A 72,089-nucleotide genomic window follows, 5' to 3' on the forward strand; every position below is an offset into this window, starting at 1 on the left:
CTGTGGTCTGTCAGACTTCTATGGTACATGGTATGCATTGCACTGGGCCAAGCGCTAGCAATAAAACAACAGTCCCATACGTTTTTGTAATAGAATACACACACAAAGATAACTGCTATCTGAAGGTAATAGATGTTAAGAGCCAAATGAGTAAACCACAATTCCTTTTCATCTTATTGATTAGCCTGTGAAGAAAGAATCCCTTCTGTTCCTTAGGTGGAATTCCCCTATTGTTGTGTGACATAGCCCTATCTCTTGCGGATTCCATGAAGAGCTCCATGGGAGAAAGATTAATTTTACTTTATATTATTACTTCAATTTTATGAAAGCACTAGGCCTTGGGATGGGTATCTTTCAACAATGGTCTATTTGGACTTTAAATAGTGTATGTTTTGATACATAATTTGAAATTCTGTAGCACAACAAAAATCAACGTTGGAAATTATCTTGATAATTTTCTTGTGAGTTTTTTCTTGAGCCCATGTTTTAGGTCTGATTCTATGAAAAGTATGCAGAGTTTCAGTTTCATTTTTAGTGAAATTGAGAAGCAATAGATTGACTTTGAAACTCCATAACAAGAATAAACACTAAAAGAATGTCTGGGATATTTTTTTCTATTAAATTTTTTCTATTAAAAAAATTACATTTTCTTAGGACTTTTGGTAGCACTTCTAAGGAATATTTAAAATTTTGAATGTATCATGTATTCCCACAATTCAAACATGGTGAAGCATGAAAAGGTGTCTTGAGAAGTTTCCTTCCTGTCTCTCCCTCTTACTGCCTTCCACTTACGTAGGTCCCATCTCTTCCCTCAAATAGCTAACCACTATCAGTTCCTTGTTTATCTGCCCAAAGATTTTTCTGTGTAAAAAGTAATACAATACAAATATATATTCCTTCTTGTTTCCTTCTTTTATGTACATTATAGCACATACTACATAATAATCTGTACCTTTTTTCACTAAACAGTGAAAAAATATGAACATTTCATATCAGTACATAGTTTCCTTATTATTGTTTATTATACTAGCTAAGTGCTTAATTCTGTGAATGTATCAAAACGTATTTATCCAGTTCTCTAATGATGGACAGTTAGTTGCTTCTAACATTTTACCTGAGGGAATGAATTACTTTGTTCATGTGTTACTTCACATACTGAGTGGAGTGTATCTACAGGATAATTTTCCTTAGCTCATATGGGTGGATCAAAAGATGTGTGAGCTTGTAATCCTCCATGACAGTGGATTTTTGCTAATTTGAGGAGTGAAAGAAAAAGATATCTCAGTATAGTTTTAATTTTGTCAGTATGAGTCAAAGTGAGCATTTTTCATTTGTGCAAAAGCCTTTTCAGATACAAACTGTGTGTTCATATCCTTTGCTGGTTTTCTCCTGGACTGATGATGATTTTCATTTAGAACAAGTACAATAAATAAGTGTATCTTCACTATTTCCTAACTTTGCTATGGGATAAGCATCTTTGTTAGGAGAAGGTGGCCATTCTTACCTCCTTTGTATCTGAAGCTATAGGTGGTTAGTTTCAGCAAGCCCCAACGAACCCTGCATCTTTTCTTTCTGTTTTTAAGATTTGGCCAAAGTTGAATTTGAACAAATGGAAACATAATTATCCCCAAAGTCCTTCTCTTTCTATTGCACTCCTCCACGTGGTTGAAATCTGCTCAATATACTTGAAAGAAACAACAATTTCAACTAAGACAAACTCCCAGTCTTTCTTCCTCTGTAAGTCATTTTAAAATCATTTCACCCATTCTTACAATAAGAACTGGAAGAACCGATGATGTGAAAAGAAAAAAACCAAACAAACACAGAACTGTCTACAACAGAATGAATCTAACACTATCACTAAATGATTGCTTGCTCTTTTTTTTCTCCTTAGAAGTTTGAAAACCAATTTTTTTTCAATCGATATACAGTTTTTAGAAACTTGGAAAAATAATGGCATGTTCTGATTTCTCTAAACACGCTGTAAAATTAACCTACTGGCTTCCTAGTACACCACATAGAAAACAAGGAAAAGCTGGAGTAAGAGAGGAGGATGAGGTGGCCTATGTGCTGAATATTCACTGATGATTGATTGATTGAGCATGTATTATTGAGCAGTAATTAAGAGCCACCAGGCCTTCCACTGAACACTGCCAATATGTAAATAAGGAAGGTACGCCCCTTGCCTTCTCATCCTAAACCCGTCTCTCTTTACCTTGATTAAAATGAGAATCATCTGGAACAGCTTTACAACAATACCAGTGCCTGGGCCTGAGACAAGAAATGCTAGGGATGCAACTCAGGAACAAATATTTCTTAAAATTCCCCAGATGATTCTAAGTGAAGCCGGAGTTGAAAACCACTGGTCTAACCATATCCCCAGAGGTAGCTACGAAACCACAAAATATTTTGAAGAGGAAGTGGTCATGGAAATTTTGCTGTGATGTAATATGAACTACATAGCATCGACTTTGAAGCATTCTTGCCATGTTTAACTTAAAAATAAAGCTTTAAGACCCGCTTTCCAATTTATGGATAACTTAGAGAATAGAAGGACAAGTTAAATGGCACCTTGAGGAAAAATATCAGACAATTCCAGAAAGTGGTTCTTTCCCCAAGACAAATTGATTGGTTTCTTCACAAAAGGCAAGGTCAAGAAAAGCAGAAAATGGCTGGGAGTGGGGTGGGGACTGGTACAGATTAAAAGAGAATAAAGAAACAGCAACCAAATACAACACTTTGATTATATCCTGGTTCAAAGAATTCTTGGGGATAATGTTGAGGGACAATTTAAATTATATACTAGAAATTAGATGATATTAATTAATATTGCTGATTTTTCTTAGGAGTTTGGATATATCAATATTTATGCCAAGAATGTCCTTATATTTAAGAGATGCATACTGAAGTATTTAAGAGTGTCAGCAACTTTCAAATGGTTCTTCAACAACCCAAAATGGAATCACACATACAGATAAAAAAATATAGTCATATCTTTTTAAGAAGTTTGGAAGAGTCTGAGGTGTTACAGATGAAAGAGGCTGCTGAATAGTGATGATAATTATATTTAATTAACTACTTTTTATTGACTTCTCTGTTCTAGATACTGTACTAATGACTTTATACATATGGTATTATTTCATTTTTAAAGCAAGCATTATTTTTTTAATTTCACAAATGAAAAAACTGAAGGTTGAATAAACAATTTGTTCAAGTTCACACTGAGCCAGATTTGGAACCAAGCTCTTCCTGTTTCCACTGTGGGTGATCTTGATCTTTACGCAGCATTGCTCCGCCCCCAAACTGCACCATAACCACTTATGTGGTAAAGGAGAGTGCACGCGCTTTGTATTTACTTCCATTACAACACTTATTACAATGCAAGCAAACCCACCTAATGCTTATGTGTCTACTCTATAGACTCTGTCCTCCTTGTCATACAAAGACTATGATCTTTGGAGTCAGGCCCACCTGGATCCAAATCTTGGCTCTGTCATTTATTAGATGTCTGTTCTTAGGCAATTTTTTAAAATTTCTCTCAGTTTTGGTTTCCTCTTCTATGAATATGGACATAATATTAAGTGCCTTATAGGATTGTTATGCAGATTAAATAAATATCTAGAGAAAGCACTTACCACAGTCCTGGCATGTAGTAAATGCTCAGTAAATGACTCCCCTCTCCCCACCTTTTAAAAAATTTAATTTAGATGGCCACAAAGGACTTCTGCTTATACAGAGTAACCCCTGATGCTCCATGATTGCCAATGCTGGATCCTGCAATTGTATCCGTTACCTATCAACTTGGCATCAGGGACCATGGCTTTGAATCCCTAAAACCTACAACAGAACTCAACTAGTGTTGAACAAAATGTGTTTGTTAGTATTAAATTATCAGTATGATAGCCATTGTGACTTTATTAGATTGTGTCAGGTATTAAAAGTTCCCTCTAGGAACTTAAGATTAAGATATTTTCAATGGGTTTCTAAAATTCAGGCAGAAACAGCTATTTGTAATATATTTTGGGACTATTAAAGTTCAAATGGAACTTTCAGGTAAATGGAACAGTATGAGAAAAATCATAGAAATGGGAAAATGAAACATTTTTTTCCAGAGATAGGCAGTGAACTCAATTGGATTCCTATGTATATAAAAACATAAATAAGAGGTAAGATTGTTGGGAGATTGGATTGACATATATACACTAATATGTATAAAATAGATAACTAATAAGAACCTGCTATATAAAAAAATAAATAAAGTAAAATTTAAAAAGAGGTAAGATTGGAAAGTTTGGTTGAAAGCCTTCATGCTTCAAAATATAGCAAACCACCATCAGTTTTGGAGCAAGTGAACAACTCAAGTTCCTGAGATACCACATATCAGGGCTGGTCTAATCTAGAAGTATACTGTATGTGTATCTGTATGTGTCTTTTTGGGCAGATGCAGGAGTGGCAGTTAAGTAGGTGGTCATTTCTCTAATCTCTGAATGCAATGGGACTGGAAATGGCAAGGGAAAACAAGGGAAATTTGGGGGGGGCGGTGTACAAAAACAATAGGATATAGCCGCTGACTGGATATAGGCAACAAGCCTGGATAAAGAGGACAAGCTGGCCTTGAGGTCTCAAGCCTGAGTAACTGGGAAAATAAAGGTACCATGATCAGACGTGAGAGAGTCGTAACGGTGAGCTGTTTCAAGGGATGTGAGAAATGTCCTAATGGAAAAGGTGAGTTTGCTAGACCTCTGCTTTCTTTTAATTAGTACCACCACAACCCACCGATAGAAGCAGGTCATCATAAAGCTGAAGCCTTAAAACTTGAGATGAGACCTATCTCTCCTTAACTTAGGCAGCAAAACACCTAACATCCTATGAGCTGATACCTCGGCACAGAGCAAAGGAAAAGGCTTGAAAAGTCTCTCTTGGAGCCAGTAGGCACAGACTAGCTTAGAATAGCCCTAGCCTGAAGCTTATGGGTGTTTCCATAGGATCTGTATCTCCATCTGCTTTATGGACAGTCTGGTTGAGAAAAAGGATATAATTGGGGGAAAGTAAGTTTCAGGGAGCTACATTGTAGATTGAAATATTTCACTCCGTTATTTATTCAATAGACATTGAACACCTACTAAATACCAAGTATTGTGAGTACTGTTGGCATTATAGATTGGGTCTTTGCTGGAGTGCATTTTTTAGTCTAATTATTCTATTAGCATTTGTATTCTAAATCTAATTCTAATAGTGAGCACATAAATGGATAAATAAGATAATTTTAGAGAGCGATAATATTCCCCTAAGGTTTTCTTGAAGTGCCTCTTAGAAATGACCTAGAACTTACCTGTCCTGCCAATACTCATGACTGACTCCGAATCCTTCAGGGCTTACTTAAGAGGAATCTTCCCTGACCCCTCTAAGCAGAGCCGCACAGCTCTTCTCCATCCCAGGACTGATCATCTTCTGTAGTGATTGGTTATTATTTATTCCCTTGTTTAATGTCTGTCTTGCCCACATGGATGTGTGTGCCCCAGGACGATAGGAATCTTGTCTATTTCGTTTTCTTTGGGTTTCCTTTTTCCAGGGCCTGGCCCACAGAAGGTCCTCAGTAAATATCTGTGGAATTAGGGTGAGCAACCATGCCAGTTTTCCAGGAGCTGAGGGTTTGCCCAAGACATAGGGTTTTCTGGGCTAAAACCAGGTTAGTCCCAGGCAAATTGAGGTGGTTGGTCACCCTATATGGAATGCATATCCATTGGATAAGAAATTAGTCCCCAAAATTTGTCACAGACCTTCCATCACTGAAGCTGAATGTCAAGTCTTATTAAACCAGACCCAGAGCAAAGGTATCACTATGCCATGGGATGTTTAGTAGCAGTTATTGCCTCTAATGTAGGCCGAGCCTTAGGGGGAAGTGAAAGCAGATCCCTAGGGACTCTTTCAAGCATCATAATCACTATAATCAGACAGACGTTGAACTCCAGGGAAAGATAGCCCATAACCATGACCATAGCCATAACCAAGTCAGTGGAGTTGGGTCAAGTCCATCACTTCTGGGCCATCTCAAGCCTCTTGGCCGGCTGCTGAGGTATCCAGATGGAACCAGTCTAAAAGCTGACAATTAAAAACAGTCTTAATATGAAGTAGCATTTGCCAGCTAGAAAACACCTCTGAAATCATATCTCCAATCCCCTCGTTTTACAGTTGAGGAAACTAAGAATCTGAGATGTTAACTTCACCAACAGAGAGCCAAGTTCTATAGGATCCTTGTTATTTGTTCCTACACTGACTAGGGTCCCTTTGAAAGAATGGTCACTGCTTTCACTCTACAGGTGAGAAAATGAGTCCCTTCCATTGCTTGCTCTCAACAGGCTGTCCTGTTTTGCATTTTCTTCCTCATTTTGTGTGCTCTGGAGCAAGTTGTGCTAGCCTTTTTGCAAATGACTTATTTCAATATACTGGTTGGTTGTCCCTAAAATATCTGTCTAACAGGTTCAAACATTACCTCTTTGTTGAATCATGGGTTGGTTACTCCGAGATTTAGAGTAAAAAAATTCACCACTATGTAAATTGCAGAGAAAGAAAGAGAGAGAGAGAGAGGGAGGGAGGGAGGGATGGGGAGGAAGGAGGAAGGAAGGAGGAGCAGGGGGAGGAAAATAAAGAAAAAGAAAAGAAGAGAAAATAAAAGGAAAGAAAGTCTAAAAACTCCAATATAAATTTGTGAAGCCTAATATAGGCACCTCATCAGGCTAGATGTTCCTGGATTTTATGTCACTGTGACATACTTTAAAGTCTTGGTTCTGGCAATATATATGGGTTTTTTGCTCACCAATGGAAAGGCACAGTCCAAAATTCACATTCATTTTTATTTTGTTGTATGTTCTGAATGAAAAAATGACAATTGTCTACCATTAGCCTTAATGCAAGAGCAGGGGCAGGGCTAACCAAAATTGCATCTATTTAGAAGTATTTTCAAAACAGTATGTTCTGGGCTTCCCTGGTGGCACAGTGGTTGAGAGTCCGCCTGCCGATGCAGGGGACACGGGTTCGTGCCCCGGTCCGGGAAGATCCCACATGCCGCGGAGCGGCTGGGCCCCGTGAGCCATGGCCGCTGAGCCTACGAATCCGGAGCCTGTGCTCCGCAGCGGGAGAGGCCACAGCAGTGAGAAGCACGCATACCGCAAAAAAAACAAAACAAAACAGTATGTCCTAGTTCAACTATTTTGGGTGGAAAAGTACAGCTTGTTAGTATCTTGGAAGTTAGAAAGTTTGGGCTCACAACTGCTTTTTGTAACAGCTGGTGTTTGACTTTTAACTTAGGAAGGCAGGGCATTTCAAAGAGAGTTTGTATGAGTTCTTACTGAAGACAATTGTTTTATTTGTCTGGGAAACTTCATCCAGACTAAGACATTTTATTTGAGCTTCCGTTATGAATTTCTTGTTGTGAGAGGTGTTAAATTCATACCTCTACAGAGAAGGCCTTGGTCTTTCTTAGGCTTATTTCCTTACATGCTTTTCCTTCAGAGATAATCTCTTTAAAGTCACAGAGCAACACAGTCTGGGCCAGAAAATTCCTATTTCTTCCAGTTCTTTTCCAACTTCCCCTCTACAGGCCAGACATGTCTTTCCACCTCATTTACTCATCCAGACACATCTCATAAGCATACACCCTGACTCTCTCAACAGACCTGAAGTAAATGGACTATTCCACTAATAGGGATATATTTCCATATATTCAACCTCCATTTTCCTTTAGTTCTTTTTTTTTGAATTAATTTATTTATTTGTTTTTATTTTTGGCTGTGTTGGGTCTTCGTTGCTGTGCATGGGCTTTCTCTAGTTGTGGCGAGCAGGGGCTACTCTTAGTTGTGGTGTGTGGGCTTCTCATTGCGGTGGCTCCTCTTGTTGCAGAGCACGGGCTCTAGGTGTGCGGGCTTCAGTAGTTGTGGCACGCAGACTCAGTAGTTGTGGCTTGCAGGTTCTAGAGTGCAGGCCCAGTAGTTGTGGCTCATGGGCTTAGTTGCTCCGCGGCATGTGGGATCTTCCCGGACCGGGGCACGAACCCGTGTCCCCTGCATCGGCGGGCGGACTCTCAACCACTGCGCCACCAGGGAAGCCCAACATAATTTCTTGAATATAGTTTATGAAGTCTGATTAATAATCTAGACTATGGTTACTTTAATGATAAAGCAACCAAGAGTTTACTATCTTGACTATTAAATAAAATAAATGATATTAGCAATATTTAGAGAATTCTAATAAAAGCTATTAGCAACACCTAAAGAATTCTCCTTTATCATTTCATCAAGAAGCATTTAGTAGAGAATATTTGTCATAAATATTTGAAAACAAATTGTACTTCTATAACGTCAAAGTAGCTCCATAAATTTCAGCCCTGCAGGAATAATTAGGAAGCAAAATCATAGTTTTTGAAGTTTTGGGCTTATCATCTTTGACTTGTGTAACTTTGTTGTTATCTTGTTGGATGGCCTTAGAGAGATCATTTAATCTCTCTAGGATTCAATTTCCTCACCTCAAAAATGCCTTGGTTGGTGGCATTGGGGTGGGGAAAGATGAAAAGAGATGATCATTAATATTTCTCCCAGCTCTAAAATTTTATTATTCTATTATTCATTTTCTCCCTCCCACTCAGTGTTCTAGGACATAGATTGGTAATTAGTCAAAACTGAGGGGACCTTCTAGCAAAATAATCAGACTTAACATTGAAGGCTATAAGAATTTGAAACAGAAAAACCTTTTCTTAATTCATTATAAGATCAACTCACTCACAAGAAACCAGACAAAAACCGCTAGAAAGAGAAATGAGAACTAGAGAAATATATGTGTATTTACTATTCACTGTAAAGATTTTACAGGATAAAGAATATTTATCCAAAGAAACTCATGTTTATAATTGAATTTCCACTCAAAAGAATGATACATTGTATCAAAATAATGTGTTTAAGGTTATGAAATATTTCTTTGTCCGTGTAGAAAAAATAAGTCACTATGAATTATATAATCAGTGATGATAAGACTGTCTCAGAACCTTATGATCAGGCCAAGTACTATTATTTCTCAATATCAATATCCCTCCTGAGTTTATTACAACTAATTACTTTATAAGAGTAAGTAAAAATTGGCAAATGAGCAAAACAACGATGCTTATGAAGGAAAAATAATAAATTTGCTGTTCAACAGTTCTAGTCTAGTATAAATGAACATATGGTAACTTTGTACATCTTCTTAGGAGACGTTGAAAACCTACTATATCTGTTGTGGAATTTCCCATGCAGTTGTTACATTCTTTTGTACAACTTTAAGATCTGGTAGACAAAAAGTGACAGTGAAAGAGGATCACCTAGATGTGTGGAAGAAACTTCCCTGAAGTTATCTTTTCTAGTCAATTCCCTTCTATTTAGTGGTATCTTCTTAGCAAATCTAAATGAATGGCTCTCTGTAATATTTTTAGTGATCCCAAGAAAGGAAAATATATGCCTCTGTAATGACTACCATTAGAACTGATTGACCCTCACAGACTCAATATTCTCCCTAAATGAGACAATGATGTGAAAGAACACTGTAAATGATAACAATTGTTAGGAATTATTATTGAGGAGACCATTCCAAGGCTGACCCAATCATGTGTTTCATCACAAAAATTCCTCCTAAGTGGCAGGGTTCATTTTGTATTTATGAAGGGCCCGGGACTCGGAATCTTGAATATCTAAATTTTCATGTCTGTCGTTCATCATCCTTCTTTCAAGTTCCAGGGAAAGGTATGAATAGAGGTCAATGTCAAACACATACATGCTTTATTACTATGAAATTCCAACATGGCCTTCTCATAAGCTAGGTTGGCCCATGGGCAGAATCCCTTTTACTCAGGCTAGAATGAGGAAGAGGGTATGAAACCAAAGCATGCTAAAAAGCCAGGTAATATAAGGGGTTTTCTCTAAGGTCTAGAGCCAGGCTGGTCTAACTGACCTAACACCCCATCATACCATTGCAGCCATGTGGGAGAGAGAGTCCAAAGAGAGAGGATCCCAAGAAATGGAACCCAGATCCCAAGAAATGAGACCTCTGGCTCCAAAATATCTTTGTCTCTACCTAGCCACACCACTACGGTATTTCCTCCTCCTCTGTGAAAGGGGTGGGGCTGGGGGGAGAATCATGTATTTTTTTTTCTTCCTCTTCCTTTAAATCTATTCTCTGTGCAAAAGCAATTGCTTTTTTCTTTCTTTTACATAAAATAAATAATTTGGTATCTGTGCAGTACTTAGGTATTATAGGGTTTATTTCTTACCTGTTTAAAAAAAATAATTGGGTTTGTGCGTTCCAGAGAAGCTGTGATTAGTTCAGAGATGCTAAAGGGCAAGTTAACCAGCTACAAAGTTATATTCACATACCTTGCTTAGGAATTGTTCAATGATTTTCTCAAAATTGCATCTGATCATTCTTCACATTTTTGCTTTATGAAATTCTTGTAATCTTTTATTGAAATACACAAGAGGCAATATACATCGTACTTATAAAAAATAAGTTTGTCTTCCTTGGCTTAGAAAGTGAGAAGTTTGAGGCTGCGGTCTAGATTGGCTGTTGGTAACTAGTGTGACCAATGCCTTCATTTCCTGCCATTTATAAACTGGGGCTAAGATTCAGTATCCTTGGACTCTTCATCTTCATATTTCAGAGTGACACTAGAAACTAAATGAAAGAGAATACATGGAAGTGTTTTGGAGAGTTACTTGGCCATTTCACAAGGCCCTTTATGATCCAGAGAGAAGGAATTCAATATGAGAAAAAGCTGCTATTCAACTTGGAGCATCGTTAATGTTTTTCTTACCCTGGAGCCTTGATCCATTCCCTTATACTTTTCCCTCTTTAGTCCTAACTGGTGTTCTGGAGCCTCATTCCTCTTTGATAGGACAATTTTTAAATCTTTGAAGGCCATTATGCTTTGTGAGATTTTCACTTAAAGTTCTTGTGTCTTCAACTGCTGAGCTGGCACTCCACAACTACTAAGCCCATGCACCCTGGAGCCCAAACTCCCAGCAGAAGAAGCCACCGCAACAAGAAGCCCGCCCACCGCAGCGAAGAGTAGCCCCCACTCGCAGCAACTAGAGAAAAAAGCCCATGAGCAGCAATGAAAACCCAATGCAGCCAATAAATAATTAATTAATTAAATTAAAAAGTTCACACTGACCTTTAAAAAAAAGTCTACAACAATGTCTTTTAAAAAAAAATAAAGTTCTTGTGTCTTAAGATCATAAATCACAAATAATGTTAAACTTGCATCTGAGACATAATAAATGCTGCTTTGCAATGATAAGAACTAATCTCTGGTTTAAATACATATATCTACTAGTTTTAACAGCAATGAAAAGACTCTGGTTTAATTTTAATTTTTTTTTTTTTTGCGGTATGTGGGCCTCTCACTGTTGTGGCCTCTTCTGTTGCGGAGCACAGGCTCCGGACATGCAGGCTCAGCGGCCATGGCTCATGGGCCCAGCTGCTCCGCGGCATGTGGGATCTTTCTGGACTGGGACACGAACCCGTGTCCCCTGCATCGGCAGGCAGGCTCTCAACCACTGCGCCACCAGGGAAGCCCAACTCTGGTTTAATTTAAATACACATATCTACTAGTTTTAACAGCAATATCTTGGACATATAAAATGACCAGGAGGTAGAGGATTTTTTTCAGACATTATTTCAAAAATCTTACAGTAATTAAATCCATTTTGTAGAGTGAGAAGACGGGAACATTGGAATCAGAGAGATATGGGTTTAATTCATGGCTTCTCCAGCTGAATGGCCTTGGCAGTTATTTACTTTCCTAAGCCTTATTCCCTTATCTCAGAAATGGAGAAAACAGTACCTATATCTCAGAGTTTTAGTGAGGATGAAAGAACATGTAAGCAAAAACTGTAACACAAATATGGTGAAATACTCAACAGTGAGTAAACGGAGTGAACAACATCAATATATGTCAACATGGGTGGATGATCAAAATCAAAAGTTGAGAGAAAACAGTGAGAAACAGAATGAGACAGATTGCACAATAGCATTTAGATAAGTATATTCTTGTGCTCACATAAAACAATACGCCATTGTTCATGAAAGGCGGATCGAAAAACTCACTAAATAGTGTGAAGGAGTAAGTGCCTCTGGGGTGGTGAAAAGGATCTTAGATGGGAAATGAAAGAAAGTGAAATAAAAGGAAGAACATTGGACATGGATCAGTCATGACAATTATTCTAATTTTGTGAACCTCAGGTCCAAGAGGAAAGGAGAAGAAAAATAATGTTCAGCACAAAGCTGGCCACATAGCAGAAGCTCAATACAAGTGGCTATTCTTATTACTGGAGTGAGGTCTTACTCAGCAGGGGTTTATATGCATCAATTTGACCCGTATTACTGAGCTTACCAAGATTTACAGAGACAAGCGTTGAGCCAATGGAGTCAAAAGACCAAAAAGAAACTATGACAAGTAAAGAATGGACAGAATATATTTTCATGATAGAGAATACTTAATCCATACTCATAACAGCTATTATTTACTGAGTGCTTACCATGTGCTAGGCATTTATTAATTAAGTAATCCAACCAACACGTACTTATATTGAATGTTTATTGTGTGTGAGACACCATTCTAGATGTTGAAAATACAGCAGGAAGACAACAACTACAATGACAACAACAGACCCGGCTCTTCTGGAGCTTATATTCCAGTGAGGAGAGGGAGGGAATGATCAGTAAAATAGACAGTATGTTAAATGGTGGTATAAGGCCTATGGAGGAAACAACACAGCAGGGAAGGGAATGACGAGATGGAGTGGGGATGATGAGATTGCAGTTGTTAAGTAGGAAGGTCAGGGAAGGCTTCTCTAAGGGACACTGTTCCAAACTCATTTTGTGTATTATCTCTTCTAATCTTCTTCTGTGAAGAATTTGCTTTTCTAAACCACGACTGCTGTTTCTCAGATGAGTAAATGGGGGCCCAGAATCTGTCCATGTATTTTCTAAGGTTTGATCGTTGGCTAAGTGATAGAGACAGAGTTAACTCTGGAGCTGTCTCCGTTTATATTATCTCTCATATAGGGAGATGGAAGGGGTCCTGGGGGATCGGCCAGAATGCAGAGCAGGAATGTGGTTTGGTAAAGCATTGAATGAACAGTCTCACGGTATCCATTTTATATTTTTGAGAAATAAATAAACATCTTTTGTTTTGGTGGGAAAAAAAACTTCAGAATGTAAAACTGGGCAAAATCTTCTGGGCTGGTGGGTGTAACCAGAGGTTACAAAGGATATGTCAAATATTTCCATTAAGAAATCATGATTTAGTCCAAGTCTTAATTTATTGCTACAGGACCAGGAACCTCAAGATTGTCAATGACTTGCCCAACCTCATACGGCTTGTTTGTTGCAGAACCAGGGTGGAAAACTGAGCTTGAAAGACTAGCCGACCAGCACAACCACAACAGCTGGGCTGGGCCGGGCCACCCAAGCCTTGGTGCTTTACTCTGAACAGCTGGACCCGCCAAGCCTTCTTGGTCTTAGGGCTCCTTCTTCAAACTGCAGAGAAGCTCAGATAGGTGAGAGTAGACAACGGAGTCACAGGAGACTCATTTACAGAAGAGAAGGAGGGAGTATAATTAGGCAAAGAGAAGTGAGAGGAGGTACAGATGAAGAAAATAAGGGGAGGAATCAGCTAAGAATAGGCAAGGTGAACTTCATGCTGTTTCCAACCCAGCAAGGAGGAGGTGGGAGGGAAGATGGAGCAGGGACAAAAAGAGTTCCTCTATCTCAGTAATCCTAATTATAGCCCTATAGGATAGGTATGAAGAGTGTTGTTTTACACATGGGAAAACTGAAGCTCAGAAAAGCTACTTTACTTACTCAAGGTCACATGGCCGGCAAGAGAGGCTCCTGATGATTTAAGATTTTGTTCTTTCCTTGCGTCTCTTCCTTCCCTTATTTGTTTTCATTGTTTCTTCCCTCCAGCCTCTTTTTTTTTTTTTTTTTTTTTTGTGGTACGCGGGCCTCTCACTGCTGTGGCCTCTCCCGTTGCGGAGCACAGGCTCCGGATGCGCAGGCTCAGCGGCCATGGCTCACGGACCCAGCCGCTCCGCGGCATGTGGGATCTTCCCGGACCGGGGCACGAACCCGTGTCCCCTGCATCGGCAGGCGGGCTTTCAACCACTGCGCCACCAGGGAAGTCCCCAGCCTCTTTTTTTTCGTACAAATTTTTATTAGAAAAATAGTTTTACCGTTTTTCCTGAAATAGTTATCAAGTATCCAGTGATAGAGCATGCGGTTACCATGACAGCACAGCCTTTACTGAGGTCAGACCTCCCCTCTTTGCCTCCAGAAACATATTTCACAGCAGTTTTCCTTTCTTTGTGGAACTTGTAACAGCCAGAATTTTACATTTTGTTTGGGTGACCATTTGCTTAACGTTTGTCCACCACTTAACTGTAAGGCTTCCTAATGGCAGGGACCAGCCTGGAGTGTGCCCCCAGCGTTTGGCACAAAGCCTAGCACTCAGGCTTTCTGTAAATATTTGCTGAGCGAATGTTCTTGTGGTTTCCCTCAGCTCTCTTCTGAAAATTAGAGGGACAGTAACCTCTAGCTCATAATTATGTTAATAGATACTGTATAACAGGTCGGGCCGGTATTTACAGGTAGCACACAGGTAAACGAACACACACAGGCATACACATGACTGCACCAACAGCCCCCGGCAGGTGCCCTCAGGAGGGAACGCACGCAGTCCGAGCGAGCCGAACCAGCGTAGTTAAACACGCCTGCGCCGGGCTCCGCCGGCCTCCGCAGCGTGGGAGGACAACCGGTAGCCGCGCCACTGGAGTCCCAGGCCCCCGGGGACGCGTGGGCTGGCCGCGGGCGCCGGGGGCGTTGGCAGAGTGGGCGGTGAGCTGCGCCGTGATTGGTCTACGGGGGCCGGTGGGGGGCGGGGCTGGCGGCGGGGGCGGGCACTCGAAGAGAAGTGGGTGTGCGCGGCGGCGGCGGCGGTGGCAGTAGTTTCAGTATAAACAAGGCACCCGAGTGGTTGGGCGGAATTTTTTGCGCTCTTTTGCTTCCTCTCCTTTGGTTGCGTTGGTGGGCACGCGGAAAACAGCTGGGAAGCCGAGGACCCCCGGGTCCATCTGCCGGTGGGTTGTTCCCTGGTCAGCAGTTCTCACGGGAGAAACCGGAGCCCGGCAGCGGGAACGCGCCACCCTGCTGCGCGCTGCGCTCTCGCCGGCGGCCCGGGAGCTGCGCGCGGAGCAGTCCGATCTCTTGACTGCTCCCCGGCTGCCAGTGCCCCTGGAGGCGGCGGGAGATTCTGGCCAGCGGGCGCTCGCTGGTGCAGAGCGTCCCGCAAAAGCGGGGGAAGTGGGGAGTCCTCCTGCCTGGCCGCCGAGGGCGTCTGGGGCCGCCCCGGGAGCGGACACGGTGCCAGCAGGTGCGGGCCCCAGCTACTGGGGCCCGGGCGGGGACAGGCTTGGGTTTTGCTTTGCTTCTCTCGCCCCGATCCCGCAGCCAGGCCTTCTGTCTCGAGAGCTTGGTACAGTTTTTGAGGATTTGTCTGAGTTCTAGTCGCTTTCATCCCTTCTTCAACCTTTCTTCCCTTCCTGTGCACAGCTAGGTTGTTTCCTTCTACTTCTTGGCTAGTTTTCGTGAGTGTGTGCGTGGGGGTGGGCAGTTGGGGGTCCTGCTTATTTTTGGTGACGGAGCCTTATAATCTAAGGTCTGAGTCTCAGGAAGAGACAAGGGAACAGAGGTCACGTGCTCGCCACTGACGAGGTGATATTCTTTCCTTTCTCCGTTCAGCTGGTAACTTGGGACACAACGTGTCGCCTTGCTGTTGCCCTGAGCTCAGGTGAGTTGTCTCGGGTCACCTGGCCGGGCCATAATAACATGAACTGTGGGTACCTGGGAGCCTCCCGGGCTGCTAGCGGGGGGAGGCTCCTCTCTCTAGGGGAACCGTGGAAACAACTTCAGTGCTGAACAGGGCGGAACAGGGGGGCTGGAGTGTAAGTGTGTGTGTCTGTCTGGGATCCACTGGAGTATTGATTCCCACCTTACCCCAACCTGATCCGCGCAGCTCAGGCGAAAGCAGCGTAGCTAGGTCCTCTGACAGTGCGGGGGGCGGCACAAGTGTAGTAAACCGCAGGAGGGGATCTCTAGGGAGCCACTTTCTCTTCTGAATGTAGATGTGTCCGTCTTCGCCGACGAATTCGGTGGGTATAGTGTGTATGGATGAATATGCACAGAAATTTGTGTATGTATGTTTGGGCAGAAGGCGTCTCCAAGGAGTTCTTCGTCAGCAGCACCATGTGACGATGGCCAGGGACCGCTGGTGTGCGTAGATCTATATTTAGACCTGGATGATCTCTAATGGCCGAGGGAGGGTCTCTGAACTGAGTGCATAAAGGGAAGAGTTCAGGGATCAGGGTTTTGCACTCTTGAATAATGTCTGGTACAGTCAGACTCAGATGGGGTGAATAATTTTTCTTTCCTCCCGAAAACAGTAGCTAGAGCTTGGCATGTGATAGCTGTGTCTTAGTTTAAAACATGGACCATGGTGATAAGCCTGTGCTAAGAAACAAGGAGGTTACAGTTAACCAGAGTATATGCCTGATTGGAGATTTGGAAGGAAAACAACTAGTCAGGTGAGGTTTAGAGCAAATGTAGAATTGACTTCTAAAAGGAAAGAAAAATTCTTGGCTGCCGAGATTTTCATAGCAGATTAAAAAGTGTGGCAGCTTGTTAAGTCCTATCATTAATGGTTAGTTTATGGGGGGGGCAGTTGTTGGGCCAAGGAGGACCTAGGGCACTTGACAGAAGTCAGGGTTCACAAGCGCTGCTCTGTTACGCCTTTCAAGCAGGTTTTCTGGAGAAGTGGAGAAGATCGGCTACTGATTAGCAAGTGTCTTGTTGGCATTCTTCCACGACATGTGGGTCAATCCTTTGTCTTCCTAGAGGTGGCAATATTTCTGGCTACTAAGTGTAGTACTTTTCAGTGGTCTAATGGAGTGTTAAATTCTTCGAATTGATTTCTCCCCTGGTGCATTTTCAGTCTTGCTCCATTTTATGCTCCATTAGACATTTAATCTGATTCCTGAGATCATTCTGTCTTTTGGAACAGAAAATCACCATAAACTATTTATATTTATTGTTTTTTTTAATTTGTTATTCTTAGGCATATATTGTTAAATATTTAAAATTTTTATTATTTATGATAATCATTCACATTTCTTATATTATTACTAACATTACATTCTTACAGTCTAACTACTGGCCAATAAACTACAATAGACCAAAAAAAAAATCAATTGAATAACACCTATCTAGGAAAAAGTAAGAAAATTGAAGGGGCAAAACTAGGTGACTGTTTATGTTGGTAAGTTACCTAATATGGCACCGGAAGTGGTGGGATCAACTTTATCAATCTCCAGAGGTGGCCTGGAAGAATTAGACTTTGGAGGAGCATTTGGATGACCCCAAAGAGAGTACCTGCTTGGACAGGAGATGAGAAAATTAGGGTATCCTCCCTTACTTGGGAGAAGAATCTGGAATCCCTGAAGCAGGGACTTAGAATCTTGATTCTGGTGCCACAAATAATAACATCTTGTAAGGTCTTAAAGAGACAAATTGTACTGTTGAAAATACTGCTTAAGATTGATGGGATTTTTGTCTTTAGTGGTTGAATATGGGTGTCACCCCCCCTTTAGTTGTCCTTTTTGGTTTTCCAGTTAAATCTATAAAAATTAGATTTGTGCAACCCTTGATTATCCTAGGATGACAGATGTAGCCTAGCGCTGTGGGCAGATTTCTGCCTTGGGAATAGAGCCTAGGGTTCTAATCAATCTGGAGCCCTAACAAGTCACTTACTCTCTCCCTATACCTGCAGGATCTGTGAAATTGACAAGGTATTGAACTAGATGATTTATGAGTCTCTTTTAGCTCTGTGTTAACTGATTTATCTTGCTGTACTATCACCTCGTTCATTTGCACCCTTTATTAGCTGTGGAACAATGAAGGCTGAAGAATGGTCTGCAGTTAGATGTTCAGCTACTTGGTGTGTGGAAATGAAGAGGAGAGTGAAATTTCTTCTTATTGGTGAAAATTATGTAGAGATTTATTATCTGCTTAAGCTGTTTTTTGCTCTTGTTTTTCTCCTACAAGTGTATTTAAAAACGCTATTTTCAAGAAGGTTGAGTCAGGAAAATTTTTTGGACTTTTTAAGTCAGTGTTACTATTTTGTCATTTTAAAACCAGTCTTTTGACCAATCATTTTTTCTTAGGTTTGTGTGTTTATTATTTCATGTCAAGGTACATTTATATCCGGAAGTCATTCAATTGATTCAAATTTTATTAGGAAGCCCTGGTATGAAAATGAGTTTAACACAGGGAAAGTACAAATTAGTCTTGTAAGAAAGGAAAGCACTTTATAGAATGCTAGTATCCTTCTATTTATCTAAAAGGGAAGAATGGAGGGGGGTGTGGGATAAGGGTAATTTTTCAAGAACCTGCTGCCAAAAAAATAAAATTATCCCGGTAACCTTGTTCCACAATAAATTGTAAATAGAAAATTCTACTTGTTTACTGAATGTCCTCACTAAGTATGCTGAGGTGAACGGGGTTTAGAAACATAAACCCTTTTAGTAAAGGATGCTCATTTGATATTCTATAATTTAGCTTGAGATCTATCATGTATAAATGATTCAACTACTTATATCTGTGCTGTTCAAGGTAATGGCCAGTGCTGTTCCGTAAATAGCCACCTGGGGATATATGAACTTAAGTTGAACTAAATTAAACAAACAAAAATTGCCCTAGCCCCATTTAAGTGTTCGATAATAGCTACGTGTGGTGAATGGCTGCTGTATTGGACAGAAGAGGAACATTTCCAATATTCCAGAAAGTTCTTTTTTGACAACACTTAATTAGATAACGATGATTCTGATTTTCCAGAAGATCACTTTTATTCCTCTGGGAAAATGACAATTAATTCTCATCATAGAGAGGCACCCAAGACATAAGGAAATAAGACTGGCTTTATATGTTTTCAACTGTATATCATGAGCAATGCCACTTTCCAAAGTTCAATAATATTCCACGATCCCAAACACCAATTTCTCAAAATTTTCCCCCAGAACTCTAATTATCCATTGAATTTTTTAAACCAGCACCTACTGTTACTGCTAGAAAGCACTAATCCTTTCAAAGACAAGGCACGTGGAGCCATCTACTGTTAAGATCAGGAACTGCATGGCAGTTGTAGACGATTAAAAACATTGCAGGAAGAATGTCAACATGTGCTGTGATCGGTTCCTACAAAAAAAAAAAAATTAGTAAAGATTTATTTCATAGAAAAGTTTTAAATGATTCTTCAGGCCCACTTGTAGTTGCCACGTACTGAATTGTTGTTTTGTGTCTTAATAAACTGCTGACAAGATATTCCCAAGACAAAAGATGACAAATTTTAGCTTTGTTTTTCTTTCAGGGAAACCAAAGATGGTAATTATTTGAGTCAGAATCCCTTTCCTCCATTAATTAGGAATTAGTGAAGAAAAATTTAAGTAGCATCTAGGACAAATCAAGCAAAATGCACATTCATTTTTTAATGTGGAATCCTATAATAAATCAGGAAATACCACCATTTCATCATTGTAGAGAGAAATAGGACCTTCTTTCCTCAAAAATACTGATTATTTCCCCTTGACCATGAAATCTACAAAGCATTTGGGGCTCAGTTCCAAAGAATGTACTTATCTGGGAGTTACTTACTTTTTGTTCACATGCCAAAGAAGTGAGTGGATTCTGAGTCGTCTACTCTGTTTTGTTTGTAATCTCAGCACAATACCTCTTTTTTCAAGGAGGTTAGCAGAGGTGTAGCATTTCTAGTGTCCAGAGATGCTGCTAGAAAGAAATGAGAAGATAATCTTTGAGACTTTTTTCAAGCTCAAAATAAGCATGTTTTATACAGTGTGGGAGACTTGACTTTTACTTTCCCCCAACTTGAATCCATAGTTAGAGAAACACTCTCTGAGCGTACAGTCAGCACCTGTATTCTGAGATCCAGCCTTGCCAAAAGGAGGCTAAAAGTACTTGAGATCCCAGCTGGAGTAAAGTTGAAATATGTGAACTCTTTCTCATTCCGATCTCTGGAGCCTTAAATGAAAAAAGGAAGAGGCTGCATCTCACCAAAGTGCAAAGTTCCTTTGGAATTTAGATGGGAATTTGGGAACCAGTCATTGCCGGATCTTAAATTAAGCCTCTCCTCCCTAAACAAATATGCTTTCAAAGTTCAACTGTGATAGGGAGGGCTTCCTCTACCTCGTTTGGACACATGCCCAGCATTTGAACAGAAGCGAAAGGATAACAATCAATATAAAGACATTGGATTTATTAAATATTTCACTGAGGTGCTCTGTGATGAAATAGGGGCTGAAATAAACCTTTTTTATCTTGGACTCCTACCTTTGCTATCTCATTCTCCTGAGTGTAAAGGAAATGCTGACTTGACTTCCTGGCAGAGATTTACCAGACACCTAAAGCAGATGTTGAAGGATGGCTTTTGATTTAGTTCCCACACCCATCCTTTCCTGGCCCTCTTCCAATTTGAATTGTCACCTGAAACCACCTTAGACAGATGCACCTGCCTCCTCGTAAATAACCTTGTGCAGAAGCAGTCACTGATTCAAACACAGTCTGTTGTTTCAAAAAAGGCAGCTTTTCATCTGGTGCTTTAGTTGGTTTGAAACCATTAGGCATGCCTTTCAAATCCATTCATCCCTTAAATCACCTAGAGCTTGCTTCCTTGCTGCTGGATCAATGTCATGCTGAACTTTTGCAGGGTCCTTGGAAGGACATCATATATCTTTGTGACTGAATTAGCTGTCCCGGTAAGATATCTTGTCTGTCAACCAACTTTTCAGCTTCCCAAAGTAAATTTAAGAAAGAACATTCATCTTGTATACGTGGGTTGGATATCTTTTACTTCCTCTTGGGAAGTTTTCCAGAAGAACCTGTAATCTATATGCTAATTTTGGCAGCTCAGAGCTTTCTTTTAGCCTGGGTCATTGTTTTTTTGTTTGTTTGGTTTTGGTTTTTTTTTAACAGTACGCGGGCCTTTCACTGTTGTGGCCTCTCCCGCTGCGGAGCACAGGCTCTGGACGCGCAGGCTCAGCGGCCGTGGCTCACGGGCCCAGCCGCTCCGCTGCATGTGGGATCTTCCCAGACCGGGGCACGAACCCGTGTCCCCTGCATCGGCAGGCGGACTCTCAACCACTGTGCCACCAGGGAAACCCTGGGTCATTGTTTTTAAAACCAAAATCTGTTTCCCATTGTCTCATTGCCTCCCCCTTATCCCAAAGTGCTCCCTCAATGTGTGCGGGGGGGAGCTATTTAAATACCTCTATGCAAACCGAAAGAAGTATCTTTTTCATTCTCTTCAATGCCATTGGATCAGTACTACTAGAAAATATTTACATGTATTGGTTGATTTCTAAGGAACCAGTCTTCAATGTGTTAAAACAAGGTTCCCTTCAGAGCCACTATGTTCTCTTTCTCTGAGGAAGTAGATAAATACGATCCAGGTTCTGTACAGGCCAGCACATGTGCTTCCTAATCTGGAGTCTGAACTCCCTGAAAGTATATACAAACCTGTTGGTCGATTTCTCTGGGGGCAGTGTGTGGAGACGTTGTGATCTTTTCCTAAAAAGTTAAGAGCTACTGGCCAAACAATATATTCTGAGTTTCCAGCAACTGGCTTACAAATGAAATTTTGCAAGGTGAGAATTGCTTGTGAGATTAACCTGTCCTCTGTCTTATCTTACTGGTAGTGATTTGAATAGAGTCAGCAGCTTTTTCAAGCATCTCATATAAATCTCACTTTTTCCAAAGGAGTTAGCTACTTTGAAGTTTGACTTAACAGCAAATTAAGGCCAGTACTTAATGCTGTCACATATTCTCATTTTGGAAATAGTCAGTTTTTCCTAAACCAGAGTTTTGATTAGCAGGTCCCCATAGCAGGTATATTGGGTTGGGCAAAATTTGTGCTAAAGAAGGATGGCGGACATTGGAGAAGTTGGTGTTGAGATTATGTTGGAAAGGGTAGAGAAGAGTAAATTGAGAGTTTACAGAACCCAACAGACAGAAAATAGTAATTGTGAGCTGTAAAGAGAAGATTTGCAGGTAAGAAGTCAGAGCTACATTGAGATTAAAGAAAATAAATGGAAGCTGTGGGGTAGGAACCGCCTTACACTTAGCCCTTCTTCCACCAGGGAGGCTTTAGCAAATGGTTCCTGGAGTTAATAGTATCCAGGGCTAAATGCTTCTCTGGATTCTCATGTGCAGTACTTGGATATTCTATGAATTTGTTTTCTTAAACAAGAACCAAGCCAATATTTAATATTCTGAACTTCACTTTCTTTCATTCCAGAACTGAAGCAGGTAGAACTAAAGTCTTGGATGTCAAATTTGAGTAATGCTGAACAAACAGTGGTTCTTGATGTGGGTAATAAGAAGAAAGGTACTTGAGAGGAAAAAAAAATCTACTATGTTTATCTTCTTAGGCGCTTAAAAATCCACTTCACAAGCAGTACTCTCTGTGCCATTCTGCTGACCTTTCCCCTCGTTTATCAAATGCGTCTATTACACAAGGCAGTTGATCTTTCTGGAAAATGGTTAGACTGACCACTTGCTAGAGATTGTCCAGAAATTAGTTACATGTACCGTGATCCATGATCTCTCTTTTGGTCATTTGTCTCATCAGATCTTTTTTACTGGAAATCTGTAAAGTACGTACAAGCAAGTATTACTGTATTTCATTGAATCTAAAATGTCATCCATTGTAAGATGCTCTTTTATTTTATATATTGCTAAAAAAAGACTGTCAGTTAAACAGGTTTTCTTATCACTTAACTATTTATGTGCATCCCAATTTCAAAGAAAATAAAATATGAAGAAGTGTATATTAGAATTTCTGAAGTCTGTCTAGATAGCACTATGCTTTGATTGCAAAGATCAGTAGCTTAAATACTTTTGTTGATAGTGTTGCTTTTTAATAAGAGTAATTAATGACATTCGTACATCTTTGGGGCAAGGATTTATGTAGAACGTGTAAAGCATGTAAATTTTTCTGATAGCGTGCAATTTGGGACAGACTGACAGGCTTTTCATTTTATGGTTAAACATTAAAAGTTCAAAGAAGACCGTTTGCAGTATAACATGATGTGTAATAAATTTTGAACCTGGAATCTGAAGACTAGGTTTGAAACCCTGCCTGTTTGTCCCTTATCCGATGTGTAACCCCAGGTGAGTAATGAAGTTTTTCTGAACCCGTGCTTATGCAGTCAAACAGAGTAAGGATCCCTGCCAAACAAGGTAGATATAATATCCAAAAAGGCATTTGTAGGCAGTAAACCTTACACAGACGGGAGCTGCTGACATTCTCAGAGCCTTGCTCACCGTGCATCTAGGCATTTCTCAGGGGAGCGGCCTTGAGCAAGAATCAGAGAAGTAAAGGACTGTGGACTGTGGAGACCTTTTCCAGCACACAGGATCCCATAGTATAAGGATGCACACTGAGGAAGGTGAAGGCCTAAGGAGTTGACAGTATATGGCAAGGTGGGAAAATAGGACCATTGTGCATGTAACTAAGGGGCTGGGTCTCTTGGAGTGACTTAAATCTCAGCCATTGGTTGTTGCTCTACGCAAGTTCAACGGCCAAGTTCGTTTGTGGTCAGTCAGCTGATTGGCAACAGGCTTTGCGCTAATTAGAAGGCAGAAAACAACCTATGATAGATTCTCTTCTTAAATTTGATTTTTAAGTATAATAAACTATAACCTCAATTAACTTATCTCGGTTTGGTGTCCATTGCTATTTGTAGTATTTTCTTCTGGTGCCTGGTTGGAGGGGTTTTTTGTTGTTGTTGATATTTTGTGCCTCCTCAAAGAAATCCTGTGACACATTTCCAAGGAACAATACAAAGACCTTTTGCCATTGCTCTAAAAATGCTCTAACTTCGCTATAAAGAAAATTGGTAGTTTTGCTATCATCTAGAATTTCGGAAGGAGTGAGCAAAATTGGAAATAATTTTCCAGATGAAAAACATACCTAGGGGCAGGGGCTGAGTAAGTGACTTTCCGAAGTTTTCACAGCTCTTAAGCCCTAGATTAGGGCTTCATTAAATCTGGGTCCTTGTCCACTTTATGGGAGTAAATAATTATAAGTACAAATATTTGGTGGCTTTTGGTGCCGATTCTTTGAAAGGGAACTCTGAGTGACTTGTGACTATTTTGTGGCTGGTGCTTCCTGTCAGTCTATCAAAGGCAGCAGGGGTGCAAGATTCAGAGGAGTGCAGTGGGGCTCACGTGGTGCTGTAGCCACGTAGCTGTGTGGTCCTAGCCTGGTCACTTCACCTCACTGCCCAAGGTCTCAGTTTGCAAACTGATGGACAGAGGAGAGTGGACCTGATTGTCATGACGCTTGGGCCTTGGCTTCTTCTGTGACTGTTTTGCGGTCATAGCTAATCCCTTAGCACACATTCCCCACCCAGTTACAGGCTTTGAATCCTCACTCTTCATCCGGCCTTTTGGCACCCACTTTGGATTGATTGCCGTTAGGAAGTGAAATGAAATCTATTTTCCATCTTGGACCATTTGATTTCTATGGTCCTTTTGAACTTTTAACATTTTCTGATTTTTCTGAAATTCCCAAATCCTGGCCAACCTTCTCCCCAAAGCACTTAATATTAGGACGGTTTCTGTAGTACTGAGTAAGTGGAGAAATCAAGGAAAATTCATGGTTCTTGGCAGAAAAACAACTTCAAGGGCATGGATAGAGTGAGTTCCACTTGTCATCCTGGATACCAAGGATATTGTGTGGTTTTAACCATCTAAAGCTTTTCTTAAGCCAGAGGCAGGAAAGCCACATCCAGAGGGAAGGTTCCTTCCAGGCTGGAAGAAGTAACTTTCAGATGTTTCTCATCTCAGGTCCTGGCGTCCCGGTTTAAGGACATTTTGAGTTTCTCAGGGCAAAGGTAGACAGGCTCTTGTTTTTCTTCCCACCAGGGACGACCCATTTGCAAAGATGATATTACACATGAAACATACTCATAGAAAACTGGCAATTTGAAGAGGACAGAAACATACTTTGTCCGTTGCCTTATAAAATGTTAACATTGAGTTCTTCATCTAACCATGATTCCTATGTGTGAGGTCTTACCAGCTAAGTGGGGAGCATTTGTGTTAGCATTTACATCCTCAGTTCCTGCTCCTTTGGCCATTATGACCATGTCCTGCCCAAGCGAGAGGGATGGCGATGATGACTCTGGTAGTGACAAGTCTCCCCAGACAGAGTGATTCTCAGTCCTCACTTTCTTCCCACTTGTAGCTATGTTTTGAAGTATAGTTGGTTTACAATATTGTGTTAGTTTCAGGTGTACAGCAAAATGTTTCAGTTATACATATATGTATTCTTTGGATTCTTTTCCATTATAGGTTATTAGAAAATATTGTATATAGTTCCCTGTGCTATAGAGCAGGTCCTTGTTGTTTATCTATTTTGTATATAGTAGTGTGTATCTGTTAATCCCAAATTCCTAACTTATCGCCCCCGCCTCCGCTGCTGCTTTCCCCGTTGGTAAACCCAAAGCTTTGTTTTCTATGTCTGTGAGTCTGTTTCTGTTTTGTAAATAAATTCATTTGTATAATTTTTTTAAGATTCCACATATAAGTGATATCATATGATGTTTGTCTTTCCTTCTCTGTGCTGGATCCTTTTATGTTCTCCCTCAGCATTGGTTTGTGGATGGGACAGAGCACAAAATACTGAAGCTTTTTTTTTTTTCTATTTCTCTTTCCGGATGCTTCTTTCCCTAAATGCCACTTTCACCTGCCAAGTCGCCTTATAATGGACGTTGTTTTTTCCCAGCACCCCACCCCTGGCCACCCCCTGCCCAGGCATGCGCACACATTGTGATGCTGTGGCCCCCATTAGTGGAAACCAGAACAGATGCACTTGGAGTAATGGATGTGCCTCCTCAGACAGGCCCCACGCCCCTCCCCCTTTTGGATACAGATATCTTTCAGCATCTTGAAAAGAGGGATTAGCCCAGGTTGTGTCCTCCTGCAGCCTCTGCACACCCTGTCCCTGTCAGTCCAATCCCTGGAGTTTGGCTTCCCCTCATCGTTTGCCTCTGAAGCCCTCATGCTCTGCAGCTCCTGAATTGCCTCCATTGTCCAGACATGCTGCCAGAAACTGGAGTCTGCTTTTGGGGCTGGGAACTCTGTCCCTAGGAATCCAAGTAATAACTTAATAGCCTTTGGCCTCTACCAGGCACCCTCTGACAAGGGCTTTGTGAGTTGCAGAGCACACGGATGAAGGCAGTGCTCCCCGAATCAGGTGTTTGCTCAGCCTGTGTGTTTACTGAGAACTGAGGCTTTATAGAGCTCTGCACCCCAAAAGAATTTGACACAAAGGGGGTGAAAATCAATAGCATCCGATCTTCCCGTGAAAGCTGGGGAGTCAGCATTAAATCTCTTGATATACGCGTGCATCTATAATCACACACACACACACACACACACACACACACACACGCACATACTTTACTTCTAGGCCTCTTTTACAATTTCATTTTTTCAACTTCTGTTTTGGTTATCTCCTCATATGCCCAATGCTAGTCTGGTATTTATTTCTTAAGTGTTATGTAATTCTTCCCATCCAACTTTCAAGGCCTACACATCTCTACCTTAGGATAATACTTGATTCAGGGGATTAAAGCAATTTAAAGCTCACTTCCCCTCCCTGACTTCATAACCGAATGTGAAGGAATGATATCTAAACACAGCAGCCAGAGACTTGAATTTAAGTCCAGATTGGAGCCTTTGATCCAAGTGTTTTATGGTATTTTATTGGATGACATTGTACTCAAAAATATACATACATGTGTTATCCAAAGAGCAATTTGCTTCTTGATGGGTTCTCAGATTGTATCAGAACCTAACCTATTTTAAAAATTGCCTGTTTCCTCGTGATTATGAAAGCCTAATGCCTATTAAAGTTTACTTTTCTTTTGCATATTACTGACACTGTTTTTTCCTTTTTTATTCATTTTAGGAAAGCATGCCTCAAACTCCTCCCTTTTCAGCAATGTTTGACAGCAGCGGTTACAACCGAAACCTCTATCAGTCTGCGGAGGACAGCTGTGGAGGGTTGTATTACCATGACAACAACCTCCTCTCCGGATCTCTGGAAGCACTCATCCAGCACTTAGTACCTAATGTGGATTACTATCCGGATGTAGGTATCCATGCGCCCCTGAAACACGTCCTCGGTATCCAGCAGAATTTACAATAGAATAGACAGGGACGCTAGATGCTGCAGAATTCTATCTGGATTACTAAGAATTTTTCTAATAAGAAATTGCATATTGATTATTGAGTGCTTTGAGATCAGATTGAACCTGGTTATGATATGTCTATGTATCAGTTTTCCTTTCAGGGTTGGTATCACATTGTAGTCAGTCAGAGACCATCTAAATGAAATACCTGTAAGGTTTGACTCATGCACATACCTTGGTCCTTAAATAGAAATGCCAGAGAACATTAGATGCTCCTAGAATGGTTAGTGCCTTTTTGTTTTCCAAAACTATGCTGAGAAAAGTGAAGTTACACAGGGAAACTTCACAGAAAAGAGAACAAGAGTTACATTCAAGATGCAATTCTTTATAGATTCGACATCAGATGACAGATTCACTTGTTTATGTTTTACTTTGAGAACTGACATTTGTATGGATAATCCTTTCTAATTTAAGGAATTCGTTTACATTTTCTCAGTCTTTACAGCAATTCCAAGAGGTTAGAGAGGAAGAAATTGAAATTCAGAATGTTGAGGAATTTGCACATGGTCTCACTCCTAGCATCAACATTCAAACCCAGGCTTTCTATTTCTGGGGCACGTGATGTTTCTTCCCCCTTCCCTTGTGCTACGGCTGCCCCTGTTGTGCAACAGCTGCTTGTTGATAAAGATTTCATGAAAATATCCAGGCGCTAGATTCGAATGTTTTTATAAATATAATAATGACCTTGGTGTGCAGAGGGTAGTTTGTGCTTGCCACTGTAGTTCGCCTTAATGTTTCTTACTGAGTTATCTCTGTGTGTGTGAGGTTCGTTACGTAGCATTTTCAGATATGTTGCCACACAGGGAAAACTTCTAATCAAAAGTAAAAGGCATCCCTTGTTCAGCCCTGTAAGTGTTTATGAGCTACAAAAGGCACCGAAGGGGGAGAAAAACCCATGGAATTTTTCTTCTTATTGGGAGTATGAAAGTATTATAACCAATAAGCTTTACTTCATTACTGGCTTCTGGGGAGACATTGTGGTTAAAGAAAAGTATATCGTGTGATATTATGTTTTATCAGATTGCTTAGCCTTTGAGCAAGTAAATAGATTACTTGAAAGTCTGTCTTTGAATGTTCTGACACAAGCACACAAATGCTCCAGTGTGTCATACCGGACCCACTGGAGATTTCTTGAGCTGATGTGGGTTGGGTGATTTTTTTGGTTTCCATTGAGTTACCATAATATTTGGACACAGAACAAGAATCTGTACAGGTGGTATATTTAAGTTAGATTGATCTCCCTGGGCTGAATTTCATTCTTCTTTACTAGACTGAGTTATATGTCCTGGTATCCTGGCTCCCAGAGGATGGATGTAAAACTGTACTGTGAATAATTTAGTAGCTAAACTTACCCTGTACTTCTGTTATTTTTAGTATGGTTTAAGGGAAAATATATATCACAAAGTAAAGGAGAAATCCATCTTAGGTTGTTTTACTACTAGTAAGCATCACTTTTGAAACTGTAGCATTTTAACTTTGTTAAAGAGAACTTAGTGCTATATGATGTATAATATATAGGAAAGATACTAGTTTCAGAGAGAATATAACCATGATGACTTTTTTTTTTCTTGCCACAGAGAACGTACATATTTACCTTCCTACTGAGTTCTCGGTTATTTATGCATCCGTATGAGCTAATGGCCAAAGTTTGCCACTTATGTGTTGAGCACCAGAGACTAAGTGATCCTAGTGGTGATAAGGTAATGATACCTTATTTGAACTTAACGTTTTTTTCCATTAAGTTTGGTAGCTTTATGGCTTAGATTTTGTGAAGTTGGTTTCCTTAAGTAACCATAGCTTCTCCCCAGGCTGAGGTCCATAAATGGTATCATGGCTATGCAGAGGGAATTGGAAAGGTATAAAGAACAAATATAAATCTAGTGCCATGGAAGATCCCTCCGTCCTGCCTTAAGTTGGTAGCACTTGACATTGACTTGGGAAAGGGGGACAAGAGTCTTCTTTAACCCCAAAGACTTTGCACTAGAAGTTTACCATTAACCCTGTTTGTAATTATTTATTTGATAGATATCACTGAATTTGATTTGCTTTTTCTCCCTAGAATCAGATAAGAAAAATTGCACCCAAAATTCTTCAACTCCTGACAGAATGGACAGAAACATTTCCTTATGATTTTCGGGATGAAAGAATGATGAGAAACTTAAAAGATCTGGCTCACCGAATAGCCAGTGGTGAGGAGGTTGGTAACCTGAATTTAGTACAATTACTGGAATTTCCAGGCAGGGTCTTGGTGAGAAGTGGTGCTAAATTATGCATCGGCATCTCTACTGCTTCTTTTCTGTTGTTGCCTTTGGGCAGGTCCTCTCCATAGCATACTGGTCTGTTTGGTGTGTCAAAGGGGGATGATTATACAATCCCACTTCAAAGGGATATGATCTAGAGTTTTATGTGAGTAATTTGGGGGTATGTTCATGTCAACTCAAGCACAGGATTCATGATGCAAGTGTGTTTTCATTTTATTTTATTTATAACTTTCTTCCTTCCAAAAAGATTTGACCCAGCAAGTTAGATTATAAATATCACATTAGGAGATATAAACACTAATACATGTAAAATAACATATTTATATATTAACAGGTAATGAGTAATATATTAATAAATCAGAAATAGAGAGTTTGTATCATGGAAGGGAGAAAACAAACGTGCTAATACTGAGAATCAGTAGAGTAGGACAAGATTGCTGTATTTTAACTGTAAGCTCCAGGTAAAAGGGAAATACAGTTGGTTATGTAATTTTCACTGTCAGAAAAGAAAAAGCATAGTAATCCTTCAAAGCATTAAATTAAATGAAAATTTTAAAAGATTTCCTGCAAGGACTTTGTGAATGAGATCATGGAAACTGCTCTGTATTGTGTTTATAACAAATGTTCCTTGATAAAAACTGAGGCCAAAAGATTATATATTAATTTATATATTAAATTAGCAAAAGTAATTCTTTAGGAGTGGAGAAGACAAAGAAAAAAGGATCCAAGTCTTGTGCTTGGAAGTTGATTCAAGGCTTAGCACCTAGACTTAGATGGAGATGGAAAGTAAGTCTGTTAGATAATCTTTCATAAATATCACTTCCCTCAATTGAGCTACCTAGCTGTGACAAATTCAAGGTTATCCTCTTTGAAGCAGGCCTGGAAGGCTGTTACTCTGTTTGGAGGCTTGTTGGGCAAGGATATCTTTGTAGTTTCTGTACTTAGGCACAGATACAGTGTTAGAAAAAGGTAGATGAAGCATTTGGCAAAGGCTGTGATGTCTTGTTTCATCCATCTTAAAATGCATTTTCCCATTATGAATAGCCTACCTGGAGAAATCATTCTTTCAGGGCTGTGCTGTCAAGATCATGGAACAAGACACCTATCTAGTCTGTCTACTTCTGGCGAAAACATTTTAATACTGTTTCCCCTAACTTTAAAAAAAATCAGACAAATTATATAAGATTAGCACTTGAAAAATACTCACTTGCTTCCCACATTATGTTTTCATGAAAATGGAATTAACCCTTTTACACTTCCCCTATGACATTATACTGAACACTGGTGCTCAAGAGAGCCATTACTTCTGCAAGCCTGAATGAGTGGTTCCCTGAGTCCTTCTGCAAATTATGACTATTCTAATCATTTTGCTAGTTTGCGTGTAACAGGTTCTAGCAAGGTAGGAATTGGTAGGTCCGTCACTCACAAAGGCAAAAGTTAAGCATCACAGTTTTGTAGTAAATCTTTTCTTAGAGGGGAAGCTATTGTGTTGCTTGACAGGGTCAATGCTGGCTCCGTGACCTAAGTTTATGGCAAGCTGCTCAAAAGATTAGTGGCATCGTAAGGGCTTTTTCTTGTGTGGAGGCTGAGCTCCAAGTCAGGCAGTGCTTCACTTCAGTTAAGTTCTGTGTCAGTACTTAACTTGATGTGGCAGTCAGCTTCCCTTCCTCCGGTTGCCTTTTTAAAAGGTAGAGATGACGACTTGTTTTTCCCAAAAGGAACACCTTAAAAATCTTTTTCAGATACAATGCCAAATGGATGGCTTTTTGTCCTTCTTGTCATGGGAGTCCATGAGGGGGGTCACTTCTATCTGTGTTGGCCAGATTGGTTCCGATCTCTTTTTAACAGGATCAAGCCACTCAAGAATTGGATGGAACCAAGCATGGGGACCAAATAGCCTTGTGCCTGGGCTTCCTATCAGCCATCCTGTGTTAATAACAAATCCTTGATAAACCTGAGATCTTCAGACGGTTTTGAGTGTGAAAAGAGATGAGAAGATAAGCCTAGGGCTTGAGTGGAGAGATGTCACCTGCCATGATCAGGTTGGGTTTTCCAGTGAGATTGTATTCCTTTAGTCACTTCTAGACAGTGTTCAGAATCGGGTCCACGTTTGGCAGTGGTTGATTTGAGTGCTTTGGCAAGTCCCCTGAAGTCTCTGCTCCTTCTTCATTTCTAAATCATAGAGGTAACCTCCCTGTAGTAATGTCCCCTTCAGCCCTAAAATTTTGTGGTGGATGCTCTTTTCCTCAGTTCTGTGCTTGGGAGGCCACTTATCTGCCATGTGCTTAAGTGTCTTTCCTTGCAGACACCGTCCCTGGCCTCCCCAGCCATGGTCATCCCCCATTCTTGGCTTTCACCAGCCTTTCCCTCAGAGCACTCTGTGATTAGTAATTACTTTCTTTATGACTTGTTTTTCCTCACTAGACTCCATGCTGTGCTCCTTTTGTTCAGATAGCATCCTTAACTTCCAGCCCAGTATCTGGTAGTTAATAGGCACTCAGGAGTGTTTGAATGAATGAACGAATGAGTGAACAAGCTAATCGGTTACTGGAATAGGAAAAAAATATTTCCCTCCGCTGAAAAGTTATCTCCCTCCATGGGAAGGAGTGTGCACTTGGGTTGGGACTTGCTGCTTCTTGTCTGGGACTTTAGGGATTTTCTTTGGCAGTCAGTGGATCCAGGTGTGCCCTCTATATAATTTAGTTGAGTTCTTCTGAATCTGCTAGGACAGTTCCACATAGTATAGCTTAATATGTTACCCGCCCCGCCCAAGGATTTGCCCAAAATGAAGAGGTTTATTAGGACTTGACAGCAAGCATCCCGAAATGAAGCTGATGATTCAATTACATGACAAATGACTATAGTAGGTACAGTGCAATTTTCTCTTCCTTACGGGACCTGTCTTTATTCTGTCTTTATCTGCCAGGTAATTACTGCCACTGGCATTTGAAGTTATAAAAAAGAATAAGTACGTACTTGGCAATCCATGATTCCGTAAAAGAGCATGCTTAACAACACGAAGGTTTGGTTTCTCGAATGGAATCAAATGGCAGCAGCAAACTTTTGAAAGAGGCCACACACATATCCTCTCTCTCTCTGTCTCACACACACACACACACACACACACACACACACTCACGTTCTTTGTTATTCGAATAGCTTTTCCCCTATACCCTATTGCATACATATTCTCCTTATATTTTGCTGCGTTTTGCTCACTAGCTGAATCCTCCACTGTCCATTACTCTACCTCTTTCCCTAAAAAGCATTTTTTAAAGTGTAGAATAAGAGTCTTTCACCAGACAGGCTTTGCTGCATGTCAGAATCACCCAGGGAGCATTTATTATGACATTTGGGACAGAAGACTGAAGAAACCATTTTAAGTTCATCGATTTTTATGTAACTCAAGACTATGAATGTAGAAGAAGCAAGGGAAATAGGGATGCAGGTTTTATTTTATTTTTATTAATTTATTTTTATTGAGGTACAATTGACATGTAACATTCTGTTAGTTTTAGGTATACAACATAATGATTCAGTATTTGTGTGTATTGCAAAATGATCACCACAGTAAGTCTAGTTAACATGTCACCTTACATAATTAACAAAATTTTTTTCTTGTGATGAGAACTTTTAAGATCTACTCTCTCAGCAACTTTCAAATATTCAATACAATGTTATTAACTGTAGTCACCATCTTGTACATTACATCTCCATGACTGACTTATTTTATACCTGCAAGTTTCTACCTTTTGACCCTCCTCACCCATTTTCCTCACCCCCAGCAAGGGATTTAAAATAGCCCTCAATTTGGCCTTAACTGCTTCGAATTCCAAAGAAAGAGGCATTTTCTTTGAGTGACAACCATATTACCGAGTAGATACCATCTTCTTAACTGATAACCTTAATGCTGTGTGGAAGATAGGTTCCTTGAAGGCTCAATTTTTTAAACACTTAGGTATTTCATTAGTGAATTCAGGGTGGTCTGTGAATATAGAGGGGAAAAAGGTCATCTAATGGACCAGTTTAAAGAACTGAGGAATATACATCAGACAAGTAGAGAAGAAGAAAAGAAAGAAGGTTGTGTGTGCCTTTTTGCCTTGACTATATGAGAATTGATCATTTCCTTCTATTTTTAATTTTCCTTGGCTTAAGTATGCAAATATCTATTCATTTAAAGTTTTATAATATGCTCTGGTAAACCAAATTACTTCCGTAAAAAAAGATGTTTCTTAGACTTGTAGGTAAGATGCCATTTAATTTTCAGATAATTAATCTCAGAAAATGATATCGTGGTACCTTTTTAAAAGGAGCTGATTAGTTAGTAAAGCATGGACATAGGGCTTTCATCTGTAAATTCACTAGGACTGTCCTCCTTTGGAGCTGTTAACCTAAGGACCATGTTAGCATTGAAGCAGCCTGTGTGCCTTTCTTTGATAACAGATGTCACAGTTTACCCAGAAGGATAAGTGTTAGTTTGGCAATTTTTGCCTGAAAAAGGAAGAATAAAAGAATACCCTAACTTATACATGTAACTCTACCTTAGGAATTGGTTGATTGTGGAGCTCTTTCTTGGACTTAACAACTGTTTTAAAAGTCAGGAGGTTGACATTTATCTGTAATACACGCATTGCTTTAAAACCGATTTCTCTTAAGTATTGTGGCGGTAGCATGGTGTAGTAACAAACAAGGTGTCACCTGGTAGTAGCATTATGAGTAGAATTGCCATGTGGAAGAGTTTGGTGGTGAACATTAGCACTGACTCATGAATGCAGAAGAAATGGACATGAACCAACTGGAAGTCAGACACCAAAAAGGAATATCCACTGCTTTTTTTTGGTGGTAACTCATGTTCTATGTGGAAAGCAGGAAGGTGGTTGGGGGCTGAGTAGGAAGTGATGGTGTATTTCTGTTAAGTAGCTGTCTGTACCCTTAGACTAATGAGATTGGGAATGCTAGAAGGAGAAAAATCTAGACAGGGACCCTAAAGAAAAAGAATTAGGAAAAGGATGCTCTGACTTGAGATCAACACATTTTAACCTACTAAAAGAAAACCAGTACATTCCTATACCAGCCCAGAGAACATTAGTTATATGTGGTTCTTGTTATACTGGATTCCTTCAGTAGCTCATCTAAATCATCCTTGTGTTTTCATGGCCCAACTTGAATTGTACTCTCAAGAGCAGCCTGAGAAAAGAACTAAGTCTTACAGATCTGAAAAGACACCTTATGTGTATGTGTCTCTTTTAAACTGTTAGAGCGAAGCCAAATCCTCTAACTGCCCTCAACCAAGGTGGTTGTCCAACGTGAAGGTAAAAGCATTGAAGTACAGAGTCTCTGAGTTTGCGTAGTGGTGAAAACAGACAAGCAGAGCAAGGAGGTAATCCTTTGCTTGTTTCCTGGCAGACATATAGGAAGAATGTCCAGCAGATGATCCAGTGTCTAATCCGCAAACTTGCCGCGCTCAGCCAGTATGAGGAAGTCCTGGCAAAAATCAGCTCCACGTCAACAGATCGGCTCACACTTCTCAAGACCAAGCCACAGTCCATACAAAGGGACATTATTACTGTCTGCAGTGACCCTTACACGTTGGCCCAGCAGCTGACTCACATAGAGCTAGTAAGGCCATTGCCATCCTTGTCTTTTATAACCCACACTTGATTTGCTTTGACAACCAGACAGTGTGTTCGTCAGCGGTAATGTCAAGGGAGAGGTTAGAATAATCCAAATGGGAAATAATCTATGAAATAGCTGGAACGTGTTTTGTTTAGACATTTGAATATGACTATTTCTGATATTTTGGGAGTTCACTTTAAAATAAATACTAAGCAAGACTGACGAGCAAAGAGTTTATTGACCTTCCTCATGTTCCCCCTGTAGTTAATTTTTCCATAACTCACTCAGCCTTTTACTCTCTAGTGTAGCACTGACCCAGGCAGAAAACTACCTCTGCTCAGACCTGGAAGATGATGACAATTTTGAGGGTTAAAGGCTTATTTCACAAGCTACATTAAAAAATGAGGGTAGTGTTGAAAGTCAGTAGACAGAACGGAAAGACCATTTCTTCTCCTTTTGTTTAATACTGTTGACCTGCTGGGTTTGTGTTTCAGGAGAGGCTCAATTATATTGGCCCAGAAGAATTTGTTCAGGCATTTGTGCAGAAGGACCCTTTGGACAATGACAAGGTAATTGGTCTACCCAGAGGTCAGCCCTGAAATTGGCAATGGAATTCTTTAGTCTATGATAGTGGGTACAAGAGACAGAAATTGGAACAATTTTGTTTTAGGTTTTAAAAACTTTTTTTTTGTTTTTCATTAGCCGTACCTGATTCATTACATTTTTCTTGAGCCTGGTCTCTAAGTGCCTTGACGATATTCTTACCCTACCACCAACTTTTAACCTCTCTTCCTCCTTATTGGGAAATTTAATAAGCAAGTAGGCGCGGGCATTTGTGGTGGTGAAGGTAGGAGATAGAAGGGTAATGGGTTTAGCAGATTAAGTCAGAAGGAAAATACGAAAGGATGCTCTGCTCATGGTTCAACAATAGCAGAGGCTATAAAGACAGGATGCACATCCAGTGTGCTGAGGATAGGTCTTTACTGCCTTGCTTCTTGTTTTAAGGTGAATCCCTCATGACAGGTTTGTTGCCTGATGCAGCCCATATGGAAAGAAACTGACACTAGGCATGGGCTGTAAAACCGGTATACACACACATAAGAAATTTTTCCCCCAGTGACCTCCAGGAAGTATTTCAAATCGTTAAGCAAACACTGCATCACCCACTAATGAAAGCCCCCCTTTGGGAGAAGGGGCAGCAGCTGTTTTCCGCCCTTAGAATAGTTTTGCTCAGTACAGGAAGTCAAGATTAGGTTTTGCAATAGGAGGCTAGTGGACTTTTTTGAAATTTGTTTGTTTCATTTGGAAGGAAGGAAAGAGGGGTGTAATTAACCTGTTCAAGTTTGGCCTTGAACTCTGAGATGAGCTTAACTTCTTTTTGTTTTGGAACAATATGTCACTCACCCTATTAAAGACCAGGATGATGTAGGCTTCTGTTTATCTACCTTGGAAGATATTTAGTTTCTTGCTACACAAAGTTCCAAAATTGTCTCCTAGACTTTATTTTAAGAGAAAATTTTCTAGTCTTCTGGGCTTTCAGCTTCTCCATGCTGTGCTGACAGCAATTGGTATTCATACCCCATTAATTAGTCACGATTGTTTTAGAATGCAGCCAAGACCCTTTTTTTGTTTTTGAATTGTGCTTCTGAGGACAGTTCCCCCCAAGAGTAACTTAGCTTCCTGGGAGAGAAGGCACAAATCATGAATTCATCAGAATAGATTGTCATGAATGCAGCAGAATAGATTTCTAGACCTTCGGGTTTTCACTGGACTATACTAAGAGATTTGATATTTCTGTAAGGAGAGTCAAGAATGTTAGTGGTTCCCTCTGTCTCTCTTTCCCCTCCCAGCCCCCACTCTTATCCTAGAAAGCCTTCCTAATTCACACACTGAGAATAAAGGCCCACATCTGAATAAAAGGAGAGCTTAATACACTCTTTTTTTCCTCCAACTCCTCTGCTCACTTTCCTTTCTCTGTAGAGTTGCTACAGTGAACGGAAGAAAACACGAAACTTAGAAGCTTACGTGGAATGGTTTAATCGTCTCAGCTACTTGGTTGCTACAGAAATCTGCATGGTGAGAAAATGAATTTTCTCTTCTAGCCCTCTATATTATCTTTTCATACTTATTTTACATCTGTTGGGTCTACATGTTGGATAACTGCCCTCTTTTTTCTCTTTCTATACAGCCTGTAAAGAAGAAGCACCGAGCAAGGATGATTGAGTATTTCATTGACGTAGCTCGGGAGTGTTTTAACATTGGCAACTTTAACTCCTTGATGGCAATAATCTGTGAGTGTTTTCTGAGAAATATGAGTCCTTTATTTTTATAGATCCTGTGAAATGTATCCACTGAAAATTTGCAGTTTTGTTAATGAAAAGTGTATTGTTTAATCTAGACTTGTTTCAGAACATCCAGAATGCTTTAAATACCCAAATTGGTACAAGTATGTGTAATCTTTTTTAAGTATATAAGCGTTCATGGAACACATTTAGTCAGTTTATCCTCATCTGAATATTTATGTATAAAGGCTTACACGTGAGATATGTGCCTAAATTAAGGATTTTAGAAAGTGTTTGAGTAGCTTGTGTATCAAGCATTATAGAAATATATGATCTGGGACTAAATCAGATGATTCCATCGGCAAGACAAGAGGGCAGCCTGAGAAACAGGAACATTTTCTGACTACCCAAGTCACTGGTACTTATCATCCTCTGACCTTATTAGCCCAGCATATAAACTTTGCTCCTCCTCTGTATCGTGGGGATTTTCATGCTAGTGACTGTTCATTCTATAAACATAGGGCAGGGGGTAACACTGTGTCTTGGTTTTCCCAATTTATACCTGTTTTCTTGCCACAATTATGGTTAATGACTCTTTTGTTAAAAATATTCTAATTTATATGATAAATGATATGGCTATGCTACACATTTTAGGTACTCAGTAAATATTTGAATATTTGCCTGACTCTTCAGAGTCAGGGTCAGTTTGAAGCCAGAGAATCTACCAAATTTAATTCAATAATTTTGATTCTAATAAATCCCTCTCACCAATTCTTTTTTCCATTAAAAAGATTCTTTTCCCCCTTTATCTCCCCCATAAAAATACTGGCCAAGCTTCAGGTCTCTATCTGGCTTACTCCATGAAAATAGTGAACAGATGTTCATCTACATCAAAGACCTGAAAGATCCAAAGTCTAGGTAATAGAAGATTATTTAATTCCCTTCTTGCACTGTTAAGAAAATATCAAGGCAATCCATTTCACGGGAGAAAGTATTTGTAATACATCTAGCTAAAAAAGAACTTGTATTCAAAATCTATAAAGGACCTTACAAAGTAGACAAATAACCCAATGAAAAAAAGGGCAAAGGGGCTTCCCTGGTGGCGCAGTGGTTGAGAGTCCGCCTGCCGATGCAGGGGACACGGGTTCGTGCCCCAGTCCGGGAAGATCCCACATGCCGCGGAGCGGCTGGGCCCCATGAGCCATGGCCGCTGAGCCTGCGCGTCCGGAGCCTGTGCTCCACAACGGGAGAGGCCACAACAGTGAGAGGCCCGCATACCGCAAAAAAAAAGGGCAAAATACTTGGACACTTCACAAAAGAAGATATACTGATGGCTCATTAAGTATATGAAAAGATGCTGTACATCATTAGTCATCAGAGAAATACAAATTAAAATGAAAATCACAGTGAAATAGCATTTCACACATGGGAGTGACTGAAATTAAGAAGACTAGTTGAACCAAATATTGTGAGGATGTGGACCAAGTAGAATTCTCAGACATGGGTGGTGGTATGAGATGGGACCACTATTCTGGAAAATCGTTTGGCAGGTTTTTTGTATAAAGTTAACTTCCTTCCACTTAGTAATGAACACTTTTTCAGAACATAGGTTAGAATGACCTCTCTTATTTCTCTATTTGCACCTTCTTTTTCTCCCCCTCCATTTTAAATTGGAAGCTGGCATGAATATGAGCCCAGTCTCTCGACTGAAAAAAACTTGGGCCAAAGTGAAGACAGCCAAGTTTGACGTTCTTGAGGTACGTGGAGCTGTTGTTTTGCTGTTACGTAACATTTTGCGCCTGAATTATTTGGAATTTTTTATGTGGCGTTAAAAGTAAGTTCTCGTAAACTTTCTGCAGGTGAGAAGTGTGTAGTTAATACTCTCCTCTCTTTTGTCTTCAGCATCAGATGGACCCTTCAAGCAATTTCTACAATTATCGAACAGCTCTTCGTGGGGCGGCACAAAGGTCTTTAACTGCTCATAGCAGCAGAGAGAAGGTATGGGTTTAAGGGAGTTTTATTCATAGTAGAGTTGCCATGTGTTGCACTGAAATGTGAACTACTGTACCGAGCTTCTTTTAGTTTAGATCTAAGAAAGCAAGGTCGCATGCTGTAGACATTTTTATCACTTGCCACAGAGGGAAGGGGAGTGCTAAAGGAAGGGTGGAAGGAGGAGAGGGAAAGGGAACTTGGTGGAGAAACTTGCGAATGTTATTATTGCATTATTTAAATGACTATTTTGTAATGTGTCATAGTTGCGTTTCAAGCAATAAATATTAAGTCCTATGTTAAGATGACTAATAGCATTGGAGAGTAATTTGATTAAATGGAAAACAGACATTTACACTCTGCACAAGGTGGCTGACTTAATGTAACCTTTTCTCTTAAAGAATTAGCTTACCTCCCATGGTTAAGTCATTTATGTTCAGAAAGTAGGTTAGTTGCTGTAGCATTAGGCCTGCTGTTACTAATTGGATATGTGGGTGGCAGAAAAGGTACAGAGATGATGTCTGAGAGATGAATGATCCTCACTCTATCTGCCCCGCCCTTAAACAATTTCACATTATCTTGGATCAACTGTACTTCTGACTCAGAGGGTCCTTCATTGGCACATTTCATACATGGGAAGGATAAGTCATTTTGACATTTGGAGATCATGTTATTTGAAAAGTAAATACCTGGTTGCAGTAAATGGGCTGATGAAGGTTGCTTGATGAAAGCTATTTTCTGCTTAGATTCTATCCATCTTCTAACTTAAACTATGTCTTCAACAAATAAATGAAAATGAGGGTAAAAAATTTCAGGGCCTCTCAATCACTTCCCCCAAAAAGCTTCAGCCACCATGATCTAAAATAAAAACAAACACAAAAAGAAACCCCAGCTTTTAAACATGCTAAATTCCTTCTCAACGAAATCCAAAATATCAGTTCTGATAATGTTTGCGAGATATTGTGAATACATTATTATTATTATTATTTTTGATAAAGAAACAAGGTCAGAGAAGGAATGAAGCAGAGATAACTATCTCGATTTAGCCTGAGGGAGTTTACCAACTTTTAAAGTTTACCTGCCCGGGACTTCCCTAGTGGTCCAGTGGGTAAGAGTAAGACTCCGAGCTCCCAATGCAGGGGGCTCAGGTTCAATCCCTGGTTGGGGAACTAGATCCCGCATGCAGGCCGCAGCTAAGGGTTCACATGCTGCAGCTAAAAAATCCCGCATGCTGCAAGGAAAATCCCACGTGCCACAACTAAGACCCAGCGCAGCCAAAATATAAATAAAATTTAAAAAGAAGGTTAAAGCTCTCTGAGAAAGAACAAGGATGAGGAGAATGAAAAAGAAAAATATAAAGTTTATTTGCCCACATCCCAGTACTCCTGTGACTACTTTGAGAAAAATCGAATCAGAAGTTTTTCAAGCTTTGGGAAATGATCACATGCGTGGGAGGATCCCAGTACCCTGAAGTGTGAAGACCTGTGGGAGGCTGTCCGCAGCCTCTTCTTCACCTCTCCATGTTGGAAGCAAGGCTTTCTCTGCAGGACCTCCGTGAGTTAGAGGGCCTCTGCCTTAGCGAGGAAGAGGCTGTAGAATCATCTCTCTTGGTCAGGAGCTGCAGTACTGGCCAAAGTAATTCTGAAGTCCAGCCCTCCCACAAAGATCTCACTGAACGTTGTACTCGTGGGACTCTAATAGCTTTTTCCAGTATTTACCCTTTCCATCATTTACTAAATTTTGTCTGCTTTAGTTTTGTTGTTTTTTAACCAGTTTTGTGTGAGTGTATGGATTGTGTTCTGTAGTTCGTAAAACAAATGATCCCACCACCAATTTAAAGCAATATACCATTTCTTTTTCACAGGTGGTCTCAAAGGCTATAAATGAAAACATTTGGGGATAAAAATACATCTTTTATTCAAGAGAATTGGGATTCTGTTTTCTTTTTTGAAGTGAGGGTAGACTCTCTTTATTCCTAAGTCAGTTCCTATTTTAAAGTCTTCCTGGCAGTGTAATAAAGTAATATAATCTTTGATATTCTTTGAATTATGTTTAGGTGGCCAATGTGGCACATCTCTAGGTACCATATAGAAAAAAATCTATCTTTCACATCAGGCCCATTAAATGATCTTTAGATTGCTGTTTTTTTCTGTGAGTCCTTGTGTCTCCTGGTTTTTAACCACTTCTCATACAAGTGCATGGTTTTCAGTCCTTTCACCAATTCCATTTCTGATCATCAGCATTCATTTCTAGTTGTGGAACTGATAATGCCTTTAGGGTATAGTTGCCAAGAATATTGTGAAAGGGAATTAGAGAACATTACTACTTGAGACGTTCTCCCACTAAAGCCTTCATTGAAAGACCTCTCAGAAAGCAAACTTTTGCTCCTGTAGTAGCCTGTACATCCACCTACACTCTGGAAATCCGAAGCCCTTATAGTCTCCCGATTTTTACAGTGGTAGATTTATGCAGGGGCTGCACATCTGAAGGGAACCATCCATGAGGAAATGACACGTTGAAGAAGACTGTGAGACTTCTGTCTGGCATATGGGCGTAAGGAACAGCACAGGAATGATCATAAGGGAGATTGTTTCTATCGCTGTGTTCTTGGAAGAGTGGTTCAGACAATTAATAGTGGATCAATCCAGCAATCCCACTTCTGGGTATTTATCCAAGGAAAACAAAAACACTATATGTTTAGAAAAGATACATGTACCCCCTCGTTCATTGCAGCATTATTTACAAAGCCAAAGATAGAAACAACCTAAATGTCCATTGATGGATGAATGGATGAAGAAATTGTAGTGTGTGTGTGTGTCTGTATATTTATATATACACACATATATACACATATATATAATATATATACATACAAGCATATATACTACAGTTTCTTTATTCCATTATATATATGTATATGAAATGATTCATGTGATCAGCACCACATGAATCTCACAGCCCAGCACTACAGAACAGGGCACAGAAGTAAAGTTCTTGCTTAAAAGCTGTTACACTAGGCAGATACTGCATCCTGATAATAATTCAGTCCTCATTTTCCTTATGATGATACATCAGTAATACTTGTCCCCTTGTATGGGGCCCACTGGTTTGGAGGGAATGCTTAATTGAGGTCAAACCTGTGTTGTTGAATTTAATCCTCACCACAAGTCAGTGAGGTACTGTTCCCATTTTAAGGTGAGGAAACTAGGCTTTCTTAGGCGTATACCAGGGGTTGGCAAACTCTTTCTCTTAGGGGCCAGATCCTAAATATTTTAGGCATTGTAAACCATACGGGTTCTGTTGCAACTACTCAGCTCAGATGTGGTGGCGCAAGAGCAGACATAGACGGTACGCAGGTGGGCGGATGACTGTGCCTGTTTTCCAGTAAAGCTGTCTGGACACTGGAATTTTAACTTCATTTAATTTCATGCTCATGAAATATTATTCTTTCGATATTTTCCCAGCCATTTAAAAATGTAAAACGTGTGGCTTCTAGGCCATTCCAAAACAGGTGGTGAGGTGGGCTGGCCCTCGGGCCACAGGTGGCGGACTCCTGGCTTGTACGTCCAGTCAGTTGTGGAGCCAGATTTTAAACTGAGGTCTAGCAGAGCCAAAGCCCAGCACCCCCCAGTGACAAGTGGTCTTGCAAAGAGGTGAAGTTCGGGTGTGCTTTTATCCTTGTTACCATGGCTGTTTAGTTCTAAAATAATAGAGATATAGTCAGTAATATTTGAAGGAGAAGGTAATGAGGGGATCTTTACGAATTCAGTGTAGAGACTTCCAGACAATAGCAAATGATTAAAAGTATATTCAAAAGGGCTGTCGAAATTGCAGATTCATTTTGGCTATTTTCAGAGATCAACGAAACAAAAAAAAAATCAAAGCCTATCTTTTTTTAAATGACTTTAGGGGAAAAATCTGAATTTCCCCCTAGAAGTGAAAATTGATACTTAATGTTTTTAAGTACAAGCCAAAATGTTTGTTCTCCAGACCTGTCATTCATCTAGTATAGGTGTACCACGTGAGTCATAAGCTTAGGGAACCTTCAAAAACCTGCTCTTGGGTAAACAACATAGGTCCACGATTTGCGTCTGCAGCATTATTTACATTGTAGCACATTTAGAATCTTCAAAAGCATGTTGGCGTTTGAGAGAAAGTGGAAGTTACAAAGTGGAAGAACAAAGAGCTTTGCTCTTTGTTCATTCTGGGCTTCGTAGAATTTTGAGTACTCTCTTAGAGATTATTATTTTAGATTAATTAATTAAATACCACCATATCAAACCAAAGATGTGAGGCAGGAAAGTCTTACTAAAGAAGGCTCATTGTTTTTTAAACAGCCATTAATTTTAATTTGCACGTTTATATTCCTCCTTCACCTGGGCCTGCCTCACAACATATTGTGCAAGGTACCACTTCGGTGATTTCCCATGAGAACAGGTGCTTACCTGCTGTGTCACAAGAAGGCCAGGTTTACTCAACAGGAAGTTTGTAGCAACTATTACCAAAAACCCGGTGCCCTCACGTTATCTTGAGCAGTATCTTCAAGGGAAAAGAAAATGTTCCTCTAAGAAAAAGTTCATCTAAAATGTAGATGTCTAAATGATAAAAACAGCACAGATTCTCACAGAGAGATGGGTCACACATCTTAAGCTCTTAGTACCTGCAGTGGCAGGTATTCTATTAATATTTTGCTCTAACTAAATGAAGAGTAAGAGTTCTTTTAGATGTTTTTTCTTTGATTATAGCTAGAACTCTCAGATTTGATTATATGCTATTGCCCTGAGAAAAATGGGGGAAACTAGCAACAATGTGAAGCCAATCTGCCTCCCAGTGCCACCCGTCTTTGCTGCATTTTGGTTATTAACAGCATTTTTATGTTATGCAAAACTATATAAAGAAGGAAACTGCTCTCATGGGAGGCAAAGGAAACACTGTACCTGTCTTAATTAATTATAGCCTACTCTGTAATCCAGAGTCAATGCTGTTCATTAACTTCTTATATTGTTTGATGAGAGTCTAAATGTTTATTTGCCCAAAACAAACCAGAGCTTTTTGTTTTCTCTAGATTGTGATACCATTCTTCAGTCTTTTAATCAAAGATATTTATTTCCTCAATGAGGGGTGTGCCAACCGCCTTCCCAACGGCCATGTCAACTTTGAGGTAAGGCTGCAAGACTTGAGCCCAGAGAAGGACGAGCTTCTCCAGCAACTGTAGAGAGCCCAGGCCATCTAAGCTGCTTCTGAAGTTCTCGAGCCAAGTTTTCTCTTTCCCTACTAATTTGTAAGAAGATAACAATGCTGACTAGAATAAATTAGCTTCACCATTATTATAAATTATTATCCAGAGGTACCTGAGTAAATTTGGACCTCTACCTAGCAAATATCTATTGCTAATTTTTATTAAATTAAGAAAATTATGGAGTTCAGAAGATTAGAAGCCAGAGGAGAACATTAAATGGAGTGGTCTCATCCAAGCTCATGATTTTTGATAACTGCCTTTAACTTCAACTTTCATTTTATTCTTTTCTAGAAATTTTGGGAACTGGCCAAACAAGTGAGTGAATTCATGACATGGAAGCAAGTGGAGTGTCCATTTGAGAGGGACCGGAAGATCTTACAGTACTTGCTCACAGTACCGGTCTTTAGTGAAGATGGTGGGTAGCCTGTTCAGCCGGGGCCGCCACCAGCATCCACAGACCCTACGATCAGGAAGTCAGCATATAAATGCTGGGTGCCAGGTTCCTCATGTAGTATGAGGCCTGTCTTCTGACTTATTCCATCTTAAGAATTTTCTGTTGCATAGAAAACCGTACGATTTATCCCTAAAATATTTGAGTCAGGCACTCACCATTCACCGATAAGCAGTACGTGTCTGTGTTTAAACATTTTTTATAATATTAGGTCTGCAGAGCTTTGGGCACAAATGGAAAGTTATTGAAGGATTATTTGCCCTTGTTTAGGCTTGCTTTAATGGAGAAAAAAGGTGTTTCATGATATGTTGACATTCAAGGTAATTTGAAGAACAAAACAATTGCTAGTCCCTGCTGTTTGTCAAAACAAACAGTGGAAAGTCTTAAACTGTTAAAACATTAGGGAATTTGAGGCAGAAACAGTGATTGTGTACAAAAAAAATTGACCAGAAGTTTAAAGTTTGTAAAAGACTTGGGGATTGATTATATTAATCTGTTATAACCTAATATTATAGAAATCAATAGCAGCATTAACTATTTCTCATAGTAGAATGGTAGTATTTGTGATAATGACTAAAGAACATTTTGAATTAATATGACCCATTCCAGAGGGGACTTGATTATTATTAGCCTCTACAAACAGAATTAATAACAAGCTTTTAAATCTTTGGAATTCTTTTTGACTTAATATTAAAGAGAAAAACATTAGAAGAGTGAAAAATTGGCCTAGAAAACCTGACTTTTTACCTGCTAAAATGTCTTTTAAAAAGCTAACAGGAAAGGCTCCCCTTCGCATCCCCCTTCTTTGTAAAGGACATAAATGTGAGTGTATGATCGCATCCTGTGGCTTGCCTTTTTAAGCTTTTTTTTGCCTCATAAATTGTCTTAGTTAACCAAGTGCCTTTTTTGGCCTAAGAGGCCCTTGGGGTTGTGTTGAGATGGTCAGTCAGGGACAAAGTGTGGTATTCTGTGTTCTTAAAGCTCCCCGGTTGTAATTTGATATTTTAAGGAGTGTGTTTTGCTGTAGGGTTTGGTTCAGGTTGAATGGGGGATGGATGGAGGTGGGTAATGTATCAGGAAAAGGCTTCAGCGTTAATGCATTCGTACTTTTGGTTGATTGTAGCTCTCTACTTGGCTTCCTATGAGAGTGAAGGACCTGAAAACCATATAGAGAAAGACAGATGGAAGTCCTTAAGGTGGGTCTCATTGCTTTTCATTGCTGTACAGATCTAATAAAGACGTTGCCCTTAAGTGAAGAAAGCCGCGAGCTTGTCACAGGGAGTCCCTGCCTGTGAGTTCCAAGTCCTCTCTGTAGCTTATCTCCTGTTAACTGAATCTTTGTGGCTTGGAATCCTCATTGCCATCCTTCAGTTTTATTGTCTTTTTTTTTTTTTTTTTAGTACTGGCAGATATATAGTGACTCTGTTCTTCTTTCTCCCATTATTTTATGGAATGAGGAACTGAAATTACCCTGTGGTATGTTAAAAAGGGCACTGACACATTTTCTTCATCTAAAAGATAAGAAGTTCAGACTGTATTTCTGAATAGCTCTAACAGTAAAATCTTATTTCACCTGAGATCAAAGAAACCCAAGTACCAGCTGCTTCAGTAAATTGGAATGTGTCACTTATCGACTAGATCTTGGTCCCTTCTTTGGTTTGGGAGAGAGCTGGGACTTTAAATGTAATACAGAATCTCTTCAAATTTAAAAATGTTGTTAATCTGTAGTATTTTCAAACAAAACTAGGATAGGTAAGTTTGTATTTTAACCATCTGAGATGCTTTAATGGGCAAAAGTAGCCCAGGATATAGTATTACCATAACCAAAATTGCTGTATGTATATTTCTACTAAGAGACTCTGGGAACATGTGCCTCTTTTCTTTTTCTTTAATATTTATTTATTTATTTGGTTGCACTGGGTCTTAGTTGCGGCAGGAGTGCTCCTTAGTTGTGGCTCACGGGCTCCTTAGTTGTGGCATGTGAGCTCTTAGTTGCAGCATGCATGTGGGATCCAGTTCCCTGACCAAGGATCGAACCCAGGCCCCCCCGTATTGGGAGCGTGGAGTCTTATCCACTGTGCCACCAGGGAAGTCCCATGTGCCTTTTTGTACCAGGTAGACAAACCCATTTTCTTTTCTTCCCATAGTCACTTGGGAGCCTTCTTTAACTTGATCTTGGGCTAGGTTTTTGGCCATCTCCACTAATATATATTTAAGTGACTAGCACTTCCCTCAGAAAACCTGAAGGACTTCAATGCTTAATATTTTTCTGTCCTTCTTTAAAAATTCTTTTAAATTAATTTATTTTTTATTAAAGTATAGTTGATTTACAGTGTTTTAATTTCAGGTGTACAGCAAAGTGATTCAGTTATATATATATTCTTTTTTAGATTCTTTTCCCTTATAGGTTATTACAAAATATTGAGTATAGTTCTTTGTTGTTTGTCTACTTTATATATAGTAGTGTGTATATGTTATTCCCGAAATCCTAATTTATCCTTCCCCCCACCTTTCCTCTTTGGTAACCATAAGTTTGTTTTCTACGTCTGTGAGTCTGTTTCTGTTTTGTAAATCAGTCCATTTGTATCATTTTTTTAGATTCCACATACAAGTGATACCATATGATGTTTGTCTTTGTCTGACTTACTTTAAACTATGTAAAATCAAACGTCAAACATGGGAAAGATGAAACTAGTATTAGGTGAGGATTTTCATCCTCATTCAGATCATTTGCCACCTTCCTTCTTATCTTATCTTCTTTATTACTCAGGTCCAGCCTCCTGGGCAGAGTTTAACACACGGGATGCTGGCTGCTGCTAGCTGCTGCTGCGTTCAAGCAGATCATCGAGGGGCTGGCCTTTGTTTTTGGGCATCTAGTGCCACAAAAAATCATGAAGTCCCTGCAAGCACGCTCCCTCAAGAGCAGACGGGGACCTTATTCCCCACAGCTGACAGACTGACTCAAATTTTGTGAGACTGTAATGTTCACTGAGGACACTTGAGGACGAATCCTCTAAAGATCCCAGCTCTGCAATGATTCATCTCCTGGAATTTCCATGTGAATCACAGCTCTGCATCTGGATGGAGCTTTCTTTTGTGTGTGTGTGTGTGTGTTTTAATTTGGTTCAACATTTGCTGCTAATGGGACTTGCCCAGCTGAGTGCTGGCTCTTAGGAAGCCCATGTTTCTTTGTTAACTTAAAAGAAAAAGGGAGAAGAGGGAGGGGAAGCAAGCCCTCCATTTAGATCCCAAACTGCAGCTCAGTGGTATTGCCGGGAGGGGTCAGGCTGGCTGGATGCCAACTGCGGACTTTGTTTCCCTGAGCTCGGGCTGTGTTGTGAATTCCCCTCCTCCCTCTTCCTACAAGGTTTTGAGTTGGCTGCTGGTTAGCAAACTCCTTTTTACCCATATAAGTTATTTAATATAATAATGAAGCTAACACTGTGGTAGGAAAATAGCCACTAGAAAAAAAAGCAGAGTTTGTCATTGGACTGTGTAACATTCTAGAAGGACCTTCTGTTCTCTTTACCCTTCTGAGCTGTTTACAACTGACCACTGTGTTCTACAGATGTGTTTTTCAGTAGTGTTTTTGTTACTTAGTTTTCCATGATGCCTATTTTTTTTTCCTCTTGTAAATTTAAATTATCTGACTTTAAGGGTCTTGGGAAAAAACCCATGGCCTAATTACAGTTTAATTTTTTAAACAGACTTATTTTTCACTACCACCTTTCACAGTCTGTTGGCGACTAAACATGTGAACAGAGAACAGATTGGAAAAGATAACCCCCGCCCACGAGAGCAGTGAACAAAACAAATGAAAAACATCTTGCTGTTGACTCAGAGGTCGAACTAATTGTGAAATAGTTCACCTTGTTAAACATCTAAATAAATCTGTAGTGGCTCTGCAAACAGCCATTATATTTATTTACTCTAGGAGAAACTGTAGTAGTAAACTGTGCTAATGAAAACAAAAAGACATCATGTTCAAAACAGAGATGTATTTGCAAACTTAATGACATGGTTTCAGAAAAACAGAGCATGTCTGTATGCTGCATGCCATCTCAGCGGACCTAAAATGTCTCCAAGCTGTCCCTTTACAACCATCAATATATTTGACACTCTGCGGCCAGGAGTTGTGGTGTCTTTGTTTTCTTTAATGGATGGGATCGGTGGGGGGTATTGGGGGAGCTGCAGTCTCAGCTGTTCAACTCAAGTGACCGGCTGAAAATGTGTCTGTCCTTGGGGAAGTGGCCTTTAGGAGTATGTGCGTGGGCCTTTGATATTTTGAAACTCAATCATAGTAAACAGTTAATAAGCATCACTTGCCAGGCACTTCTGAGTGTTCGCCATGGATCGTCATCTTCGCTTTTTAGGCGTGGAAACAGGCATATTAATAATAATTTGTCCGCGGCCGTATAACTAATGAGAGACACAAAGATTTGAACTAGACCTTTAATTCCAGAGCCCAGCCTTGAGATCACACTGCCAAGCCTTCTGAGACTTCAGTATAACCTTCAAGCTTGCAAAGAACCTGGGGATCTCGCTGACCTGCAGATGTGGATTCTGTAGGTCTGGGGTGGGACCCAGGCAATGCTGATGCTGCTGGTCCTGGAACCCTCGGAGCGAGGCTCCCTGCAGCACTGCTGCCTTGCCTTTCCCTGAACTCTGCACCTTGCATGTGTTGCCATGACAGCAACAATGTCCACCTTTCAGCCTTCTGTGTCTGGGGGTCTTCAAGTGATGGGCTGCTGGCCAAGTCTACCCCTTTTGTTTGAGCCACAAGGTGACAATTGTTGAAAAAAAATGGAAAGAAGAGTATTTCTTGATACGTGAAAATTACATGAAATGCAAATTTCCACGTCCATAAATGAAGTGTTTGGAACACAGACACATTCATTTGCTTACGCACTTTCTCATGGCTGCTTTCTGCTACAAATCAGAGTCTTGTAGTTGCAGCAGAGACTGGATGGCCCACGAAGCCTCAGATATTTACTCTCTGCCCTTTACAGAAAGAAAGTTTGCTGACCTCTACTCTCTAAGTGGTTGTTCTGAGCATTACAGTGAGTTTGCAAAAATGCTCTAAGGTCTCTATTAAGGCATTAGATACATAAATGTGGCTACTGAGAAATATTTTCCTAAAGTGGTATTAGACTTAACAAATTAGGGATTCTTAGAGATTCTAAGGCTATTTAAACAAAAAGTCTTCACAGAAAGAGTTACCATTCTCATACCTGTCTCTTGTTTTCATGTCCAGATAAGCCAGTGGTTTAAACCAGGTACTAACCTATCTGTGGAAATCAGTCACCATTCTCCTCTGTGCACCGTCTGTGGGTTTGGGTCTAGGTGCGTAGATCATTTCTGTGGCCGGGTGGAAGCCTGGGTAAACACAAGCATAAGCAGCATCGTGTGATGTCAGCCCCTAGATGTAGATTCAGGTAGAGTTCTGTCCAGGTACGCCCTGAATTCCTAAGCAGCAGGCTCTGAGCTGAGGCCAGAGGGAGCCTCACAACAAGCTGGGTTGGGTGGGGAAGGCAGAGAGCTCCTTTCACAATTTGAAGTGTCCCTTGTCTGGGGACACAGGCCCGAGTTCCCCAGCTGTGGCCCACCTTTCATCTAACAAAGAAAATCATTGGAAAAGGGTTGACTTGCCTCTGTCTTTGAAGGTTGTCAGCTTTCCCTCTCCACTGGACCCGGCTCTGACACCCCTGCCATTTCCTCACCCGTCCTGTACCTTTAGCACACTTCTGCTTCTCTCTGTACTTTCTTTTTCCAACTGCTGCCCATCTGCCTCCTGCACTTAGAATCCCAAGAAAGCGCAGCCCAGCACTGGAAGGTGAGTTGCTAAACTACACAGGAATGTTCAACTGTAGATGACTGACATGCTCTGCCTTCCACTTTGGTGCATTCTGTTTACCCTGTGGCCCGTCTCAACAAAAGCCTCTGCCTCTATTCCAAACGTGTCTTGATATGCTGATGGAGAGCACACAACCAAGGATAGAAAAGAGTGTTAAGCTAAATAGTTTTTGGAGCTAAGGGTACAAAGGAATTCCTGAATTTGCTTCCTGGAGAAAAATGTGCTTAACCCGGAAACTAAACATATCAAACTCAGAGATTCTGATGGTCTCTCTATTAACTTTACCCTTAAGACATTTTAAAAGGAAAGACTTTTGTCAGACCTGGGATTCCAGAGTTTTAATAGAAAATTGGGGCACTTCCTGGATAAGTCAAGCCAAAATTATTTTCTGGGTTTGAATGGTTAGATAATTGCCTCAGTTCTCTGCTTCATGTAATCAAGATCACTTGACTCTACACAAGGCTAACAGAAGAGATGTTGTGGTTTGAGGTGTATGTATCCAAACCTTGAAGATTAAGGACCTGTCATTCAAAACTAGCAAATGAGGCCAGCTCCGTGCAAAATAGACCCTAATTCAAAATATGCCTTAATTCTGTACTTAAGCATCAACTCGTCTTAAAGGATGCATTTTTTTTTCTTTACTTAATGCAATGAGGAAATTCCCAGGTAGCCAATTCCCTCTTTAGTGCTAGCAGCCTTCAACAAGCTTAAACCCCACTCCACAAGGCTAAAACCCTGCTTCATTTCTCTGAGATTCGATCTAATAAGAAATGAAACATCCCTATGTGTACTCACATTCTAGGCGGCACGAGGCAGGTGTCTTAGAATAGTTAGTTGTTAGCATACTTAAGTTTAAACGTGCACAGCATCCAACATTTTAGGACTTCTAGGTAATGGTTTATGGAACACAATTTAGAGAATTAAAGAAGGAAACTAATATTTCTCAGAATAAGCAAGAAAATTATGTGTTCCTTGAAGAGTGCCAAACCATTGGGTTTTCTACCATGAAACCAAGTTTGCTTTCTTTCCCTCTTTCCACCTACGCTGCTTGGAGAAAATGAAAGTTAGCGTGAAATCATCTTTCTCTGGATGAATCACTGTGGGAAAGTCAGTTCAACAGAGTGTGTTGTTAACTTGGTTGAGACACAGCAGCTGGAGGACCATAGACATTGTTCATTTTTTTGCAATGTGATTACGGATCCTCGTAAGTGCAGGTGAGCCATGTGGGGAGTTCATGTGTGTTCAGTACATATATGCTGAACCCATGAGCAAGCCGGTTATCGGTCTTGGTATTGGAGCTTCACAGGTTTTTGCTTTATTGGAGTTGAATAAATCTCGTCCCCCTACAATACCTGGACTTTGGAAATGAGCGTAAATTCAAGTGATTCTGATCCATTCTCATGGGTGGTACTATCCTCAGAGATCAGCAAAGGAAATCCAAAGCACTGAGGGCTTTGTTTTTATTATGATTAGTAATTAGATTAACACACCTCTGTGTTTATTAGTACACAGCTAATAATCATGACAAGAACTCCATCTTTAAAAACAATATTAAAATCCATCATTAAAAGAAAAACTGGGGGCTTCCCTGGTGGTGCAGTGGTTGAGAGTCCTCCTGCCGATGCGGAGGACGCGGGTTTGTGCCCTGCGATCCGGGGGGATCCCGCGTGCCGCGGAGCATCTGGACGCGTGAGCCATGGCCACTGAGCCTGCGCCTCCGGAGCCTGTGTTCCGCGGTGGTGGGGGGCGCCACGGCGGTGGGAGGCCCGCGTGCCGCAAGGGGAAAAAAAAAAAAAAAAACAATATAAAAATCCATCATTAAAAGAAAAACTGGAACTGACTGTTTAAGGTCATGGGATAAATCTGAAATACACTCTGTAAGGGTATTAGATAAAGAATGGGAGGATTGTGTGCTAAACCTCACCCTCCCTAGATTTCTGGGGCTTTGGGGGAAGTCTCCCCGCCTTTTAGACCTCAGTGTCCTCATCAGGAAGTAATGGGTCTGGACTAATTGACGAGGACTGGCCGGTCCGGATCTGAGAGTCTGTGGTTTGGGAAAGCACTTTCTCAGATTGCTGGACAGAAAGGTGAATTAGCAAGTAAATAACAGCATCCTGCATTTGTGCTTCAAACTTCCCTTCCTCCTGCCGGGCAATTTTGTGTTTTGTTTGTTGTGTTTGAAGAGGGAAGGGATAAGAGGCTAATTGCTATTTGATTGGAGACAAAGAAGCGATAAAGGCTCAGCTACCCCCTCCAATCCCGTGCCACACACTGGATAGAGTTCTTTATAGTAAAGAGAGATTGCTACCCAGACCAGAAACCAGAAAATACCCTCTGTGCGAAACCATTTGTATGATTTCAAAGGTGCTAGATGAAGAAAGCACAGCTTCCAAAGACTACAAAAATACTTTGTTGTGTAGAACACATCTTTGCCATGGCAGCTCTTGCAATTATGCTGGTTTATGTAGATAAAATCATATATAAAGTGCCTGTTCACACCTAGTCATTCACAGATGAATCACTATTTGGCTTAAAATATCAAGACCCAGACACGTGATGATCAGAGTCCCCTTCTGCATTTTGTCAAATTTCCTTTTTTGAAAATGATTGGGGACCTTCTCTGAAGACTGTCCAGACAGTGGTAAACTCCTGAATTTGACATACCTTTTACGGGAAGTCCTACATGGAGGGAAACCAGCAAGGGCATGGATCAGTCTTGTGAGGATGGATACCTCCTCTCCTTGGGCTACAAATGCTCCGTGAATTCTAATTCCAGGAAGACCTCCCCAAAAGAGAAAAGATCAGAGAAGAAAAAGGCAAACAACTCAGAAGAGGGAGAAAACTGTAGAGGGATATGTAAATAAAAAATCTTTGGCAAGTGGGAGTTTAAGAAGAGGTGTGACATTAGCAGTGCTGGAAGCTTCTGTAATACTCAACATTTAAGATCTAATAAGAAAACAATGAAGTAAGAAATTCTGTTCTGTTGGGAAACTACAAGCTATTAGCTGTTAAAATAGGTATTAGGTAAATGGATAGAACTAGATAACTAGGAGGATTTTATTTTAATTAATTTATTTATTTTTGGCTGTGTCAGGTCTTTGTTGCTGCGCACGGGCTTTCTCTAGTTGCAGCGAGTGGCGGCTACTATTCATTGTGGAGTGCAGGCTTCTTCTCATTGGCTTCTCTTGTTGCGGAGCATGGGCTCTGGGGCCGCAGGCTTCAGTAGTTGTGGCGCGCAGGCTCAGTAGTTGTGGCACACGGGTTTAGTTGCTCCGCGGCAACATGGGATCTTCCCGGACCAGGGCTCAAACCCGTGTCCCCGGCATTGGCAGGCAGATTCTTAACCACTGTGCCACCAGCGAAGTCCCAGAGGATTATTTTTAATTACAGTACTTTCCTGAACCGACTCCATAAAATAAAGTTCATAAAATTCTGGAAAATAATAGGCATCACCAGCCCTTCTCCACGTATTCAAAAATGATCAAGGCCTTTGGGTAGGGCAGAGAAGAGCTAGCGGGGGGCTCGCTTTCTCAGCCAGTTTAAACTTAGATGAGAAATAAGGCTAACCCACAGGATTCTTAGGTGTCCCCACAGAGGCTCAGGATTTGTAAAATGCTTTTTTTTCCTTCAGAGTATTCTCTTGGCTTACAGATAAATCCAGCCCTGCTGCGATGGGATCCCTTAGCTCTGCCCTTAAATTTTATAAGGAGATGGGGGTGCAGGTCTATTACCAAAATAATCTTACAAATAGAACTTCCTCTATTCAGAGAGTTCAGAGTATGATACAAACAGTGCTTGGTTTTTCTCGTGTTAATTTTTCAGCCAGTCCTCTGTCAATCTGGAAAGAACCTGAGGGGAGTTTTACTCTGCCCTCATGGAAGGCATGAAGGAAGAGAGTTTTATTACCACCAGGATTGGCCACCTCTTTCAGCACAATTCCCAGGTGCTGTAGTATCTATAGGGTCTCTTTTCTTTGCCTTAACAAAGAGTCCTATCAATTATCCTTGCTTGGAATGGGCCTGGGCCCCAGGAGGTCAGCAGTCATGTGCCCTAGATGATAGGGGATGAATGGAGGAAACTCAGCCTTGTCAATAACAGACAACACTCTTCCCAGTAAGGCTGGCACAGTCCCAGCTCCCATCCTTCTACCTTCACATGGTCTGTGCCCTGGAGCTTCCCCTGGCTCCTCTCTCCAAATCAAGATGTACATTTCTTCCAGGACTGTTGATTTAAAGTAGCAATTTGAAGGTTTAAATTTATCAATCTAACTCATATGATTGTGTGATTGACTGAGAATCATTTCATGTTCACTTTCTAGCTGGTGGAGTTTTAGGGCATATAGTAGAGAAAAATTTTTAAATTTAGGCAGCGAGGGGAGAAATGTGGACAAGAGAACCTTATAAAACCACAAAATAGAAGAGCTTTAAAGGTTTTAACAAGGGATTGATTCCTCTAGCCATCAAGCTGCTTGGTGAATGGCTTGGGACCAGAACCACCATCTAGGACGACTCCCTGGCACTAAGCAGCTTCCCTCCAGAGCAGGCCAGCCTGCGTGGGACTTTGCCCAGGTTCACACCATCAGCAACTTGTGGTGTTTTCAGCTATTCCAGCACTTTTGAATTCACAGATTCTCTACTTGTCAAGAAAAAAATGGAAAAATCTCATCTGAGATGTACCGAGTATGCTACACACCATGCTGAGTACTGACATAGTGGGGTGGGACTAAGACCCAGCGCCTATGTTGAAGGAGCTCACCTTCCGCTGAGGAAACCACCTTGCAGCGCAACAGGTGTTGGGAGTCCGTCCTGCCTTGATGTTCCCACAGAATCCTCTATTCTTTAGCTAATCGGCTTGGGAGATCAGAGAGCTTTTCCTGGCAGATGCAAACCTGAGATCTTATGAATGTTTGCCTGGGGAATTCCTACTGCATGTGTGTACAGGGCTGGGAAGCCATACATGGTTATATTATTTAGTTCTGTGCTGGAGTAGAGGAGGAGTTGGCACTGAAATCCAGCCCCAAGCTGCGTATGAACATATACGGAGGCTGCCTCCAACAGGAGGAAGGGGGACTTCATTGTAATGCATCCTCCCGGATAGGGTACCTTTTCCCACTTGACACAGAGACTCTTTTTTTTTTTTTTTGCGGTACGCGGGTCTCTCACTGTTGTGGCCTCTCCCATTGCGGAGCACAGGCTCCGGACGCGCAGGTTCAGCGGCCATGGCTCACGGGCCCAGCCGCTCCGTGGCATGTGGGATCCTCCCGGACCGGGGCACAAACCCGTGTCCCCTGCACCGGCAGGCGGACTCTCAACCACTGTGCCGCCAGGGAAGCCCGACACAGAGACTCTTGATATGCAGGGAGCAGCTTTCCTATAGGGCACAAACGAAATACACTATTCAAAGAACCACCTCGTGTTTGTTACGGCTGAGTTAGGGTTCAAGCTGAGGCTTGAGACGTAGTCAGGATCTAGAGGAGAGGTTGGAGATCTGTGCTGAGAAATTGCACTATAGCCAAAGGTCTATGTGAAACCACTGAGGGATTTTAGCAGTGAGGTGACAAGGTCAGAGGTGAATTTTAGCAAGAAAACACTGGCTGCTCAGCAGAGGATGAATTGGTGCTGAGGGGAGGGAGTGGGGAGGGGAGGGAGTGGGGAGGATGGAGAATTGGGGCTGCAGTAGGGGTGATCATAAGAATAACATAGAGGGGCTTCCCTGGTGGCGCAGTGGTTGGGGGTCTGCCTGCCGATGCAGGGGACACGGGTTCATGCCCTGGTCCGGGAAGACCCCCCATTCCGCGGAGCGGCTGGGCCCGTGATCCACGGCCGCTGAGCCTGCGCTTCCGGAGCCTGTGCTCCGCAACGGGAGAGGCCACAGCAGTGAGAGGCCCGCGTTCCGCAAAAAAAAAAAAAAAAAAGAAAAAGAAAAAAAAGAATAACGTAGAGGAACTGGATAGGAAATCCTTGTCTTAGGCCAGACAATAAGTTAGGAGGGTCTGAGCTGAAACAGGGAAGATAGAGAGGAGGAAATAGATTCATAAACTGTTAAGAAGGCAGAGATAAAAGCCCTGGGAGAAGACTCACAGTGTGGATGTCCTTGAGGATGAAGAGGAACTGAGGCTGGGGACAGCAGTCGTTTGTGTTATGGGCCAAATTGTTTCCCCCTTAAAAAGATGTGTTGGAATCCTGGCACCTAGAATTGGTACCTACGTGCAACTCCTAGTCTCAGTACTTCAGAATGTGACCGTATTTGGAGACAGGGTCTTCTCAGAGGTAATCAAGTTAAAGTGAGGTTATTAGCGTGGGCCCTAAAACAATACAACTGGTATCCTTCAAAAGGGGGAAATGTGAAGACAAACATACACAGGGAGAACATCATGTAGAGATGGGGTTACACTGCCACTAGCCAAGGGACCACCAGAAGGTAGAAGAGAGGCCTCCCCTTGTGTCTTCAGAGGGATCATAGCCCTGCTGACACCTGTATCTCAGACTTCTGGCCTCTAGAGCCCAGAGAAAATACATTTCTGTTTAAGCCACTCAGTTTGTGGTACTTTGCTACAGCAGCCCTAGAAAACTGTCTCTTTTATGATTAAATTATGTGTTAGTTGGAGTCTGCCGTTAATTAAATCCCTCAAGTAAAGAGGAGATTTATAAAGGTATTAGGTAAATACAGTTTACCTTGAACTCTGCAACTACAATCATTCCATTTTATTGCCAAACATCCTTTTAAGGTTCCATACTTTATTTATTACCTTCAAGTGCATCAATCTTAATCAACGTAAAATGAATAGGGAACTTGAAATGTTTACACAAATCAGTGAATGCTATTAAATACATATCACGAAAATTGATGTGATCCAGTCCTGAGTTCCAACCCATGGTGACATGGAATATGTGGGTGAAATGGCAGAGTCATAAAGGACTCTGGAGAAAATAATATAGCCCTCATTTTATAGATGCATATGCTAAGGTCCAGAGGATTTATGTGACCCGGAGCTAGTGAATTGATAAATTGGTGACAGGGCTAGAAGTTAAGATTTCCTCTCTTGACCTGTAGTCTATTCTTTCTCCTTATACTGCTGGTTCAATGCTGAATTTCTCTTTGAACTGAATTGATCTGAGACCACCCCAGGTTTTTGAATGCTGGTGTGAAAAGTCAAATGATCTAGGACTCTCCATTTTGCAGTAGTTCAAGAAAAGAGATGTAATAAAAAATAAATAGCAGAGTATAAGGGAGCAAGCACAAAGTCCATGTAAAGAGAAAAAATTTTTTTGTTATCAAATCTATCTCGTTGGCTACTTCTCAGTTTCCTTTGCTGACTGCTTCTTAATCTCAAAACACTGGATTACCCCAGGGATCAGGGACTCCTTTATTTATCATCACTACATACGTCATTCAGTCTCATTGCTTTAAAACCCTCTGTCACCCGGTGACTGTTACCGGGTGACACCCCATCTGCTGTGCTAGGCCTTCTTCTCAGAGATGGATTCACTTCGAAGCTTGCATAGCTTAACCTTTAGGGCCTCTCACTTGTACAACCCCTTCTAAGATGCTGTACCTAATTTTGAATTGAGTCTTGAATTCTTTGTCTTTTTTTTTTAATTGAAGTATAGTTGATTTACAGTGTTGTGTTAGTTTCAGGTATACAGTAAAGTAATTCAGTTATACACATATACGTATTCTTTTCCATTATACATTATTGTAAGATATTGAATATAGTTCCCTGTGCTATATGGTAGGTCCTTGTTGTTAATCTATTTTGTACATAGTATTGTATATCTGGGTTTTTTTTTGTGGGGGGGAGAGACACATACTGTTTTTGTATATCTTTATTGGAGTATAATTCCTTTACAATGTTGTGTTAGTTTCTCTTGTACAACAAAGCGTATCAGCTATACTCATACATATATCCCTATATCCCCTCCCTCTTGCATCTCCCTCCCACACTCCCTATCCCACCCCTCTAGGTGGTCACAAAGCATCGAGCTGATCTCCCTGTGCTATGAAGCAGCTTCCCACTAGCCATCCATTTTACATTTCGTAGTGTATATATTAATTCCCAGCTCCTAATTTATCCCTCCCCCTTGAATTCTTTGACTTAGAAAAACTTCCCCTAGAATTATATAACTCTTGGTTCCACAACCTAGGGTCCACCCCTTACTGTCCCCTGGGCCTCAAACTTGTCCACTACACCTCCACTTGGATGGCTGTGTCCAAAAACCAAAAACAAAAAACCTCCTGATTTTCTCTTCAGCGGTAGTCATTGGTACTAGTCACCAAATATTTTCACCTCTCGGATTCCCAGACATGTGGTAGGGTTGCATTTCCCATCATCTCCTTTGAAGTTAGGCAGAGGTCTGTGGTGGCTTTGTCCGATTAAATGTGAGGGGAAGTGACTTCACTTCCCAGCAGGAGCTTGAGAAGCCAGACTACAATTCACTAGGTTCCCTAGGGCCTCAGTCCCCCTGGGTCCCCAGATTAATAATCAGAGAAGAGCTCCCTGCCATGGCAGTAGACATGCACTATGAGTGACAGAGAGAATTTTGTGGGTTAATCGAGTGAAACTTGGGGGTCTGTTTGTTACCACAGCATAACCTGATGGATACACTTCCCCAATCTGTGCCTCTTCTCATTGTTCCACTCAATAAATACCATTCGATTTTCTGGGTTGCTCAGAACGAATCACTTGGCCTCACCCTGGACCCCTGTCTCTTTCACTGTATGTCAATAGTTCTGTAGACGGCACCGTCAAATACATCTAGAGACTGAATACTTCTCTCCACTTCCAGCATTTCCCCCGTCAAGATGCTATCATGTTTTATTGGATTGCTATCATGTTTTACTGGATTATTGCAACAGTCCCAAACCCTTGCCTTCCTATGGCCCCTATGCCACATACTAGCTAGGGTGGTTGGTTTAGAGCGCGGTCCCCTTATGCCACCCATCCCATCATTCACATTCCTAAAGTGCTTTCACATTTCACTCAAAGTGAAATCCGAGGTCCTGTAAGAAAGACATAACCCTGCCTCTCCCCCACCATCTTCCCCCTTGTTCATTCAGATCGAGTCACGCTCACCTTGTTAGTCCTCACACACACTAAGACTTGTCCTAACCATCCCCTTGGCCTGGAGCAGTCTTCCCCAGACAGCTCCATGGCTCAGTCCCTCTTCTTCATCAGCTCGGCTCAGATGTCTCCTTCTCAGTGAGGCCTTCTGACTGATCCTCCCCTGTGATACTGTGCTTTAGAGTAAGAACTACATATTTGGTCTTCGTCCCTGTTTCTGGCACACAGCTCCTAAACTCTTAGGATTTCCTAAGTGACGAGAGTGATAAAGGCGTCTTTTGTTGTATTAATGAGGTGACTTTTGGACCAAACGTAAGGATGGGTGCTGGTTGCCCGGAGAATCAACCATGAACCAATCATGGGATCAAAGGGTTGGATCTTTTAGTCCCACCCCCATCCCTTGACCCCAGGGAAGGGGAGAGGGCCTAGAAGTTGATTCAATCACCAATGGCCAATGATTTGATCAATCATGCCTATGAAATAAATCCTCCATAAAAACCCAAAAGAGGGTCTTCAGAGAACTGCTGGGCTGGTGAAGACGTGGAGATTCGGGAAGAGTGGAGTGCTCGAAGAGGGCATGGAAGCTCCTTGCCCTTTCCCTGTACCTTGCCCTTTGCATCTCTTCCATCTGGCTGTTCCCGAGTTATATCCTTTTATAACAAACTGGTGGTCTAGTAAGTAAATATGTCTCTGAGTTCTGTGAGCCACTCTAACAAATTAATCAAACCCAAGGAGAAGGTTGTGGGAATTTTCAAAATATAGCCAACAGGTCAGAAATACAGGTGACAGCCCGGACTTGCGATTGGCATCTGAAGAGGGGGAGGCAGGCAGCCTTGTAGGACTGTGCCCTTAGCCTGTGGGATCCGACTCAGAATTCAGCTGAATTGTAGGAGCCCCAGTTGGTGTTGGAGAATTGCTTGGTAAGAGTGGGAAAACCCCCTCCACACGCTGAATTGGTGACCAGAATTGCTTCCCCTAAAGCAGCAAGCCCCTCCCCAATGTGCCCATTAGTTTGTAATAACGTGTATTGAACTTACTGCTGTATGTTAAGTTCTCTGTTAAACTCTTGATAGAGATAAACTCATTCAGTTACAGCTATCCTATGCAATAGAAACCATTCTTATTCTTACTGAAGGGATAGAGAAACTGTGGCATATACATGTTAGAAACTTGTTTAATGTCACAAAAACTGAGCGCCACAGCTCAGATGTATCTGTGTCAGACTCTAAATTCATGTTCTTAATTGCTCTGTAATTTCACTCCACAGATTAGGAAAATTTTGAAGTCATAAGAACACTTGATTTTTGCCAAGTTTTCAGATAAGTATTCATTTTATTCTATTGGTGAACAAATTCAGGCCTTTCACAGCACAGAATTCAGAGCTCGCTGAACAATGGTGCCCACAGACTGTGGGTGGGTGTCAGTGTAGCCTGGGTACAGGTTTGGAACGGAATGACAGCATTCTCACTCTGTCCTGGTCTGCCCTCATTTTTATCACTGACCAGCATGAAGACTGAAAAGGTCACAAAACCGATGTGGCATCAATATTCAAAACATTTTGTTTTGCTGCCATAAAACAATAATACAAACAAATCAGATGAAGCTTGACAGACTGTTAGGTTCCAAACTCACTCTTGTAAATTCAAGTGGAGAAGATGGGTCTTACAAAGTTCACGTAAAGGACTCTAGTGATTTAAATTGACCTGTCTCTCCACTGGACCAATAGTGTGACATCACACAGGTGCTTTTAGCAGCCATCTCAGTCTCACTAAGAAAAATCCCGCATCCAGATGGAGGAAGACTAGAGGTCTGTGGCCAACTGGGTTGCTAAACCATATCTGTATTATTCCATCCTAACATTTTTTCATCCTATTGTTTTCAGTTCTGAAGCTTTTAGAGGGATATTGATAAACTCCGGAGCACCAAGAAGACAGTGATAAGGATAGTGAAGTTTTAGGAACCAAAGCCAGGTGAGACTTTGGCAGGACCCAGAGTTGTTGAGCCTGAAGGGAAAACCTGGTGAGAAATAACCACTGTCAGAAGGTTTTAGTCTATTGTGTAAAAGAGAAGAGTAAGGGTCCAAAAGTGAAGATTACAAGGAAGATTTCAAGTCAATGGAAATAATTTTCTAATGAACAAATATGTCCTGTGTCCCTAATGGTTACAGGAGATATTCTCATGGATAGTAATGTAACCATACCCCTGCCTTCAAAGTGCTCACTGACCAATAAGAGAGACAGTTCGTTGACTTGTAAACATGGACTTGCTTAAATGCAAGCTTTGAAGTTGCTGGAGAAGTCAGCAGTGGCACAGGGGAAGGAGTGATTGATTCTTTCTCCCTAGGTGGTCAGCGACACTTCACAGAAGTGATAATTAAGCATAACTTAGAAGCACAGGTATGAATTTTGCAGGGGGATACATGCGAGGGAAGTGTTCCCAGGAGAAGCCAGTAAGGGAGTTCAGGATACAGTAAGTCTTCTACGTACGAACAAGTTCTATTCTGAGAGCTCATTCATAAGTCCAGTTTGTTTTTAAGTCCAACAAAGTTAGCCTAGGTACCTAACTAACACAATCAGCTATATAGTACTGTACTGTAATAGGTTTATAATACTTTTCACACAAATAATACATAAAAAACAGACACAAAAAATAAAGAAAATACTTTTGCTCTTATAGTACAATACCTTGAAAAGTACAATAGTAAGTACAACAGCTGGCATCCAGGGGCTGGCATCGAGTGAACAGGCAAGAAGAGTTACCGACTGGAGGAGGGAGAGGGGGTGGGGGATGGTAGAGCTGAGGGATCCTTAGCAATAGGAGACGGAGGGCAAGCTGCAGTTTCACTCATGCCTGATGTGGATGGCACAGGTTCTGGTTCCTTGCTGGATTCTATTCTATCTACCCTCTCGAAAAAACGGCCCATAGATGTCTGGGTAGTAGCTCTTTTATTCTCATCATAGATGACACGGGAGCACTGGAACGCATTCTGAACGGCTGCTGCAGGCTTCATGTACAAGTCTACATTCCCGTTCTGTGCCTCAAAAACTAACGGTGCCTCTTCACATAAAGAAAATCCCCTCGCCATTCCCTGCGTCGTGAATCTCTTCGGTTCTTCAGTTCCTTCTTCCTCTTGTCTCTCTTCGTCCTTTCTCTGGGCCTCCAATTCCTGGCGCTTCTTAGCAGTACCAGCTACATCACCGCTGCTTTTTTTTTTTTTTGCGGTACTTGGGCCTCTCACTGTTGCGGCCTCTCCCGTTGCGGAGCACAGGCTCCGGATGCGCAGGCTCAGCGGCCATGGCTCACGGGCCCAGCCACTCCGCGACATGTGGGATCTTCCCGGACCGGGGCACGAACCCGTGTCCCCTGCATCGGCAGGCGGACTCTCAACCACTGCGCCACCAGGGAAGCCCATCACCGCTGCTTTTAAGCTTGCTTCCAGACATCCGGGCCTTGAAATAAAGATACTGTACTACTGTACTCTATATAGTACTGTACAGCAAATTACACAAAAGCACAACCACTTGTAGGGGATGGACGCATGGGACAATGTCTGTATGTCAGACACGTGAACTTACGTGATTGGGCATGCAAACGCACGTTTGCATCTTTAAAAGTTCACAATTGAAGGTTCGTATGCAGGGGACTTGCTGTATCATAAGGATGGGAAGAAGCTAAGCAAGAGTGCCATTTCACGTGAAGTCTCAGATTCACCCTGAGCTCTGGATCGTCAATGACACCTTGGTGTTTGTCCTCCTTGGAGTAAGAGAGCTGGGCTTCTCTACTTCCACACCAGTCTGTCACTGGTAATGGGCTACAATGATGGACGAGCAGAGGGAGGGGATGAAACTCCCAGGCATATCGGGAATAGGCAGGGCATCTTCAGGGTCCTGGGTGCCGGGAGGGAGCCACTAGCTGCAGAGCAGGCAGAAGTCAGAGGAAGGGTGCCAGATATTGTTAAAGGATCACATATGGTTCCAGGGATCTGGGTGCACACCAACAAAGTCCTCTCTCAGAGTCATGAAAGGGAGGGCCTTCTAGCAGAAGAAAAAGTTGAGCGAAGGTATAAAAAATGATGTGTGCTTAGAAAAATAGACTCAGTGTTCCTCCACATAAAGGGCAAATAGAACATAAGGGACAACAGGCTAAAGAGCTATAGTGTGGTTAGACTTCTGTGGTGCCAAGGGGGATAAATCCCAGCATGCTCAGGAGAGGCGGGGATCTCAAATAAGTCTAAGCAGAACTGCAGTATATGGACACATGATGGAGGCTGATTCTGGAAGGCGATTCAAGATTCGAGGATGCCCTTGGGATCTCACAGGCGGGTGTTAATGGATTAGTACTTTAGGTCTCTGACAGATTTTCTCAAAATTTCCTGGTTCAAAAATCCAGGGTTGAGAATCTCTTGGCCTAAATAAGCATCACTAACCTTGTCCAAGCAGAACTTTTTGTATCAGCAGACTTCTGAATTTGCTGTAAAGCTTCGGGGAGGTACCTGACACTGGTGCCCAGCAGCTGTCAGCAGGAGTACAGGGCAATATGTCAGAAGTCACAGCTATCCGGACACATGTCACAGGACACAGCAGGGAGATTAAAGGACTGGTGGCCGTGGTACGGGCACTGTGATTGGTCAGAATAAACCTTCCAGGAGCCAGATGGAGAAGATCCTTTTATCATTATCCATGGCTGTGTAACCAACTACGCAGGACCAGAACTATAGGGTGAGGTGAGGGAAGTGAGTAAGGCACCTTTGGTACAAAATGTAAGGAGGTTCACATTCAGGGTCACGGAAATATGAGTGGAGCCCTGCTTACATTTTGCACCCTGGGTGCCTCACTTCCCTGGCCCTATTCCAATCTTCAGCCACCCAAAAACTGAATGGTTTGGCTCACAAACCCGTGGGTCGGAAATCTGGGGTGAGCTGAGCTGGGCAGTTCTTCTGCTGGTCTAGGCTGGGTTCGTCCATGTGTCTGTGGTCAGCTGGGTTTGGCGGGTTGATGATGGCCTTGGCTGGAATGTCTAGGATGCCTGGACCCTCCCTCCATGTGGTCTGTCATCCACTGACTTGCTCACGTGGATGTCTAAAGGTCTCAAAGGAAAGCAAGAGAGGGCTTTTTCAATCTCTGCATGTGTCAACTTTGCTCTTGTCCCATCAGCCAAAGCAAATCACACGCCCAAGCCCAAGTTAAAGCAGTGGAGAAATAGACTCCATCTCTTGATGGGAAGAACTGCAAAGTCAGTTTGCAAAGGTGCATACACACAGGGAAGGGAAAATTTCATTGCCACTTTCCAATTTACCAAAATATCACGTGCAGAGGAAAGGAACATGTTTTCCATCCCATGGCCAAGGGAGCCGTGGATGTCTTTTAAGCTAGGGAGTCATGATCAGATTGGGTGGTGAGAGACGTCACTGTGGCAGCTGCAAGAAAGAAGGAAGACAGGCAGTGTGAGATGGGAGATGGGAAACAATCAGGTGCAGGTCAAAAGTAATGAAATCTTGTACCAAGAGAGCAGCAGTTAGGATGGAGAAGAGAGGGCAGGATCAGGAATGTTCAACAGAATGAACAATCATGGATGATATAATTGGCTGGAAAAGAAAACTGTGGGAGTGCAGATTGAAGCTTCCCGGTCAGGGTTTCCGGATTTAGCCGGGCTCTCAATGATTCCCTCTTCCCGTGGTCAGTCCAGCCTTCACTTTTCTTACAGAAATGATGTTTAATGGTCTTTTGCATTATGCTTTATCACAGGACATTGAATATAGTTCCCTGTGCTGTACAGTAGGACCTTGTTGTTTATCTGTTCTATATATAATAGCTTGCATTTGCTAACCCCAAACTCCCACTCCTTCCCTTCCCTGCCCCCCCAACCTTCACTTTCAAAACCCCTTCCATCCTCAGTCCTATTCTCTCTTAGCTGACCATCTTGCCTCCTGATTCACCAAGAAAATTGAGGTCAACAGGGGACCATCAACCTAACTTCCATCTTCCTCCATCTATTCCTCACATCCCTTTTTAACTGGTTTGTGTCTGCACCCAGTATGACTATTTGCCAGGGCTCTCCAAGGACAGTCTCTTCCCACACAAGGTTAAGACCTCTTCCTGTGGTCGCCATCCCATCTTCTCTGCTCTCCTTGAATCTCACTCTATCCCCTTTTACAAAAGGCTATTGTCCCTGTTATAAAGTTTGAGCATTATGGGGACAAAGACATTAAATGTATTATAACGTATTATAGAGGTACGCTTGCAAATTTTCTGTTATGAGTACAGCTGGCAAATAGTCAAGCACTTTAAAACCAGTTTAGACATTTTGTACAAGTAAGGTGGCCACCATAATGAAGGTTCTTTGTTCCTGGTTCCAACTTTGGAAAAGGGTATGAAAAGGGTTAACCCGAGTCCACACACCATGGTTTCCTTCTGGGTAACTCTGGTTTCCTTCTGGGTACCTCTCATCAGTGAGGTGCCCTGGGGCCCAGAAGAGATGGAAATACTGGAAGAAGATCAGAGAGTAAGGACAGATATGACTGAGGGAGTAGGAGGGATTCATTTATGTGGAAACATGAAAGCAGGTCTAACTAGGCAGTGACTAATGATATGATAACTGTCTACAAACACCCGTGTGTATGATTTGAATGCCAAGAAGTCATTGCCTCATTTGGCACAAAGTTGCAGTCTGAGCGGTAATACGGTAGACGAAAAAAAAGAAAAAGAAAAAGAAAAATAGAGCATCCTTAATTACAGTCACAGAAGAAAAAAGAGTAGAGATAGACATGATTTCATGAAGACTACTTCCTTTCTCTAAGGACAACTCCTATTAATTAATTCCTTTCTTTAACAAACTTGAAATACTTAAGGAGCTATGAAGAAGACACCTCTTCAGCTTTCCCCATCCCACCTCAGAGGTCCCAGTTGCTAACCTTTCCTTTATTTCCTGAGTGGCTTCCTGAATCCTCTCCATTCAATGTTCGGCCAAGAAATTATTGCTAAAAAGCCCAAAGCAATAGCATCTTGATGTATAATTTAACTCATCTAAGGAAAAAAAAAATCCACAGAAGGCTTGACACTGCATTCAAGTTGCCTGTTGATCCTGGAAGCAGGCCATCCTAGAAGGATGAAGCTTCAGCCTGGGGGATCACCACCACTGTAGAAGCCCACCAGGGTTTCTGTCACGGCCTCCAGATCAGCACACTGCTCAGTACTCCCCCGTCATGGACAAATTCTCCCCTTCTCCCGTGTGACATTGACTCACCCCTACAATCATCACCTTCATGGATCACCAGGGCAAGTGCAAGGCCCATGTCAAAGCAGATGTACTGACAGAGCGCCTCCTCTGGGGAAATTTATCATGAACATCACTGAAGCAAAGGAAATTGCAGTTTCACAATGACCAGTTCATTCAATAAACCCACATGGAGTGCAGACATCACGCTAGGCTTTCTGCTGAAAGCTTAAAGCTGGTCTCACCTTCGTGAGACATGGTCTCAGCTTCAAGGAGCTGTCTGAGGGCTGCTTGCACCACTAGGTACACCGAGTTAGGAACTGCATTACACAGTGTCGGTGTCTAAGGCTGTGTGGAATGATGGTAATGGAGGGTCATGGGAGTTAGGTGTGTGGATGGCATAGGGCCAGACAGGAAGGAGTTGGAAATTCAGAAACAATTTGAAGGAGGAAGCCAAGAAGGCTTAGTTAATTGTGGAGGGATGCGGATTAGAGGTGGAAAATTGCTAAGTGTATTAGACCAAGCACAGAGAAAGTGTGAGTCTGAGAATCCTGTGCTAGCTCCCAGAGACAGCTCAGACAGAAGGGAAGGGGGCCTTGTGAAAGATCAGGCAACCTACTCACAGCATCTTGAACAGAAAGAGACTGGGAACTATGGATAAAGGCACAGACTGCTGAACTTTTGGAACTGAATTACCAACTTTCTTTTTTTTTAACTCCACTGATAACTTCAGGAACAATAGGAGTTTTAAAAAATGTATTTAATTGAAGTATGGTTAATTTACAATGTTGTTAGTTTCAGGTATACAGTGAAGGGATTCAGATACATATATATATCCTTTTTCAGATTCTTTTTCATTATAGGTTATTACAAGATACTGCATATAGTTCCCTGTGCTGTACGGTAGGCCCTTGTTGTTTGTCTATTTTGTGTACAGTAGCGTGCAGAATTACGAACTGTCAAAAAAGAAAATGGGCTTTAGATGTTAAACGGGTCTTTATCGCCATCAAGTGGTGGAACAAGGTAGCTCTAAAATAATCGGCTGTGAATTAATTTTTTTAAACACGGAGAGGCTGGAAGTTATTAAACTTGAAAGTAGAGTTTTAAAGTCTTTATGCCTTTAGCACACCATCACAATTTTGGAGCTTTTCCTCTTTTTATATGTTTTGTATTAGTTGTCCCCTGATTTCTACTTCTAGCTAGATCAGCTGATTCCTCTAGCTTTAGTTGCTGACGACTGTGTGGTTGGAGAAACGCTGCCACCTTGTGGGCAATGTGAAAAGAAGCACTGAGGGCAAGAAAGAAATGGTTCAGCTTTGTGAGAGGGAAAATTGGGAGGCTGGCAGAACGAACCTTTGACATTTCTGTCTTCCTTTTTGTAGGGAAAGGACATACACTATTTTTGAATTGTAGTTTGGTCACTTCCGTGTGGCTATAGGTAAATGAATTTTTTAGCCTCACTTTCCTTGTCTGTAAAGTACACATAATGACACATATATAACACAATAAATATTATTCTCCGTATTTTTTGCCTTCTTTCTTACAAGAGCTTCTTGTCTTTTTCTATCCCCCAAATGGAAACAAAGCGCCCTGTTTACATTAATTCTCCTAAAGTATGTGTAACCCCTCTGCTGTTTTATAGTTATGGCAGTCCATGAAGTGCAGGGGTGCAAAAATAAATCTTTATTTTTACAACTGAACATAATCTTCTAGACCTTGAATCTTCCCCATCCCTCCCTTTGGAAATTTCTAGCTTTTTGAGTTCCACTTGGTAGAATTCCAGTCAAAATGATGATTCAGTCCACTGGGTCCCTGTTTAAAGCCTCCACAGCCACTTCCTCCCACAGGTCACCTTGGGCCAGTCATCATTTACTCTGGTCTTTGTTTTGCACACACGGCAGATCCTGAGTGCAGGGGAGCCCACAGGACTCACAAGACACAGGTCTCCCAGAAAACAGTTCAAGGACATTGTCTAAATCCTATCTACTTAAGAACATGGAACTCCGGCTTATATATTCTTCTTCTTCCTGTTTCTTTGCAGTGGTAAAGGGAGAGGTAGATAATAAAATGCTTTTTAGGAAATCATTATTTTAAACAATGAATAAGAAACAGGGCCACTGATTTCCATTTTCCAAAATAAACACCTCGAAAGATGGGAACCCGTGAACTGGAAACCTGGGAAATTCCTATATGATTTAAATTTTCCAAGACATTTTGCTTATTTCCTGCAGGTCCCAGTACCACCTGCCTTCTTTAATAGTACGGTAGTTGAGGAGAACACAGATTCCCAAACCTTATGTGGCAGATCCTGAGGGCTTTGGATTTTCTGGGGAAATCCTCGCCCTTCCCGGTGGCCAGCAGGGGGAGGCCTGCGGGTTTCTCTGAGAGGAAGGCTTGGCCTCAGCTTGGGGTCTCCTTGGCCCCTTCCCATTCCACAGATCTTTCTCCCTGCAGGATTCTTAGCTTTTCTTATCTTTAATTTACATATAAGAACAATAGAATCATAGATGCTTCAGCTCGAGAGGGACCAGAACTATTTACAAATATATTTCTTAGGAAACACTTGGAAGGCCTCAATCTTGAGTTTTAGGTAAATACGGAAGAACGAGGAATTACATAATAAAGTCATTTCTGTGACAAGTGTAGTAATCGCTGAGGGGTGAAGAATGGGTTTAGGTGGCATTTCCAAAACGTCTCCGAAGATTACTCTGCAAAGTTTAGACACAGGTAAGATGGGTGTGTATTGTGGCTGGGTTGCTACCTGTTACCTGGTAGTGTTTTGTTAGTACATGTGCAGGACATTACCTTCAGGGAGAGGGCACCTGGTTTCCATTATCGCCTTGGGTTCCTACTTTGTTTCTGAAAGGTGTTTCCGAATATCTCGACGTGCCCACCGGGCCCAGCAGAGCTCACCGTCAGCCTGTCACTCAGGAATCCCGCGGGGGAGCATTCCTTTAGCTCATCTCCTTCCAATAGTGACAAAGGTAGTTTGCCTCCCACTCAATTCCATCTGTCCGCAGCACTTCGGCTCCTTGGAAACATTTCCATCAGAGACGGGTCCTCAGGTAGGCGGTATGGACAATTCCTTTTCCTTGATGCAGGGGCAGAGGTGAGTCAGCCGACAGCAGCAGGCGCGTGAAACATGTGTATGCGTTCCCGCCTCCCAGGCGCCCATACCAAGCTCTGCGTCTGGGTCTAACCCTGTCTTCACCAACACCAGTCGCCAATGATCATTATACTTCCTCTTTTCTGATGCTTTGGGATAGAATCATTATAAGTAAGTGATCCTGACCTGAAGTTCATGGATAGGTTTCAGAGGACCTGTGACCTCCTGAAATTGTAAGTGATGTGTATTTGTATGTGTTTTGCTATGTATTTTTTTCTGAAGAGAAATTCCATGTATTTCCTAGAATTCTCAGAAGGACTCATAATTCCTCAATGGCCTGTTAAATGGCTTTCCAGAGAATACCAGTCTGGTCCTTCAGACCAGTGAGCTACCTTCTTGGGACCCAACTATTCCATCTGCTAAAAGGAAAAGATGAAAGTCAACCAACATCTACGGAGCATCATCTCTAGGCCAGGCACGTCCATAAAGAGTGCTCATCTCATCATCTCAACAACCACGCAAGGTCACTACCATTCCCCTGTTCACAGATGGGGGAGTGGAAGCCCACAGAGGTCAAGTAACTTGCCCAGCAAAACCTGGCGTTCAAGTAAGAACAGGCGAACTTCGGAGATATTGCGGGCTTGGTTCCAGACCACTGCCATAAAGTGAATATTGCAATAAAGTGAGTCACACGATTTTTTTTGGTTTCCCAGTGCATATAAAAATTATCTCTATACCATACTGTAGTTTATTAAGCGTGCAGTAGCATTATGTCTAAAAAAAAATCAATGCACATACGTTAATTAAAAAATACTTTATTGCTAAAAAAAATGCTAACCATCATCTGAGCCTTTCAGCAAGGGGTAATCTTTTTGCAATAGTAACATCAAAGATCACCGATCACAATCACTATAACAAATACAATAATAAAGAAAATGTTTGAACTACTGCAAGAGTTACCAACATGTGACACAGAGACATGAAGCAAGTGTTGTTGGAAAAATGGCCCCAATTGACTCGCTCCACACAAGGTTGCCACAGACCTTCAATTTGTTTAAAAAAAAAAAAGCATTATCTGCAAAGGGCAATAAAATGAGATATGCCTGTATTCCAGACTCCATGATGCACACGTCAGCCGCCACCCCCGTGCACTGATGATCCGGCATCCCGCTTGGCTTCTTTGTCAGCTCTCTCTTTATTCTTCCTCTTCAGCCACCCTCTGTTTTGTGAAAATCAACCCATTCCTATCTGGCGGGTGTCTGACCCTTTCGTCACTCGTTCTTTGCCTACACACTGGTGGGCCTTGGGTCAAATCTGCCCTGCAGGCATTTTTTATGATGAATAGTATTTTACCAATATTTAGGAAGTAGAATAATTCACATAAAAGTTTGGATGCCAGACTGCTTTGGGAAAAAATCAGAAGACCCGGCAACACCAAGCCCATGTTCTCTCCTGATCAGCGCAGGCTGGAGCTGGGTAGACAGGCCAGCATTCCTCAGTTCACCGCGGTCCCCACCACCCACTCTGGACTCTCCTCCTGGCCAGCACATCAGTCCCCCACATCATCTGCTGAGGGCCTTCGGCATCTGAGTATTCAACTCTTGTCTTCTC

The 72,089-nt window shown here is 41.4% G+C and overlaps 1 protein-coding gene across 3 annotated transcripts; it reads left to right on the forward strand.

The window, feature by feature from the left end:
- The first annotated feature begins 15,034 nt into the window (after positions 1 to 15,034).
- Positions 15,035 to 49,374, forward strand: RASGEF1B (RasGEF domain family member 1B). 3 transcript variants are annotated; one of them, XM_065877132.1, is made up of 14 exons: positions 15,035 to 15,161; positions 27,125 to 27,307; positions 28,985 to 29,107; positions 29,467 to 29,604; positions 35,075 to 35,287; positions 35,779 to 35,853; positions 37,265 to 37,360; positions 37,473 to 37,575; positions 39,244 to 39,323; positions 39,469 to 39,564; positions 44,621 to 44,716; positions 45,086 to 45,209; positions 46,369 to 46,441; positions 48,016 to 49,374. In XM_065877132.1, exons 2-14 carry the CDS (start codon positions 27,131 to 27,133, stop codon positions 48,038 to 48,040), a joined length of 1,419 nt encoding a protein of 472 aa, XP_065733204.1. In that variant the 5' UTR covers positions 15,035 to 15,161; positions 27,125 to 27,130; the 3' UTR covers positions 48,041 to 49,374. The 3 variants fall into 3 exon arrangements, with proteins under 3 accessions (XP_065733204.1, XP_065733203.1, XP_065733205.1); XM_065877131.1 differs by lacking the exon at positions 15,035 to 15,161 and adding an exon at positions 29,927 to 29,929 and having other exon boundaries at positions 27,131 to 27,307; positions 48,016 to 48,040; XM_065877133.1 differs by lacking the exons at positions 15,035 to 15,161; positions 28,985 to 29,107 and having other exon boundaries at positions 27,131 to 27,307; positions 48,016 to 48,040.
- The last annotated feature ends 22,715 nt before the right edge of the window (positions 49,375 to 72,089 follow it).

This window comes from Phocoena phocoena, chromosome 5 (assembly GCF_963924675.1).
Source record: "Phocoena phocoena chromosome 5, mPhoPho1.1, whole genome shotgun sequence".
Lineage (NCBI taxonomy): Eukaryota > Metazoa > Chordata > Mammalia > Artiodactyla > Phocoenidae > Phocoena > Phocoena phocoena.

Coding starts and splice junctions, on each gene's coding strand:
- RASGEF1B (XM_065877131.1), top strand. CDS start 27,131: ATGCCTCAAACTCCTCCCTTTTCAGCAATGTTTGACAGCAGCGGTTAC. Junction 35,854..37,264: donor ACCCTTTGGACAATGACAAG/GTAATTGGTCTA, acceptor CTTTCTCTGTAG/AGTTGCTACAGTGAACGGAA. Junction 44,717..45,085: donor ACGGCCATGTCAACTTTGAG/GTAAGGCTGCAA, acceptor ATTCTTTTCTAG/AAATTTTGGGAACTGGCCAA.